This window comes from Leucopleurus acutus (assembly GCF_964270905.1).
Source record: "Leucopleurus acutus genome assembly, chromosome: 16".
In the NCBI taxonomy this organism is placed as follows: Eukaryota; Metazoa; Chordata; class Mammalia; order Artiodactyla; family Delphinidae; genus Leucopleurus; species Leucopleurus acutus.
The window spans coordinates 35,364,814-35,436,479 of record NC_139158.1 but is presented as its reverse complement, the minus strand read 5'-3'; the positions used below and the strand labels follow the sequence as shown (position 1 = coordinate 35,436,479).

Sequence of the window (71,666 nt, the reverse complement as noted above, 5' to 3'; positions counted from 1 at the left end):
CACCAACCCAAATTGCTACAATTAAACAGACTGACAGCACCAAATATTAGTGAGGATATGGAGCAACCAAAACTATAAAATGTTGTTGATAGGAGTGTAAAACGGTAAAACCACTTTGGAAAAAAGTCTTCCAGTTTCTTATAAAACGAAAAATAGGGCTTCCCTGGTGGCGCAGTGTTTGGGGGTCCGCCTGCTGATGCAGGGGACGCGGGTTCATGCCCCGGTCTGGGAGGATACCGCATGCCGCGGAGCGGCTGGGCCCGTGAGCCATCGCTGCTGGGCCTGCGCGTCCGGAGCCTGTGCTCCGCAACGGGAGAGGCCACAACAGTGAGAGGCCCACGTACAGCAAAAAAAAAAAAAAACGAAAAATAAAACCATAGACTCAGCAACTCCATTTCTAGGTATTTACCTAAGAAAGAGGTAAACATGTGTCCATGAGAAGACTTTTACAAGAATATCCATAGCAGTTTTATCCATAATGCCCAAACTTGGAAATGCCCCAGATGTCCATCTATAAGAAACTATGGGGACTTCCCTGGTGGTGCAGTGATTAAGAATCTGCCTGCCAATGCAGGGGACACGGGTTCAAGCCCTGGTCCAGGAAGATCTCACATGCCACGGAGCAACTAAGCCCATATGCCACAACTACTGAGCCTGTGCTCTAGAGCCCGTGCGCCACAACTACTGAGCCTGCGTGCCACAACTACTAAAGGCCGCGCGCCTAGAGCCCGTGCTCCACAAGAGAAGCCACCACAATGAGAAGCCTGCACACCACAATAAAGAGTAACCCCCGCTCGCTGCAACTGGAGAAAGCCCACACGCAGCAACGAAGACCCAACACAGCCAAAAATAAATAAATAACTATATTTTAAAAAAGAAAAGAAAAAAGAAACTATGGTAAAGTTGTACTACTCAGGAAAAAAAAAAGGCATAATGCACAGCCACAACAATATGGGCAAATCTCAGAAACATTATGCTGAGTGAAAGAAATGGGTACCTAATATATGATTCCAATTATATGAAGTTCTAGAACAGACACAATTAATCTATGTTAGAGAAAAACACAACTGTGGTTGCTTCTGGGGGGCTAATGTAGGAATTGACCAGGAAGTGGCATGAAGGTACTTTCTGAGGTGATGGGAATGTTCCATATCTTTTTTTAAATAACAGCTTTATTGAGATATATTTCATATGCTATATAGCTTACCTTTTTAAAGTGTACAATGCAGTAGTTTTCAGCATATTCACAGAGTTATGCAACTGTCACTACTAACTCCAGAAGAAACCTGATATCCATTAGCACCCCTCCACCCCAGCCCACCCCTGAACAATGCATCTACTTTCTCTCTCCATGATTTGCCTATTCTAGACATTTCGTATAAATGGAATCTTACAATACGTGGCCTTTTGATCTTCCTTCCTTCACTCAGCATCACATTTTTAAAGTTCATCCACGTTGCAGCATGAATCAGAACGTCCTTCCTTTTCATGGCTGAGTAATATTCTGTTGTGTGGATGGGCAACATTGTGCTTATCCACTCCTTGATCGTTTCAGGTGATGGACATTTGGGGAAGAGCTTGACTGGAAAAGGCACAAGGGAACTTTCCAGGGTGATCATAGTACTTACCTGAGTATATATATTTGTCAAAACTTATTGAACTGCGCACTTAAAATATGTGCATTTTATTGTAAATAAACTATAATTCAAAGAAGAAGGCCCCAGAGAGAAAAGAATAAAGAAAGACAGAAAGAAAGAAAACTGGGAAGGAAGGAGGCAGGAGGAGAGGGAGGAAGAAAGGAAAAAGAAAATATATTCTGGGAGGTAATTCCTCCTTGTTTTAGCCACGACCCTCATGGGTTATTTGAAGGGTGGGAAGTCACTGATATCAACCCCCACTCCCTGCCAGCTTCCCCAGTGGGCTGTAGCAAACTGTGTTCAGTGGGAATCAAGCTGTGCTTGGGATCCCCCCAACGACCCTGTGATTATCTGAGCGTGCTCACCAATCAACTCTTGTTGCCTTCACGGGGCACATTCTACTGCAGAGAAAACCTGCCTTTACTGCACCCAATTTGCAGAGTCTGCTTTGGGCTGGCCCACCCCCGCACAGGCCCCCGCACCCCCTCAATCCCTATTGAGATCATCTGAGTTCTCTGCTCACCAGGCAACTTTGTGAAGCCAAGTCGTCCTCCCAGGGAGATTTTCCTGCTGCAACGGGGAGATGTAACTGGTTAGCCCGGCAGTTCTAGCTCTAATTTAAGTCAATAAATTGACATGAATTTGACATTTTTTAAATATTTTTTTTACACCTGAAAGAAGGCCTGGCAGGCAGGGAAGGTGCCAAGGACTTAGTCACAAATTGCATCAGGACACCCGGGGCAATGAATATTTTGTCTCCTCGTCAAAGGACACTTGGGATTCCGCAGGTTAAAAAAACAGTCAAGCAGTGGGATTTTCTTTAGCTCAACCTGTAGAGCATCTAGCGGTTGCAATGAGACAGGCTGGGACCTGGGACCCTTTGCTGCAGTGCTTGCACCTGGACAAATGTCTCCTGGAGCAACAAAATACAAAGAAACCATAAGACTAAAAATAACTGCGTGCTTGGCAGTTAGGGCAAATTATGGACAAAAGATACACAGAGAAAAAGCCCAACTGCCACTTCTGAAGAGCCAGGAGCAAAAGCAGGGGGTTGGGAGAGAAAGCAGGGTCCTGCACACACCCCCTGCACACTTCACCAAAGGGGTGGGCAAATCACCTAAGCCTCCCCTCCAGTGGGACCCCTGGACACACCCCACCTTCACTCCATATAAGGAACCAGCTCACGCCACCTCACGGAGGGAGGGAACAAGGAAACTTGTTTTTGTTCTTGCTCCCCCGCACGTGCCCCCCCAGCCCCCTGCAGCAGGGGCCCCAATAAAGCCTTGCCTGAATTTCTTGTCTGGCCTCTGATCAACTTCTGTTGATTAAGGAGCCAAGAACCCTGGTCAGTAATAGCAAGACTCTGCCTGCAGGGCTGGACACCTCTGTCCTAATTGTGTTTGGGGGTGCAGGGGTGGGCAGCAGTGTATATGCAGGAAAAAACAACTAGTAAGATGATGCCAAGTGCTGTACCAGTGCAGCGCCGTGAAGTTCAAGTAGCAGAGAGGCCACTTCACACTGTTCTGTCCGCACGTGTCATGCACCCAGGCTTGGGATGCGATGGCTAATCAGTGTAGCCCCACCTCCAAGATACTCCCTCCCGTGTTGTCTAGGAGCATAGACTGCCTGGCAAACAAAGAGTTGGGATGCTCTGTGGGAGTCATTACAACAGAGTTATACAATGGAGTTCATCTAGGGCTTCTGCCTGACAGTGGGGGGGACATTAATGGAAGACAGGCTGGGTCCACGGAGGACGTTCCAGAGAAGCAAGGCTCTTGGAGTAAAGGCGCAGAGGTGGAAACACACAGAGACTGCAGGATGCATTGCTTCCCCGTTACACCCTGCATCAAGAGGCCACAAAATCTCCCCAGGGCTTACCTCCAGGAGTGAAACAGAAAGGAAGAGATTCCCGCCCTGAAAACAGCCTGGCTTCTCAAACTGGTTTCTGGCCTGAGCCATTCCCCGATGGTTGATATCACAAATGACAATGAATGAGCCAACCACACTATCATATCCATATGCAAAAACAGCCACATCACTGAGACAGCACTACACACCAGTAGTAACTGGATGACGTTTGGCCCCAAGGGTGAGAAAGTCTGGAGATGAAAAGAAGACGAAGAAGAGAGAAAGGGAAGGAGAGAGGGATGAAGGAGGAAAGAGAGGGGAAAAGGAGACAGAGCTGGAGCAGAGGAGGAATGGGCATCCCCGCTTTGCCCAAGGAGTGCGGGCCAGACTTTCCAAGACACGGAGAGCTTCCTAGGACTCCTGACCCCAGAGAACATGATCTGGGCCACGGCAGTGGAACAGGCTGTGAGGCCTAGGGGATGGAATAGCCCTTCCTGGCCTGGGTATCTAACCCCTCTAAGCCACAGACCTTATCCTGGATACATATCAGAGCAGGAGAGCATGAGGAACTATAATAAACACCAAGGGGAAGATTTTGCAAATAATTGTTTTCAATTGTCACTACTTAAGGCCTAAGACTCTGAAGTCTGAGAAGCAACATTTTATTCTCCCTAAGCAATCAGAAACAAATAAGAGGAGAACTCTCTGTACTTGGTAAATCCGCGTGGGTGTGGGCCCACAGGCAGCAGAACATGGCAGAGGGGGTGGGCAAAGGTGCGGGGATCCTCAGCAGAGCTGCAATTCCAGATGGTCCAGGTGTGGGGACTGAGGGGGGCTGCAGCAGAGAAGGCAGAAGGCAAACCAGGAGAGGATCCCGCTCCAAAGAAAGCCACCGGGGCCACACATGGGAAGGGGCGCACATATGCAGCCCAGGTGGACAGAGGCCCTTGGGAGAGGCTCCTCCTTAGCAATGAACACCCCGGCTGTTGGCTAGGCTAGATCAGCCATGTGGCGTGTGAGTGGACTGCACAGGCTGGGGAGCTGGGGCCTCTGGCTCTGCTATGAACTGGCCAGGCAACCCTAGGCCAGGCATTTCCTCTCTCAGGACCCGTTTCCTCATTCTGAACAGAATGGCAGGTGGAGGGGTAACAGGCTTTTCTGCTGATGTCTAAGACCTACAGAAGCATCACTGTAGGAAGAGAGAGGCTCGACAGCCCTCTACCCCAAACTCTACCAAAATATGTCTCTAGCACTTTCCTCCTTCAACTATTTGCCATTCTCCTCCAGCTTTCTTAGTCCCTTATCTTTCTTCCTGGGCAAGAAAGTAAGCTTGCAAGGGGGCACCCTCCACATTTACCAGGGAAGACCTGTGGAGTTGGATACATGCAGAGCCATGCCTAGAAAGCTCCTCGTACACATGCAGGTCTGTGACTCATGCCCAAAGGCACTCAGCCTGAGAAAGCCAGGGTCTTGGTGGGCTTTGCTGGCTGCCTGGGGGCTGGCCTCATGCCACGGTGACATGCCCAGGGCTGCCCACCACTTCGGGTGTCTTCTCCTCCAAGGCACCTAAACCTTGACTCTTACCCTCAAAGCCTTGCTCCAGTTAGACTTGCAGGACAAATAGGACGAACCAATGGCATGACTTCAGGCCTCTGAAGACATGTGGGAATCAGGAGGGCACTTTTCCAGGCCCTGTGTAACACAGCTGAGGCCTCTGCCTACCCCATTCTTAAAGAGACTCTCCCCCTCAAACCAGGACATTCTCCCGGGCTGGGGTGTGAGACCCAGAGATACCCCAGGCTGGCTGACTTTTCCCTAACTTTCTATTTCTGCCAAACGTGCAGGCCTGTTTGCCCCTGCAGATGAAATGAAGACGTTTCCCAGGTTGTTGGGTCTTCCTTGGCGGTCCAGTCGTTAAGACTCTGTGCTTGTACTGCAGGGGGCACAAGTTCAATCCCTGGTTAGGGAACTAAGATCCTGCACCACGCGGTGCAGCCAAAAAAATAAAAAGGAAGTTTCCTGGGTTAGAAAAACCTAAGGAAGACTCATAAGACAGAATCAGAAGGAAGGAAGGAAAGGAATTGATTTGGGAAAGTGGAGGGAGGGAGAAGGTGACTGAAATTCTGGGTAGGAATGTAAATTCACCCAAAATTTGTAACATTCACTCTCATTCAGTAGAGTGATGAAGTAGTGACATTTGTTATTATCACTATTACTGTTTTTTTTCCTTTTTTTAATTGAAGTACAGTTGATTTACAACATTGTGTTAATTTATGCTGTACAGCAAAGTGATTCAGTTATACATCCATTCTTTTTTATATTTTTTTCTATTATGGTTTATCACAGGATATTGAATATAGTTCCCTGCGCTATAGAGTAGGAGCTTGTTGTTTACCCAACCTATATATAATAGTTTGCATCTGCTAACCCCAAACTCCCACTCCATCCCTCCCCCACACACTCCCCTCACTGTTACTGCTTTAGTTCTACTTTCAAAAGGCAACTTTTTAAAAACAGCTTTATTGAGATATACTAGTATGCACAACATTCACCCATTTAAATTGCACAATTCCATGGTTTTTAGTAGGGTCACAGAGTTGTGAAACCATTACCACTATCTAATTTTAGAATATTTCATCACCCCAAAAAAGAAACCCCATACCCATCACCAGTCACTCCCCACTCTGCCCCTCCCCACTTCCTAGGCTCAGGCAACCACTAATCTACTTTCTGTCTCTGTAGATTTAAAAGCTTGCATTTTGCCCCCTTAGGTACTTTTCCTACAGTCAGGATATGGCATACAACAGATGGCAGTGTTGTCTTAATCAAGATCTCATGACTCATAAAAATGGCCAACAAAGAAAAGATGCTTAAAATCACTGATCATTAGGGAAATGCAAATCAAAACCACGATGAGATATTACCTCACACCCATTAGGATGGCTACTACCAAAAAAACAGAAAATAACAAATGTTGATGAGAATGTGGAAAAATTGGAACTCTTGTGCATTGCTGGTGGGAATGTAAAATGGGGCAGCCACTATGAAAAACAGTAAGGCAGTTCCTCAAAAGCTTAAAAATAGAATTACCATACTATCCAGAAATTTCACTTCTGGATATATACTCAAAAAACTAAAAGTAGGGTCTTGGAGAGATAATTGCACAGCCATGTTCCTAGCAGCATTATTCACAACAGCCAAGAGGTGGAGGCCAACCAAGCGTCCATTGACAGATGAATGGATAAGCAAGTGTGGTATGTACATACAATGGAATACTAGTCAGCCTTAAAAAGGAAGGAAATTTTGACATACACTACAACATGGATAAACCTTGAGGACATAATGCTCAGTGAAATAAGCCACTCACAAAAAGACAAATATATTGTATGATTCCACTTATATGACGTACCTAAAGGAGTCAAATTCATAGAGACAGAAAGAAGAAGGGTGGTTGCCAGGGGCTGGGAGAGGGGGAATGGGAGTTAGTATTTAATGGGGACAGAGTTTCAGTTTGGGAGGATGAAATCGTTCTGGGGATGGATAGTGGTGGTGGTTGCACAACAGTATGAATGTACTTGTTAACACTGAACTATACACTTAAAAATGGTTAAGATGGTAAATTTTATGTCATATATATTTTACAATTAAAAACAAAAAGATCTTATGACTGTATTACTCAGCCATAAAAAAGAATGAAATAATGCCATTTGCAGCAACATGGCTGCACCTAGAGATGAACATACTAAGTAAGTCACACAGAAAAAGACAAATACCATATATCACTTATATGTGCAATCTAAAATATGATACAAATGAACCTATTTACCAAACAGAAACAGACTCACAGGGCTTCCCTGGTGGCGCAGTGGTTAAGAATCTGCCTGCCAATGCAGGGGACTATGACTATATTATATGACTATATTACTCAGCCATAAAAAAGAATGAAATAATGCCATTTGCAGCAACATGGCTGCACCTAGAGATGAACATACTAAGTAAGTCAGACAGAAAAAGACAAATACCATATATCACTTATATGTGCAATCTAAAATATGATACAAATGAACTTATTTACCAAACAGAAACAGACTCACAGGGCTTCCCTGGTGGCGCAGTGGTTAAGAATCTGCCTGCCAATGCAGGGGACACGGGTTCTAGCCCTGGTCTGGGAAGATCCCACATGCCACGGAGCAACTAAGCCCATGTGCCCCAACTACTGAGCCTGTGCTCTAGAGCCTGTGAGGCACAACTACTGAGCCCACAGGCCACAACTACTGAAGCCCGTGCGCCTAGAGCCCGTGCTCCGCAACAAGAGAGGCCACTGCAATGAGAAGCCCGCACACTGCAACTAAAGAGAGCCCACATGCAGCAAGAAGACCCAAAATGCAGCCAAAAATAAATAAAACAACAACAACAAAAAAAAACCCAATACAAAAAAAAAATAGACCCACAGACATAGAAAACAAACTTATGGTTACCAAAGGGGAAAGGTTGGGGGAGGGATAAATTGGGAATTTGGCATTAACAGACACACTACTATATATGAGATAGATAAACAACAAGGACCTACTGTATATCACAGGGAACTATATTCAATATCCTGTAATAACCTATAATGGAAAAGAATCTGAAAAAATATATACATGGGGCTTGCGTGGTGGCGCAGTGGTTGAGAGTCCACCTGCCAATGCAGGGGACACAGGTTCGTGCCCCGGTCCGGGAAGATCCCACATGCCGTGGAGCGGCTGGGCCCATGAGCCATGGCCGCTGAGCCTGCGCGTCCGGAGCCTGTGCTCCGCATTGGGAGAGGCCACAACAGTGAGAGGCCCGCATACAGCAAAAAATAAATAAATAAATAAAAACTCTCATGACTGATACCAAAAGGCTTAGGCCAGGGATGCCTTTCTTGTGACACACAAAAGCCTACTTTTCTTCCTTTTAAAAATAAAATATAACGTTTTATTACACAGCTAAACATAGGCAACGTTAGCAAACATTTTTAAAATGTTATTCACAGAGTGTGCTTTTTAAAAAACACTCTAGCACAATTTGTTCCTTTCTCATTAATCCTAAACTATTAGCACAGTCTTAATAATTTTGTAAGATTGCATTGACTGAATCCTTATATACAAAGAAGGATGACAAGCACACACCACGCGTTAATTCATGTACGCTTCTTTCTGATACTAAGAAGCAGATCCGACTACTGATCCCATTTCACAGTAGCAAAACTGAGGCTCAGAGATACTAAAGAACTTGCCCAGAGACCCAATCGAGTCTTCTGTACCCAAGACGAGTACTAAGTGTTATTTCTATTAAAGGACAATCGTTCTCAAGAAGCATGAAAACATCTACTCTCTCATCAGTTAGGAGCCTATTTAAACAAATCCACCCCAAAAACCTTTTTCTTAGCAATTGTCTACCAATAGCTTACCAATTACCTTCCAAGAATATTTTTTTAAAAGCCTGCCTCCCTTACAAGAAAAACCTTCAAAACATTCAGTCAAGCATTCTTTTTTTTTTTAAATGGAATGAGGTTTGGGAGCAAATGCGTATGATGATGTCTTTGCTAAGTCCCACATCTTTCAAGTCCTCTCCTGGGAAGTTGGCAGCCCATGAAGAGCTGAGGACCGAAAACAAGCCAGATTCAGGTCTTTTATGCAGTTCCTTCCGTCACTCAATCTCCATCACCTCCACCGTCTCTACACAATGTCTCTAGTTCATTGTGAAACATGAAAAGTATTCCGGTAAAAACGAAATGTTGACCATCTGTCTGGTTTGGCAGGAGAGACATTCGGAGGAAGCCCCTTTTGATGAAGCTGGCCCCTTCCATAGGCCAGGCTTCCAACATCCGGGGTTTGTGTACTGTGAACCCAACTGGTCTCTGTTGTTTGGACTAAGGGCGGTTCTCCAGAACGTATTTGGAATCAGGAGTAACAGATCCTCATTGAGTCTTGGCTGGCCTCTTGAGTGGAGGGAACTATATTTGAACAGATCAGGATGGCCCTTTTCTGCCTCACGCATGGGTTGGAGGCAGGGACAGCCAACCTGCCACCTTGCACACCGAGATGCTGCCTCGCTTCTTGATGGCCAGCCAGCCCCTGGGTCAAGTCCCTTCCTGAGACCCAGTCTGCTCCTGTCCTTCAATCTCATGTGATATCTCTGAATCTTTCAAAGAAATTCTACTCTTTGCTGTAAACTAACTCCAGCTGATTTCTGTGCATGTGATAACAGAAACCTAATACGATAGTAGACTCATTTCCTCACAATTTGTATCATCACTGGGCTTATTTTTTCCTACATTGTCAGATTCAAAGAAGAGAAAGGCATCTCCAGCCCAGAGTTACTTACCTGCCTGAAGAGGAAAGCTCTGCACACCATGAGGACCAAAAACAGGCCCCCATCTTCCTAGGCGCCGCTAGAAAACATGCAATAACTGAACATGAAACAGAGTCGTGGTTGCCAGAAAGAGGTAAAATAATGTTAGATAAACTACACAATGACATTTAAATGCATTCAACTTTAATACTGCGGTTATCTGCAAAAACGAAAACAAAGCAAGTCAAGTTCCTTGGTAAAAAAACAAAAACAGGACTTTTTAAAGAAAAGTTAGGGTGGGGCCAAGGAAAGGACACCAACTGGGAGGCAGAAGAAACCTAAGGGGAAAACTATCCTGCACACATGCCCCTGAGACTGGGCAGGAAGGGACGGCCCCTATCCATCCATCCATACGCCTAGGGCAGGGAAGGAAAGCTAAAAAATTCTTAGTCTTGGGACTTCCCTGGTGGCGCAGTGGTTAAGAATCCGCCTGCCAGGGCTTCCCTGGTGGTGCAGTGGTTGAGAGTCCGCCTGCCGATGCAGGGGACACGGGTTCGTGCCCGGTCCGGGAAGATCCCACATGCCGCGGAGCGGCTGGGCCCGTGAGCCATGGCCGCTGAGCCTGCGCGTCCGGAGCCTGTGCTCCGCAACAGGAGAGGCCACAACAGTGAGAGGCCCACGTACCGCAAAAAAAAAAAAAAAAAATCCACCTGCCAATGCAGGGGACACGGGTTCGATCCCTGGTCTGGAAAGATCCCACATGCCACAGAGCAACTAAGCTGGTGCGCCACAACTACTGAGCCCACGTGCCTAGAGCCTGTGCTCCACAACAAAGAGAAGCCACCTCAATGAGAAGCCTGCACATCACAATGAAGAATAGCCCCCGCTCACTATCAACTAGAGAAAGTCCGTACACAGCAATGAAGACTATCAACTAGAGAAAGCTTGTGCGCAGCAATGAAGACCCAACGCAGCCAAAAATAAATTTTTTTTTTTAATCCTTAGTCTTTTTTTTTAATTGAAGTATAGTTGATTTACAGTGTTGTGTTAGTTTCAGGTGTACAGCAAAGTGACTCAGTTATACTATGTAACTTTTTTCAGATTCTTTTCCATTATTGGTTATTACAAGATATTGAATATAGTTCCCTGTGCTATACAGTAGGTCCTTGTTGTTTATCTATTTTATATATAGTAGTACCTGTTAATCCCAAAGTCCTAATTTATCCCTCCCCCACCCCCTTTACACTTTGGTAACTGTAAGTTCGTTTTCTCTGTCTGTGAGTCTGTTTCTATTTTGTAAATAAGTTCATTTGTATCATTATTTTAGGTTCCACATATAAGTGATAACCTGTGATATTTGTCTTTCTCTGTCTGACTTACTTCACGTAGGATGATCACCTCATAGTCTTAATTAGAGAGGGAAGAGGAGAGAGAGTCATGCTCTCAGATGAAGGTAGCACTCCCTCCCTCGGTTCAGACCAGAGGGCTCACGTCCATGAACAAACCAGGCTCGTTCAGACCTCCACATCTGTGCTTAGCTCTCTCCCTGCCCAGGAGGCCTTCCCTTCTCCTGTCTACTTAAGCCAACCCTGGTCATCCTCGAATGCCCTGCAGTAGAGGCCCCTCCTCCCTGTCACCTGCCGTGTCACCGCCAGCCCTTCCAGATGTCCCCCTTGACCAAAATCCCAGGGCACAGAACCATGGCTGGCACAGCCCTCAGAGAAAACATCTGACTTAGTCACACCTTCCATTAAAGTTCTTAATTACAAGCATTTCTTTGAGTGTGTTAGTACTGTTGAGATTGTAAGTCTCCCAAAACAGGGCAAGGACAAAACCACAGAGAAGTCTCATCCTGCTGTGAGTGGTAGAGTCCCAGCAGTGTGGAGAAAGCTGGGTGAAGAGGCAACTCAGCAGCACTGACATATGCACGACCTAATACTCCAGGCCACGTTCACAGAGAGGGGTCTTACACAGATCCCATATTTTCCATCAAAGCGCCTTTGTAATCATCATCCATTGGAAACAGAATGGGGAAAGAAAGACAGGGAAGCAAAAATATGAGTTACCATGATCTAATTTATCAGAAATGGTCCAGAGGAGTACCAGGGGCAGGCACTGTGATTTCCCCCAGTCAGTGTACCAATTTCACAGCAGGACCCATCTGTGTGATCTCTGCGTCAGAGCCCAAAAGAGTCAGGCCAGCCTGAACACCAAGGCTGCCCAGACACTTGGCAAAGAAGGGTTCCTGTAATCAGCACTGATGTTACCATTGGCTGGTGGTGATTCCTACCCCCTCTCCGTCCCCTGCTTGAACCTCACACCTGCAGGGTTCTCAGCTATTTATAGGCCTTAAAACAGTTACCACGTATCAAGACTGGTGGCCCTGCACCCTCCCTATTGAAAGAACCAGCTTCTCTGAAGGCAAGTGGTATGGATTTACAGAGCCTGGGGATCCTGAATATTTGAAATCCACACAGAAATCAGTGTCGTTCCTCCACACCACTGAATTAGCCCTTAGGTATACTTCTATTAATGTTGCAACCATCCTCCCCACTCCCCTAAACTCAGATTCTTCTCTTTCTTTTGCCCCACAGCAAATCAGATGCCAAGAGCTTTGCACTTTATCTCCCCCAAATCTGTTGCATTACCCTCCTCCTCTTTCTCAAGATGGTAGAGTGGGAAGAGGAGGCTTTGGAATTAGATGGAGCTGCCATTGAGTAGCTGTGCCTTTTATTTTTTTAAGCTTCAGTGTTCCCACTAATAAAATGAGGATAATGGTAACAATGCCTACTATACAGCTGTGATATGAGGAGGGGGATGACACTTGTGACAATGCCTGATACACCATTTGCCATAGAACAAGTTCTTCCCACACCTTAGCTTCCTTCATCTCTTCCATCACTACCACCAAGGCCTGAGGTCAGCCCCTCAGTACTTCCTTTCTACTAACATATCTGTGGTTGGCAGAATCTTAAAATCCCCTGCTCCCACATTATTTCCCACATTAATCCTCAGGATGGTGATTATGTTAGCACATGACAAGGGGCATTCTGCAGATATAATTACGGTTACTAATCAGTTGACTTTGAACTAATCCAAAGGAAACTATCCAAGTGGGCCTGACCCAATCACATGAGTCCTTTAAAAGCACAGGGTTTTCTCCAGCTGGTAGCAGAAGAGGAAGTCACAGATTCCTAACACCAGGGGGATTTGAGGCACTGCTGCTAGACTGAAGACGGGAGGGAGAGGGTCACATGGAAAAGGTAAGAGGGTGGCCTCTAGGAGCTGAGAGTGACCCCCAGCTGACAGCCAGCAAGTCCTGCCTGGACTTGCAGGCACTGTTTTAAGTTGCGACGTTTGTGGTTTTTTTGTTAGGCAGAAACAGAAAACTTATACAATCACCTAATTGGAGCCAGAAAAGGAGAGAAGACATTTTGAGGGGAGAAACGAATCTCAGTGATCGACTTTGTCGTCTTTGAGGACTTCCCACTCTGCCCTCCCGTGTCAGAGACTGTCCACCACACCCTGGCCCCGGGCACACACTGCCTGCCAGTGGGGAGCCTCTGCTCCTCTCAGGCTATCTCATCTTCTCAACTGTAGGCTGAGTGCTTCCAACACAGAAGCCACAACCAGACCTTTTTCATATTCCCCGAAGCACCCAGTACAGGACCAAGCATACAATAAATACTCACAAATATTTTTGGATTAAGCCGATTTCTTTCAGCTCCAGTGACCAGCAGGGCCGACAAAGGGATCCAAAACCTAGCCAGCCACAGGTACCCAGAGAGCCCCTCCCAGGAGACTCTGGTCTCACAGCCTCCTGGGATTAACAAAGCGCCAAGATGGGGATACCCGTTTCTGCACCTTGACCTTTCAGTATCACTGGCCAGTCACATTTTCAGGCATGAGTCAGGCTACCATTTCTCTGAATCATAGTCTGGGGTGTGTGTGTGTGTGTGTGTGTGTGTGTGTGTGTGTGTGTGTGTGTGTGTGTGTGTGTGTGTGTGTGTGTGTGTGTGTGTGTGTGTGTGTGTGTGTGTGTGTGTGTGTGTGTGTGTTTTAATGTTTACCTACACCTGGAATTTGCAAACACAAAGGAAGTGAGAATAAAGAGGGTAAGAGATCTCTGCCTGTATCTTGTTCAACAACAGGTTTATTCTAGATGCCCACCATGTCTGGGCAAAACGGTGCACCTCAGATCGGGACTTGAACCCACGGTCTTTTAATCAGAATCACTCATCTGGTATCTGGACTTACTGAGGCTCAGGTTCTTTGTGTCTCAGCGCAGAGGGAATTCAGCAAGAGGCAAAGTGATAAGCAAGAAGTAGATCTATTAATATAGGACGCTTGTAAGAGATGCAAGTGGGGAGGTGAGGGAGCTCTGCCCTGAGGATTCAGTGGGCTACAATTTTATAGTCAAGGGAAAGAGGGTGGAGAAAAGACCACCTTCCTTTGGGCAGACATGAGGCTTACATCACTAGTTCCTCCTCTGTATCAGGCAGGAGGGTGTCTGACCCTATAAGGTCAAACTAGGATTATTATTATTATAGCACTTATTCAAATCAGTAGAAGGATGGTGACATTTTTCTTCCACTTAATGGCCTAGGACAATCTCGTGCTTTTATTTATGGCTTTATAGTTAAGCAAGCCTGCCTGTTCCACGATGTTCCAATAGCTTTCTTGAGTGATCATTAACTTACAGTGGTCTTCCAAAGTTTCTTAGGTTCCCCTCTCTATCTATAGTCCCCTACTGGGACTTCTACAACTACCTGTAAACTCTCCTATTCTATCCTTATCACTGGTACCAAGCTAAGAAAGACCCTGGAGACAGAGAACCAAATCAGAGTGGCCCCAACCCTTGAACTTGAATCCAAGTCTCCCCTGAACACAGTGGTCACGGCAGAGTCTTTGACAGTTTGGAAACCAGGAGACTGAATTTCTTCACGTCATTAAAACGAGTGACAGCAGACTCGACTCAGGTCTTCTCCAGGCAGGCAGTGGGTGGGGTCCCTGCTGCATTCTACCCGCCCCTGTGACTCTGGGCCCGCCTTCTCTGCCCCACCCTGGACTCCAATCACAGGCCAGTATGACGTCACTGTCTAAACTTACAACCGTCTTGGCAAATTTTATCTAGGGCCCTCAAGCACAGATTAAAAAGTAAATCCATAGCATTTGAACAGACCTTTACAGTTTACAAGACACTGTCATGTTCATTGTCTCATTTGACCCTCCCAGGAGCCCTAGAAAGTGGGTGGGGTAAAGATTATTGTCTCCACTTTATAGATGAGGAAACTGAGGCTCAGAGAGTTGAAGTGATTTACCCAAGGTCACCTGGTATAGAAGACAAAAAAACATGTTCTTCCCTCTCTACCACCTTGGATCTAGTCTTTGGGCCTAAATGGGAACTCAAAGGGAGACTGCCTAAGCTCTTCCCAGCTGGCCTTAGTGGCTGCTGATTTGAGAATTTTGTTACCGAAAGAATGAAAGAGAAGTAAGGGTCAGGAGTAAGAGGAGAATACAAGGATGCCTGATATTCCAGTAACACTTTATATTTTTCAAAGAACTCACATATTTCTTACCTCACTTGGATCAAAGAAAAATCCCATAAAGGTTAATAAAGCAAGTATATTGTCACCAGAGATTGGCTCAGAACTAATCCCTAACACTTCTGATTCCAAGACTCTTTCCATAACCTAAGGGAGGGCATTCTTGACACTCATACCCTGCTTTTGTCCCTTTGGTCCTGAGGGTCAAGACTGAGAGACAATTGGACACCCTTCTCTTGTATATCCACACAAGTCCAACCTATAATGACCTTTCTTTCTTTCTCTTTTTTTTTTTTTTTTGGCCATGCCCACGCATTTTGCGGGATCTTAGTTCCCTGACCAGGGATCAAACCCAGGCCCCCTGCAGTGGAAGCATGGAGTCCTAACCACTGGGAATTCCCTATAATGACCTTCCATCTCGCTGTTCCTCTGCCAGAAGTTGTCCTCAGAAAGCAGGCACCTCCCCATACTGGTTTTAGGATTACTTTTACATAACTGATTTTATATAACTGATACACCAGGAAGAACGTTACCTGTCAAACTGCTGTCCATTCATTGAACAGATGTTTTTGAGCAGGGCACCACTCTGGGCTAGGCCCTGGCAGTTAAGAGAAATGAACCAGACATGTTCCCTGCTAATGAGAAGCTCACAACCTAGTGGAAGTGAAGAAAACACAAATATGTGACCAGATACGTGACATTCACGAACATACAAAAAGACGGAGTAAATGTCACAACAGAATTATCAGCAAAGGGCTGTGGAGGGTCAGCGACAATTCCGACTGTTAAGAAGGAAAGTGTCTTGGGACTTCCCTGGTGGCACAGTGGATAAGACTCCATGCTCCCAACGCAGGGGGCCCGGGTTCAATCCCTGGGCAGAGAACTACATCCTACATGCATGCCACAACGAAGAGTTCGCATGCCGCCACTAAGGAGCCCAGGTGCTGCAACTAAGGAGCCCGCCTGCCGCAACTAAGACCCGGTGCAACCAAATAAATAAATTTTTTTTTAAAAAAAGGAAAGTGTCTTCCTGAAAAAGAAAAAAAAAAAAAACAGGATTTGGGCTGGGCCTTGAAGGGTCAATGGAGAATGTGGAGAAGCAGACAGGTGCAGACTACAGAAACATTGTAAACATTTGGGAAACAGGGACGAAGCCCGTGTAAGAGCACCTTGAAGTCTGCTCGGCCCCCAATCTTACCCTGAGGCTGGTTGCGATCCAGCTTAGGCCTTCAGCTAGATCTAGGCTGGATCTTGCCCCCAATTTGAGAGAACCCAAGAGACCCAGACCATCCGCTTCTTACTTTCTCAGGTTCTATGGTATCTGTGGCACGTCCCACCCAATCTTAACCGCCCTCTTAACCACTCATCTTTTCTGTCTGTTTTGTCTGTTTTGCTTTCCCAACTAGACTAAAACACCAGATTCCTTGGGAACACAGTCAGGGGGTGTCTGTATCCTATCCCAGCCAGCGTGAGGCTGGGCACACAGTAAGTACCAGAAACCTCTTTGTTGACTGGTTGCTGTAGGCCCAAGAATCATGAGATGACAGTTTCACAGATAAGGCGAACAAGAAAGGGTAGCAATGTGTAACCCTCACCTGGGATAACAGTGAAGCGATTAGGAGAAGACATGTACCTCTGGTTCTAGGGTTACCTTTTATAGAACTGAGCTGAATTTAAATCAAGGGGTTCAGACTTGCTGGGTCATTCTGTGGGACTGCCCTGCATTTCCTGTATTTCACTTCTGCTCTCTGACCAAGTCCCAAGGTTCCTTTAATCTGTTTTTCTAGTTCCTGCTTGTCAACATCTTCCAATGAGACATTGTGTCTCATCCTTCCTCTTGGAAAGAATAATGGGAAGGACAGCAAAGTTGTCACTGCCAGTCTGGAGACCCATGGTCCAAAGCCAGAGGAGAGAGCACAGTCAGGGCCGGATGGAGGTGGGAGTGGAAAGGACCCCAAGACAGAGTACAGCTTTCTACTGGGTGGACAAAACTGACAAACAGGCACACTGGATAGGGTCAAAATCCAAACAGGTCCCCATGGGGGAATGGGGCAGCTCATGCTCCAACTCCCTAGGAGATGGTCAATCAAGGTAACCAAGTAGGAACAGGGTGGGAGGGGCAGGTGCAAAAAGGACCAAAGGCCCAGGTGGTGAGTTTAGGGATTATCTAGTCCAACCTTCTTCTCTAATCCCACAGTTGAGGTCCTCAAACATTCCCTCCTGTGCCAGTCTAACCCATTTCCACCCAGTGTCTCTCTTCATCTTTGATGCTTCCAATCCATCCTCCACATTGCTGCCAGAGTGGTCTTTCTGCAACACAGTCGGTTCAAGTTGTCCCTCTACCTTCAGGATAAGGTCCAAAGTCCGTACAGCCTAAGAAGGCCCTTCTCTGCTAAACACAGATAGACCTTCACGTATAATCTCCTGTCTTTACCCTACTCCTCTCCACCTTCCACTGACCTCATTCCACAGACAAAATACTGCACGACATTCCCCAAAGATGCAGTAGACTTACTCCCATCTGCCAGGAGAATTCCAATTTCAAGTGTCACCTCTTCAGTTAAATCTCCCCTCACGTCCCCTAGGAAGGATGAGTGAGTTTCTCTTCTGTGCTCCAAAAACACCTCTGTAGAGCATTTATTACCGTGATTTGTACTGATTTACAGAGACAGAGACCATCCGGGTAGGGATGGGTTTTGACTTCTCACAGCCCTCCTTGCCCTTAGTTAGCATGATAGGAGCAGGTGGTCAAAAAAATGTTGACTTATAAAGAATGAACCCCTTTCCTTTATAAACACACAGTGAGCTCCTGGCAGAGCCCAATTGAAATCTAGGTTGTTGATGCCTAGATCAGGCCTCTCCTTCCTAGGTTGCCTCTTCTACCTGTTTTCCATGCCTATCCCATTGGATGCTCCTCACTGACCTGGACTTTGAAGCACTGGGACAGTGACAGACATTGGCAGAAGCAGGGACCCAAGCTGTCATCTTAAGGAGAGCCTTCTGTGCTCCTCCTAGGGAACTATTTTGATGCCGAGGGGCTTTGAACCAAGCTGTAGGTAGTGACAGAGCAGGTTAGTCATCCCAGCCCATGCCCGTTCTCTGCTCAAGGGCCCCAGCACCTGTCACCTGTCTGTCTTGGGTGATACGGGAAATGGTGCTCTGAGCCAACTCTGGTCCCAGGGAGGGAGGGCTGTCACTGTGGCCAAGGTCTCCCCCACCCCTAGTGGTGAAAGCGGGAGTGATGGCCTCTACCTATCAGAGCAAACACAAAGGGACTCAGGGAGCACAGGGAATGGCCTCAGAAAAGCTGCAACCCGTGATAAAGGTCAAGGGACTCAGCTCACCACTCTTTGGGCCCCATCTGGAGAGACAGATGTGTAGGGCTTTCCACCTAAGCAGCTTGTCCTCCACTGCCTGTCCTCATTGGTGTGTCTTCATTTCCCCAAATTCAAGGCTCCCCGAGGAAAACACAAGGCATCCTCCACCACCCATCCCCCAGACTCATTTATTTTATAGCTGAATCTTGTTTCAAGCAAACTTAGCATGTAAAGTAGTGGGATAAACCTTCACTTAACTCTTTTCACCACAAAAAGCTCCTCAGATGCATTCACTCACTGGTGGCTTACTGCGTATAAGGACAATCTCTGCCCCCAGCAAAGAAAATAAGTTGCATATCCAAATTAGGGCACATACAGGAAACAATGCGATAAATCCTCTAGGGGAGGCTCACCAAGGTGAGTTTGGGAATCTGGAGGTGAAGGAGTTTGAAGGAAGTGGCATATGAGCTGGGCTTTAGAGAACAGGTTGGATGTGCCATTCAGAAATAGGTAGAACGGCCCTCCAGACGGAGGAGGCATCATCAGCAAAGGACTGGAGGGGGATCCACGGACTATGGATGGAATCAAATGTGAGGCAGATCCACGCGGAAACCCACAAGGGTGGGCTGAAACAGTGCATTCAACATGCCCACGCCCCAGGGTCGCAGGCTATGGCACCCAGAGAAGGCTTTGGACAGCCAAAGTGCAAGAGGAATGCAAACACTGCAGCAGCAGGGTTTATCCTGGGTGAGGAGTGGGCCAGGATGAGCCTGGGAATTAGACCACAGTTCAAATGCCAGCTCTACCCTTAAGAGCTGTGTGTTCTTGGACACGTTACCTAACCAAAGTCTTGCTTTTGTGCAAGGTCCCTCCCTAGTACTTCCTACCGAGTAGATCACGGTGAAATGAAATGAGATCATGGCTAGGAAGCACCTGGCAGCGTCAGGCACACAGCAGGTGCTCAATATAGGTCAGGTTCCATCTCCATGCTTGAGGTGTTGGGAAGATGAACAGCAAATGAAAGACTCTGGGGGACCCTTGAGGAAGGAAGAGGCCAATAAAAGAGGATTCTGAAGGAAGGGGGTGCTGAAGGAAGAGGAAGCAGGGAGGAAAGAGCCCAGTGCCTCTGAGCTGAGGTTTCTGCTCCATAGCAGGCCATTTTAGGGGTGCTGGTAAAATGCTCCCGGCCACACTGGTCTTTGGTTCATCCCCGAAGAACCCTGTGTTCCAGGAACAGCACAGCGATGCAGTGAGCAGAACGGAGCTTGTGGGTGGAGCGCAGGAGTTGAGCAGGGAAGAGAGGCAGCACCTGGGCCCCTGCCCAGATGGTGGGGGGACCAGAAATCAGGAGGTGGGGAAGGCTGGCGGCAGAAAGAGAAATGTTTTTAACTCCGAAGATATCCTCTACTAGGAAAGGCAAAATGTCCAAGGTTTTGGGGTGGTTTTTTTTTTCAGATCTATATACCTACTCTTTTAACTTGAATAACCTGGCTTATCACAAAGCAGCAAGAGAGACACCAACAGGCTCGGGACTCACCTCTGCAGACAGCCTCCAGTCCCTCCAGCTGCACCCCAGCCCCAGAGAGGAGAGGCACAGCTAAGGATCTTCAGGGTGATTCTCCATCGAATCCAGCCTCTATGTGCTCCTCTTTCATCTATTCATCCCACCAACATCCACAGAGGGACTACTATACACAAGATAAGATCCTGGAGAGGCAGATGTCAGCTTAGTTGTCCACATCTCCATCCCTCGAGTTGTTTCTCTAGTCAGTTTCTTTATCTGTCAAATGGAGAAAATGGATTTATGGCAAGATGCAATGAGAAAATGAACATACCTGGCATAGAGTAAGTGCTCAAGAAATGTAAACTATTGTTATACTGGTAGAAGCAAGATTGCATGTTATGCTGGTTATCTTTCATTTGTTTCCCCCCACCTCAGCCCTGTACATTCTACATCTTTTTCCACCCTGTGCAGTGCCCTAGAATTGCTCTGTATGGACTAATCAAGACTCCCTTGCCCCTGACTTCCCATTGGGTTTGGTGCATGGGGAGCGAGATTAGAGGGAGGGAGAAATTGAAGACAAGGCTTTTATTCCCCCAACTCCCTTCCTGAGCCCCTTGACCCAAAGTCCCAGCTCTAGGAAAATGACCTTCCACACAGCCTCCCTGCCTCCAGGCATACAGGTGGTAAGATCCCACTGTGACTAGCCCCAGAATATTTCACTCTCCATAGTTGTTTCCCTACACTCTGCCTCAAATTATGCAATTGAAATATGCCGTCTGTTTCCTACTGGCCCCTGACATACAGGGTGAAGGAGTGTGGGAAAAGGCCTGGGGATCAGGAGACCTGGATTTGAGTCCCATCTCTCCTCCTCACTGGCTCTGTGACCCTAAGCCAGTTTCTCCTTCCCTAGGCCTCAGCTTCCTTATTTGTAAAAAGAATAGCTCTTTTGTCCTACAGTTCCCCGCCACCACTGGGCATTCTGTGAAGTTAAACCCAGGAAAGGGATGCATATAAGGAAGTAGAGCTGCCTTGGGCAGAGGGCAGGTGAGGCAGCTAAGCCACACACCAACGCATTCTTCCCCAGGAATCACCTAACCCCTTTCCAAGGACTTTCCTTTTCCTCTCAGGCCACCAGGGTACCAGATACCCAGATGATCTCCGCTCCAAAGCAACAGCAAAGAAAACTCAGGGAATTAAAAGAAATTCCCTTTACTTTCAGTAAGCAGCTGGCCAACCCTGGTTTAGCCACAGAGGTCCCTTCCCAATTTCTAGTGTGCACAGGGGTCCAAGCACAGAAGCCAGTAAACACTTGATGCCTACAGGGCTGCAAAAGAAGGGGCATCTGGGGCAGAGGGACCTAAACCGGCATCCTGTCTGAAGACCCTGGATAGAGATCCCTGTCGCTGGGCATGCATCAAGTAAAGGCTAATGACCACTTGATGAGGTATTACAGAATCTCTGAAGTCCTTTTTAGCTCCTGAAATTAGTGACTCAGGAAAACCCAGGAGCCACAAGAAAGACATTCTAATAATATCACCCTCCATGGCCCCCTAATCTGAAGTTTCATTTGCCCTAAGTGCTTTCCCACCTGCGGTCACCCAGAAATAGAAGAAAGTGAGCAAGGTAAGGCTGGGTTTCTGTCCTAAAGGACAGGAAGAGAGGGCAATGTGGATTCTAGCTTTACAAGCTTCTCTGAATTTCTGGCGGGGGGAGGGAAGTGGAATAACCTCCTAAAATTATCAGTTCCTGTTTTACCTGAGGTTTGACCGCAGGTGAAAACCACAACATAGTAACTGCCAGCACCAATTTGCCTTTGACGTTCTTCACGTCCCCCAAATGCCTCCAGAAATCTGTGGCTTCAGCCCATAACTCTGAGCAAGTTCAAGGCCTTTCCCGACCCCAAATGAAAACTTCTGAGCCCCTCCGGGCTTCCAGCAGTCGGACCGCGCAGAGACGGCTGGGTGGACGAGCCTGCACCGCAGCCAGGCCCAAGGTCGGCCTCCGCTCAAACGACAGTAAAGGACGACAGAGCGAAGCTCCTGCGCCCCGCCGGGACGAGACCCCGCTGCCCACCCCGCTCCGCCACCGGCGCTGAGTCACCGCCCGCCCCGGCTCAGCCGAGCCCGCGTCCCCAGGAAGCGCCGCCGAGCGCCTGCGCATGCGTGATCCCGGGAGCGTTGTCGGGAGCTCGCAGCCCTGGAGGAGGAGGCGGGGCCCGACCACGGGCACGAGCGGAGGCGCGTGCGCAGGGCGCGCTCCCGTGAGCGAGGCTCAGCCGGAGCAAGGTTCAGCCGGAGCCGGGCTCCGTGGCCGGGGGCAGTACCTCCGTAGGGTCGCGGTGAGGAGCCTTTCGGGGATAACAATTTGCGAGTCAAGAGACGGGCTTGAGGGGCGAGGCCAAGTTCCGGCTCCGGGAAACGGATTCCCCCACTCTCACGACCCTGGTCCAGAAATGCCCTGCTCTGGGCCTCGGTTTCCCCTGGAAGGCGGGGGTGGGGGTCGTGCACCGACGAAGGTTGAGGCCCTGCGGCCGCGGCGTTGACCTCGGACTGGACCGGGCCGCGGTGAGGATTCGGACCACAGCGCCCGAGGCCCCCAAACGCGTTGGTCGCTGGTCGGGGAGACCCGTCCCCGCGCAGGAAGCCGCCCCCGACCCCCTCAGGAGCCCGTCTCGCTGGATGATCTGAGACCAGAGGCCGCGGGCCAGGAGCACCCATATCCTCGTCTGGCCCGGGTCACACAGACCTGCGTGTCCTCTTGTCTGCTGGCCCTGGTCACCTGGGCTGGAGTGACCGAAGCGTCACGAGGTCCAGAGAAGGAACACAGATTTGCTTCTGCCCCGGGGCTGGTAGGGGCCCAGGGCCCAACAGGGGCTCCTAAGTAGGGCCAGAATGTTGGGGTGGGCTCCTTCCCGCCGCCTCCTTACCAGGCTCCAGCTCCTAGTTCCCAGATCCTAGGAGTGGGTCAGCGTCGAGGGAGGACAGAAACCTGGTACCCCCCACCCATCAGGCCATGGATCACTGTCAGAGGAGCATTGCCCGTGGGACACTATCTGAGTAGCTGAAACAGGCTCCTTGGTGCTAAGCTCTCACCTCTCCAGTCAGCCCCAGTGCTGCTGCCTGCAGAGACTTCCCTGCTTCTTTTGGCCTTCTCTGTTCAGAAATGGAGTGGCCTCGAACCCAGGTTCCTTGGGCTTCCATTTAAGTGCTAGTTTTCCCTAATTCACCTCATTTCACCTTGATTCCTCACTGGCCACACAGATGTCTTCCTTTTTGTGGGTTTGGGCCCTTGATGTTCCCCCAGAATCCACCCCCCTGGCCTCTGACCTTCCAAACCCACCCATCCCTCAAAGTGTAGCTAGGGGCTTCCCTGGTGGCGCAGTGGTTGAGAGTCCGCCTGCCGATGCAGGGGACACAGGTTCGTGCCCCGGTCCGGGAAGATCCCACATGCCGCGGAGCGGCTGGGCGCGTGAGCCATGGCCGCTGAGCCTGCGCGTCCGGAGCCTGTGTTCCGCAACAGGAGAGGCCACAACAGTGAGAGGCCAGCGTACCAGGAAAAAAAAAAAAAGTGTAACTAGCGTTCTACTCCCTTCCCAAGCTCCGTAACCCACTGGCTGTCTCAGTATTCTCAGGAGATGAATTCTCAACAAAGGAAATCTATTAAATGCTTAAGTAAATTACACAGTCTGTATGTATTGGTCAGACTTTTCAAATAATTACATTTGCAAATGAAAAAAAAATCCTCTGCCAGACCATGTATCCCCATGTATGATTTAGAAATTGTGGTCGCTTCATCCCAGAGGTCTTCCCTGGTCACTTGGGTTCCATGACTGTATCCCTAATTGGATTGTTAGCTCCCCAGGGCAGAGACTATGCCTGAATAAATATGTAAGAATTCCTAGGCTTTTGAAGTTGCGGTGGAAAAAAATCCAGAAGTCTGGAGAAAATGGAAGTAGAACAAATAAAATTTTTTGCACTCTTCACAAAGACAAAATCACTCTTTTTAACGTGTCAAAAAAATGTACTATCATAACTTGGCCTATGCTCCAGATTAGCACAAGTCAGTGTGATAGAATATAGTAGAAAGAATAACGGGATGGACAGAAAATTGGCCTTTTAGTTTGGTTTGTCATGTTTTAACAGGGTGAACTTGGACTTAACTTCTCTGGATATGCAGTTTCCCCATGCTGGATTTGGATTTAAGGATAAAAAATATACCTGCCCCATCTACTTTACAAGATGATCATGGTAGAGATCAAATTGAAATGGAATTAAGGGTTTGGTTTTTTTCTTTTAATATTTTTTTGTTGTTGCTCAGGAAATAATCCTCAATAATCTTTTTAATGAAAATTACTTTTAAATGATAATTTTTTTTTTGTTATTAACAAGCTTCAAGGTACTGACCGAACATTAAAAAAATCAGACAATGCTCAGTTTTTGCCAGTTTGTAAAGAGGAGGGAAAGGGATCAGAAAGAACAGTGTCACCAAATGTGACCCTGGGCAAGTAACCTAACATGACCTGTAGGGTAAGTCAGACTTCAGATAGAATTCTGGCCCTCCCAAATACACAGGCCATCATCCCAACCGCTCTATCAGTCTCCTCATTAGTAAAGTATGATTAATGATAGTAATAACATTTACTGAATGCTTTCTGTGGGCTCTGTACTATTTCAAACATGTTGCATTATTAAGTCATTTAATCCCCTCAACAGCCCCATGAGAGAGGGACTATTAATATCTCCATTTTGTGGGTGAGGAAACTGAAGCACAGAGAAGTTAAGTCATTTGCCTAGGGCTGCCCAGCTACTAAGTGGTGGAGCCCAAGACGAATCCCAAGCACTCTGACTCCAGAGCCTGTGCTCGTGTCTGTGCTGGACGGCTCCTTCCCTGTGGGGTTATTTTGAGGATTAAATGAAATAAGGCAGGGAGTTCCCTGGCAGTCCAGTGGTTAGAACTTGGCGCTGTCACTGCCGTGGCCTGGGTTGGGGAACTAAGATCCCGCAAGCCGAAGAGCTGGCCAAAAAAAAAAAAAAAGGAAACAAATGAAGTACATACAGCACTCAGTGTGGCCTGGCACACAGCTGTTAGAATTACTGCATTATCTTAAGGTATAAGAGTGGTAATGTCTATAGGTCTATAGACCAGTTCCTGGCGCAAAGGAGTGCTCTAGAAGTTGTTTCCCTTCCCCACTGACTTTATGGGAAAACAGAGAACAGTTTCCAAAGTGCAAGCACACACAGAATATGCTCATTTATGCATGTCATTTTTGTATGCTTTGGATAAGAGGTTGGCGCAGAGGATACCTCAGAACCTGTTGAATCCACCTTCGCTGCATTGCTCTACTCTCATTTTTTGTCTTTCTTATGCTTCTTTTTTATTGCCTTTATGGTCTTCTAAGGAAAAATTCAAGTTTCCCTGGATTGGGAAAAGCTTGAGCCGAATGTCACAGAAAGTGGAATTGGCTTGTAATGTTGTCTGAAGGCTCAGACTTTGGGGGACACATGAAAAGCCCAGGGACCATTGGGATGTCCTCCTCGGGTGAAATCTTCCTGGGTCTCCACCCTGGGCTGGGCACCCCCTACACACATCTGCCTGCACACATGCTCCCATGATCTGAAATCCACACACTGTTCATACAGTTACTTCACAGCCACACCCACCTCCCCACCTCAGATGTCCCCATTGCCCATGGACCTTCTCTACACAACACACAATGCACACGCTCTCGACATCTGCATCTGCTGCCCGACACACACCCACACACAGACTTTACACGCATGCGTTTGCATGCTCCTTATAGAACCCCCTGTAACCCCCAGATCTTCAGGGGACACATACACATAGCTGTAGACTCTCCATCCACAACATCCCTCATACCATCAGGCTGTGTTTAGAATGGTCTTTGATTTTGCTTTCTGCATTTTGCCCTTCTGTTTCTCTATCATCCTAACGACAGACTTAACATAAATGTAGTAGGATGAGGCTTGTGAAACAGCACAATTTTGAACATGTCAGCAGGGTCTGTTGTGTTTTATTTATCTTCAGAACAGACCTCACCTACCTTGCCTTTTCCTGGGAAAAGCTCCATGTTCTTCCATTCGTGGGAAAACGATGGTTGCAGTTACGGGCAGGGCCAGTGACTTTGTGGGGTGGGTGGCAGCAGCAGCCTTAGTTAGAGCAGCTTGCTCAGCTGATCAGTCTGTGGAATGTGGGCCCCCTAATCGGAAGGAGGCCAAGGGGAGGAGGGCATTGCCTTAAGATCAGCCCCCACCTCAGGAGAAGCCAGAGCAGACGGCCTCACGCTGAATTCGCTGAGTCCAGCATCCTCTCCGGTGTGAGCTCATCAGTGCTGGCGTGGGTTAGCTCTCACACTCCCCTTTTGCTTATCCCCAACCTCCCACCAACACCCCAGGGCCCGGTTCTTTTCCTTTTGGGAACATGCTCACGCCAGGACAGTAAGGTGTGGCGGGAAAGGCACAGGCCCGGGGAGGCAAGGACAGGCTTGGGTTTCCGTAAAGGCAGGTACCAGCAGGAGTGTGACACGCTGTGGGTGAGGCACCATTCTTATGTTCAGGCCTGACCTCTAGCATCTCCACCTGAGCCTCAGGTGCCAGGTGGGCAGCCACGTGGTTGAGGGCATGGACCAAATGCTGTGACCGCCTGGGCCAGCTCTGTGGGACAGAAGCTTCAATAACTCCTATTAATGGGCTACTGCTACAGAGGCCAGGGAAAATGACAAATTCAAGGTGATGAGGAGAGAGTATTACTTCAAGTTTCCAATTGTACAACAGCCTTAGTTTCAGAGCCGGCTGAAGGAACGAGTCACCTTTGACACCAGGAGGCTAGAAGCAGGACGGAGGTTCCAGAAAATGCTGGGAGGGCGTCCCAATCAAGGGTGGGCAACTTATACATTTTCAGTCTATCCCCAAGAAACTTAGAAATTAGTAAACAGGGGACTTCCCTGGTGGCTCAGTGGTTAAGAATCCGCCTGCCAACGCAGGTGACACGGGTTCGAGCCCTGGTCTGGGAAGATCCCACATGCCGCGGAGCAACTAAGCCCGCGCAACACAACTACTGAACCTGGCATGCTCTAGGGCCCACGTGCCGCAACTACTGAAGCCTGTGTGCTAGAGCCCACGCTCCGCTACAAGAGAAGCCACCGCAATAAGAAGCCCGCGCACCGCAACGAAGAGTAGCCCCCACTCGCCACAACTAGAGAAAGCGCACGTGCAGTAATGAAGACCCAATGTAGCCAAAAACTAAATTAAATTTTTAAAAAAAACGAAATTAGTACAAGGGGTGAGAGGCGACGGGAGGAACGAATAGGTGGAGCACAGGGGATTTCTAGGGCAGTGAAACTACTCCGCATGATGCTACAGAGATGGACACATATTGTACATTTGTCCAAACCCGTAGAAGGTACAACACCAAGAGGGACCCTAATGTCAACTCTGGACTCGGGGTCACTATGATGTGTCAGTGTAGGTTCGTCAGTTGTAACAAATGTACCGTCTGGTGGGGCGTTGATATTGGGGGAGGCTGTGTGGGGAGGGGGTATGTAGGAAATCTCTGCCTTCCTCTCAATTTTGCCGTGAATCTAAAACTGCTCTTTAAAAAACTTAAAGTCAATAAAAATCAGTACACTCCACTAGATAAAAGGAATAAAAAGAGATTACACTGGTTGGAGGCAACGAGAAAGCACGAGGCATTAAAGAGAGATTGGAACTTTATTATTGAGACTTTCTCCCTGATGAACTCAGAACGGAAAGAGCACTGGAAAGGTTCTGCTTCTGAGAGAAACAGCAACTGTTCAGGCACAAACGTTCATAGATACTCCTCCTGGGGGAATCTCTGGATTCCGAATCCCCCCCAGTTCCCCACTACCCCCCACCCTCACCCAAAGAGTCAGAATTCTGCTCGAAATCCACCTCCACAGAGCAGGGCACAAAACAGCACTTAAAGCCCCAGCTGGTTGACAAGCCTGCGGGAAGTTAGAAAGAAGGGAAGTCAAGGGGTGGACAGAGGAACAGAAGGAGTAAGAAAAGTTAGCTGGATGGAGAAAAGAAAAGGGGGGAAAGATCGCTGATGATGTCGCCCTCCCCCCCAGAAAATATAAATATTATATGAATGTTTTCGTCTCATTTCAGCTGCTTCCCCCAAAGCAGTGGTGACCGCAGCAGCTATGACAATGCCCAGTTCTCCACTTTTTCTTCCCCTTCTTCACTGGGAAAAACAGATATGCCAAGAGTAGCCGAGGGCAGGAAGGGGCATTAAGGAGCAAAGTGGGAGGGCAGCCCCTTGAGAGTGCAAAGTATGGGAGATGAAGCCAGGGCTGTTTTTTAATGAGAAGGAAGCAGCTCCCCAGGTGCTGGTCACCAGGCTCCTTGGATGCCCCTGGCAGACTTTGCTTCTCTGGTTGCCTCTGTCCTTAGAGACAACGTCCTGATGGCGGTGGGGCCTCTGGTCTTCTTGTGGGAGGTCCCGGGTCCTCCAAAAAGCCAAAAGAGGCAGCCTCTGATGCAGCACTCGCTGGAGTGCTAATCATTCTGAGAAACAGGAATTCCGGGATTGCAGTTCTCCATGTGGGCCTAATCTGATCACCGATTTGCCAATTTGCCTCCACTTGCCTAATCCTCAGGGCGCCTCTCCCTCTGCTTCGTCTTCACTGTCCTTCTGGTCCTGGTGACCCCCTGGTGCTGGTGGGTCCTCCTGGTGAAGAGAGGTCACTCCCAGGAGGGGCCGGCTTAGTTGTCACTCGGCAGGAGGAGGCCCTCGGAGCAGCCGGGCCGGGCCTGGGTCTCCTGGACTTAGACTCTTCACCCACCCGCTTCCCATCAAGAGGCTTGTCCCCTCCAGGCTCTTCCTTCCGTCCCCCATCCCCATTGCCCTCCACCAGGCAGGCATGACTCTCATAGCTAGCTCCTCCTCTGTGCCCTCAGGCATCTGTTATCTCCCTAATCTCTCTTGGACAACGTAATACACACACATTCACACTCATTGGTATTTGAAGGCCAGGCTCCCCTACCATGTGCGCTCGGTGGGTATCGTATCGGCATCAAGTTCAGGTGGGAAACTGAAGGTCAGGCCTAGGTTGCCACCAGCACCAAGCGGCTGGTGCTGGTTCTGACTCCTGGGAAATTGCTCCGAGTTTTGAGTGTCAGCGCATCAGGGAATGGAGAAGAAGGGAAAGGAAAAGCCATGTGATGAAAACCAGGAAGGAACGAATCTTCTGCCAAGTGTCTCCACGGAGAAGCTGTGGCAACAGCAAGAAGCTCTCCACTGTCCCCTCTGAAACCCAAAGCCTCTGGGGTCTGAGTTTTCCAAGACATGCAATAGACACAGACACACTGCAAACCAATTAACCCTCTGAGCCCTGCCGGGACTTTCACTGAAGTCACTTCCAACAAGTAAATTACCTGAATGCATGGAACAGTCACCCTCCTCTTGGGGCCAAGGAAGGGACTGAGCTTCCTGGCTGGCTTAGAAAACAATGCCAGAGAAATGGCCTGGGGGAGGCAGATCCTTCTAGCCGGGAACTCTTGTTCTCTCTTAGCATTCTGGTATCCTGAATCGTTCCACACCCCTTGGGGAGAGGGGAGAGGCCTGGGGGTAGGCTCAACACCCAGGTTGATTCAGACCCTGAGAGACTGTCTCCTGTTGAAGCCAACCCAAGCTCAAGAGGCAGCCAAGGGCTGGGGACAAACAGAAGACTGTGTGGAAGGCAGCCACGTGGACAGAGCAGACAGCCCTACGGAACTCAAATCTCCTCTAGTTTCCCAGCTTACCAGGGGGAAAAAGGAATTTCAGCTGCTTTTAGCTCATGTGATGCTTGTTAATCCAGTTTACACTAGAATTTAGCTGCTCTCTGTCCCTCCAAGAGGGGATCCAGGAAAAGCAGGTGTGGCCTGACGTGCCTCAGTCAGGCCCCTAATTGAAGCAACAAGACAAGCATGCCACAATTCACAGTTTCCACTCTCCCACCTCGACCCACCCCTTACCCCACCAACTGGCCTCAATTAACTCCCAAATCTCCAACGCGTAACGGTTCCTGCCAGTGTGGCTCAAAGGGTTAATAAACCAGGACTTCTCAGACAGTTAGGACACAAGCTCATTCACCAACAGGAGCCCGAGAATGGTGACACAGCAACCTAGGGTTTCCTATAGCGATTCTTTGGGGTTTCACCACACCCTGTTTTGTCACAGTTGAGAGCACCTGGATTCTTCCCCAGCCCAAGGCTTCCCAGGAGGCTGGGGAGCTCCTGGGTGATGGCCCGCTCAATCTTATCCAGAAAGCAACCCCCCATGTAGGAACACTGCTGGGACAGGAGCTTGAAACTGGAGATAGGGTTGATGCCAAAGAAGTCCTTATAGGCCTCGCGGTTGGGAAGGTCAAATTTGCTGACGTTGGTCTTTGCCAGGATGGTCTTGAAGATGTAGAATTTATCAGGGTCTTCCACGATGTCCTTAAAGACCAGTTCCCCATCACTGAAGAAGGTCATTTTGTCCTTGTACGTCTGCAGGTAGCGGTCAACCAGGAGGGCGTGAATGCGGACCCGGATGGCATGCTGGCGGATGAAGGCAATCTTGTTCTCCAGCCTGTTCTCAATCACCTGATTCAGGTCTTCCAGGAGGGAGATCTCTTCCCTGAGAAACAGGTCCCAGTGGGTGTCGGGCTTGTAGTCATATGGCCAGAAGGAGCTGACGTACACCCTTGGGGGCTCCGTGACGTTGATGAGCGGGGCCAGGCTCCAGAAGAGGGCCCCATAGACCCTCATGAGCATCTGCATGGCCAGGTTGTCGGCTTTGTTCAGGATGATCCTTATTTGGGACTCGCGCCCCTTCAGCTGGCGGAAGAGCATCTCCAGCTCCAGACCCACGTCCAGCTTGGTTGGGTCAAAGACAACAAAGATGAGGTCCGCTCTGTCGATGAACCACTGGCACACGTCGTTGAACGGGTAACCTTGGGGAGAGGAAGCGAGAAGTCAGGCTGGGCAGGCGCCACCTCAAGCCCCTCGCCCCTCTTTCCAGAACCAGACCACTCCGTGGCTCAAAGGGAGTAACGGCATCAGGGAGTTTCTGGGTTTCTAAAGACTTTTAAAGAATTAATTACATATCTCCTGTCCCTTGTCAACCCTCAATCAAGAATGGCCTGGTGGGGGGACTTTCCTGGTGACGGAGTGGTTAAGAATCTGCCTGCCAATGCAGAGGACACAGGTTTGAGCCCTGGTCTAGGAAGATCCCACATGCCACAGAGCAACAATGCCTGTGCACCACAACTACTGATCCTGCGCTCTAGAGCCCGTGAGCCACAACTACTGAGCCCGCGTGCCACAACTACTGAAGCCCATGCGCCTACAGCCTGTGCTCCGCAACAAAAAGGAGCCACCTCAATGAGAAGCCAGTGCATCACAAGGAAGAGTAGCCCCCGCTCACTGCAATTGGAGAAAGCCTGCTGGCAGCAATGAAGACCCAACGCAGCCAAAAATAAATAAATAAATTTATTTTTATTAAAAAAAAGGATGGCCTGGGGAATTCCCTGGCAGTCCAGTGGTTAGTACTCCGTGCTTTCACTGCTGAGGCTGAGGGTTCAATCCCTGGATGGGGAAATAAGATCCCACAAGCCGCATGGCAAGGCAGGGGAAAAAAAAAAGAACGGCCTGATCCTTGTTTTAATCCACAATGGAATCCAAGACTCCAGGAAAGCAAAACACTTTTTCCAAATGGAGATTTTCCCACTGTCTGCAAAGATCTGGGCAGTGGCAAAGATGCTGAAGGAAAAATGTCAGGGAATTAGAAGGAATAAAAGAGAAGGTGCCTTACTTAGGGGAAAGAAACATGGACCTGCCATCAAGACCTGGACTAGAACTTGGGCCCTGCCACTGGCCAGCTGAATATTAAATGCTTCTAAGCCTTAGCATTTTAGCTGCAAAATGACAAGAAGAACAATAACACCTAAGATGATATAAAGATTACGATGTTGCTATAAATTTAGCAAAGCACCAAACTAAAACTGCCAGCCTGTCACACAGCCAGCTCAATACATCCTTTAATTTACTTCCAAAATGAGAGGACTAGGAATACCTGTCTTGAAATGTTTCTACAATGATCAATCAGTAATGCATAAAATTATCCTATGTATTATAGGAGTGCAATAAAGATTAATTTATTATTATAATTATTAGTGATAATATTATTACTAGCCATAAAACAGGGTTCTGGTTATAACCAAAATGAGAGTTATAACCATAAACTGAGATCCACCATCTGGTCATATATTCCTACAAATGCCCCGTTATGACTCATCTCTGCAGACGGCCCTGCATCATAGTGACACTAAGTGGCACTCCCCTGCCACCTGAAGGCAAGCAGAGCTTTGGAAAGTCTGAGACAGGCTTCTATTGAAGCAGGCCTGGTAAAGCAGATACTGGGACTAGGAAGCAGATACTGGGACTAGAAAGTCAGGTTTAACTCAGATCCAAGTTAGCCAGAGGTCAAGTACATGTGGACTGGGATCCAACGAGTCCAGGCTCTCGATCACCCGGACACCATGGGCCTCCCAAAGACAGCTCAGCCCCAGCACAGACCTCAAGGAGCTCCTGACAGAGAAGACCAGGCTTCCCCTTGGGAAAATGCTGATGGCCTCCAAACCTGATCTGTCCTTGGGAAGGGAAAAGGATGAGGTACCCCACACCTAAGAGGCACCACAGTGACAACAAGGGGCTGGAAGCAAAGAATGCATCTCCTGGTCTTGGACAACACTAGCCTCTCCCACGTCTGCCTACCATCCACTGTCTAACATATTAACAGTTTTCTAAGACAGCGCTCATGCTGTTCAGAAATGATTGTTAAATTACCTCTTTCTTGTTGCTTGCGGTTCTCGATGATGCCTGGCGTATCCACAAATGTGACCCGCTCCAGAAGTTTGTGGGGAACCTCAATGCCGATCAGCTTCTCCAGGAAATTCTGGCCAAACTTCTCAAGGGGCGAGAATGACCGGGCACTGTCAGCAGCCATGACGATACCCTCGATGGTCTTCAACTTGGGCCCGTGCATGAGGACCGTGAACTCGGAGGTGGTGGGCTCGGCGCCTGCACACACAGGCATGGGGTTAAAGGGAACACAGTCATCTCTGGGGAAGCAATCCACCACCAAGGACATGGACAAGCAAGATGTTTCACGGAGGGCTTGCCACAGGCATTGGATACTATGTTTGCTAACCTAGTGGCTTCTTTTATTTTAATTGTGATAAAATATACATAAGATAAAATGTACCATTTTAACCATTTTTAAGTATACAGTTCAGTGGGATTAAGAACATTCACATTGTTGTGCAACCATCACCACCATCCATCTCCAGAATATTTTCATCTTGACAAACTGAAACTCTGTCCCCATCGAACACTAACTCCCATTCCCCCACCCCCCGCCCCTAGAATCTCTCCTGCACTTTCTGTCTCTATGAATTTGACTACTCTGGGACCTCATATAAGTGAACTCATACAATATTTGTCCTTTTGTGTCTAGCTTATTTCACTTAGCATAATGTCTTCAAGGTTTATCCATGCTGTGGCATGTATTAGAAATTCATTCCTTTTCAAGGCTGAATAATATTCTACTGCATGGATGGAACACATGTTTTTTTATCCACCATCCATTGATGGATGTTTGGGTTGTTTATAGCTCTTGGCCATTGTGAATAATGCTCTGTGAACATGGGCATAACTGCTGGTTTCTTGCATGTAATCTTCATTATTATATTGAAGACACGTATGAATATTTTAATTTTTCTTTTTTCTTTTTTTAATCTGTCATATTTTATTTTTTTAATTGAAGTATAATTGACTTACAATATTATGTTAGATTCAGGTATATGACAGAGTGATTCAATAGTTTCATACATTACGAAATTATCTCCACAATAAGTCTAGTTACCATCAGTCACCACACAAAGTTATTACACTGTTGTTGCCTATATTCCCTGTGCTGTACATTACATCCCCTGAATGTTTTCATTCTTCAAAATGCTTTTTACATATGACACTAAAATACCAACAATCACACAAGAAAGTCTCACTGTTACCTGTATAGAGCTGGTAGCGAGTGTTTTCCAGCCCAAGGAGATAGTTTATCATGGTGGATTTGCCAACACTCCACGGTCCCAGGAACAGCACCATTGGCTTGGATGTGATTTCCCCATCTGTGGGCAGCAGGGATGAGACATGGAGGTGAACTCACAAAGCTCCTTACTGACGAGGGACAGGGTTCTTCACTCTGCGTCCCAGACAGTCCATCTTGAGTTGTGGGATTCTACCCTGGACCAGAGAGCGTGTCACCATCAGGGGCACATCTCATGCTATGTTAGTGCAATGACCCAGTTAGAGGACATGGGAAGACAGCATTTGGGCCATGCACAGATCCGCAGCACACCGGCCCCAGAGTGGAAGGGATCAATTGAAGTCAACTCCTCCTGGTTCAGATCTGGGGGCGAACGGTTCACAAAAGGGGCAGGAGAGAGCAGCCATGCAGGGAGAGGCTGAAATGCCGCTATCTGGATTGGTAACCAAACAAAGGACACAGAAGAGGCTTACACACCCTTGGATGGTCTGGACTCGGGCGCTGCCTGTCCCCTGCCTGCCTCCCCTTAACTGCACCTCTCGACACCCCTCCTCAGGCTCAGCCCAAGCCAGGCTCCAGGGCCGGTCTCAAATATTAGTCTCCAAAGTCCACAGCACATTTGCCCGTCTCCAAGACCAAGCGCTGACTCGGCAATTCTCGGGTTCTTGTCCCATGTTGGGGAGAACACCCTGCCTGGGCTTCCCCAGTTGGGGTCCCTGAGCAGGAAAAGCAGAATTCTCCAGGGCTCAGGGAAGGGGCAGTGAGAGGCTTCTTCCTGCTGACTTACAGCCCCTCCTTGAGCCCTGAGACCAAGATGGTGTCTTGTGAGGGGAGAGCACATATTTATTACCTGAAATTGGTACCAGGCCATGCCCCTTCCTCCCTGCTGGTAAAGACACTCAGTGAGTCCTTCGCACTGCTGGGTGTCAACCCCTGGCTCGGGGACAGGAAGGGACTGGCGGGCTGGGGGTTGGGGGTGGCAGGAGTCCCCAGTTACAGCCACAGAGTTCCTACAAGAAGCCTTTTTCCCCAGGCCCAGGCCACGCCAAGGGGAACTGGGCCTTCCAGCTCTCCCGCGAGACCACTCCAGCAGGCTTTGCCGGCTGCTGTTCCTGCTCTCTGCAGCAGGGGGCGGCACTGGCACACGCAGGAGGCTGCAAGTGAGGGACCCAGCAGGGAGGTCACACAGGAGGCTGCCCAGGGGCACAGAGGAGCCCTGGCACTGGCGAGAGACGAAGGGAGAGGAGGGAGCCTGGAAAGTGAGATCAGGACACTGGGATGCTCTCCCCACAGAGAAACCATCCCCCTGGGCCGCCTGTCGAAGAAGATTGCAAGGGAATTGTGAAAAAGGAAGAAGGAGAAAGTTACCACTCCTAATTCCAGCTGTGTGGTCTGAGTAGCCCAGCAACTCTCAGGGCCTCCGGTCCACCTTCTGTAAAGCAGGACTAATGTAGGCCCTACAACACCCCATCCGCTGTAGAGCCACTGGGAACATCACGGAGATGATACAGAAACAGCCAACTAACACAGGAAGAGACGTGCAAACCACTAGCCATTAAATGGCAATTAGATGCCATTGTTAACAGGTTTCCAAGACAAGCGACACTTAAAAATGGCCTTGCTGTGGGGCAACAAGAACACTATCCTGTTGTTGTGGGTACACAGAGGACAACCTAAGGCAACTGAGCAACAACTATCAAAATACTGAATTCCAGCATTTCTTTAAAAAATGTATCCCTCAAATATACTTCTATGAAATACATAACACTTATAGCAGTGTTTGTAACGCTTTAAAAACAGAACATGGCAAACACCCCGTGTTCCATCAGCAGGGTATGTTATTTAGGGTGGTGGGTTCACAAGGACCAGAAAGAGCAGCTCTGTGGTGTGATTCCATCTTTGTGAAACAAACGAAAAGACACCCTTGGATATGCTCATGTAAGCAGAGCTCTATCTGGAAGTATTCATGAGAAACCATAGCAGCAGCTGTCTCTGGGAGTGGAATTAGAGAGGCTGGAAATCAAGAAAGAGATTTTTATTTTTCAATCTATACTATTTTGCACAGAACTTTTTTGGCAACAAGTATATCTTATTTTTATGATTTTGAAAATCAATTTCTGAAAGAATCCAGACCCAAGGGAAGTTGAGTTGAGAAGCCATTAGGAGGAGGGAAGGATTCTAGGCCAATCAGGGGACTGAAGACACCACCTGTATGTGAATGGGGAGCCCTTCGTGGCTCTTGAGCACAGGAGGGATGGAAGTTGGCATCTCCATCCTTGGAAACCAAAACTGCCTGCATGAATGCTCACAGATGAAACACTTGCTCTCCCATAAAGCCCTGTGCAAATTAAGGGGCACACCTGCTGGGAAAGGATGGTTCGTGCCACTGAGGTCTCTGCCCCTCCCTGATAACTCAGGAGAACTCCCCTTGAGGGCTCAGGGAAGTGTGGACAGTCAGAGGTATAGGCCCGACCTCCGACCTCCGGACACTAGAGGTACCTGTGATCTCGTGCTGCCGAAGCTCATTGTATTTGTAAGACTGCTCCAGGGGCTTGATGGATGAGTGGTAGATCTTTCGAAGCCGCTGCAGCACCACTGGGGGCAGAGAAGGGCAAGGGTCAGGCAGGGGCCTCACCAGGCGGCCTTCACCGCTGTGGATCCGTCTCACTCCCCAGGGCGGCTCTGGCCCCGCCTGGCGGGGAGCAGGGGCCGTGCAGTACATCAGTGTTCCTGGGGGGAGCTGGTGCACATTCCAACCCTCAGAAATCTTTAAACCGAAAGGCATCCCCCCAACCCCTGAAAGTCTCCAGAGCTTTTTTTTTAACCTAACCCTCTTCTCCTTCCCCTCAACACTGTGTCCAGAAGCACCACTTCAGCCTGCAGCTACCTGAAGGCCCTTTCTATGGCAGATGGGAACCCCATCTCCTTCTCTCTGCCCCCGCAAACTGTACTCATGCTTGCCTTAGGTTTAGAGGGCAAGGAGGCATGGCCGCCCCAGCCCTGCACCCTTCACCGCATCCTCGGTGCCCCTGGGAGGATTCAAACATCCCAAGTATCTTCTTGAGAAGAGTGTGGCTCCCGGGAGAAGGGGCTCGTGGGGTGAGGCACAGGGAGGGAAGAACATGGGGCCACCGAGGGTCAGTCTTTCCAGCCCCGGCCCATGAGCTGCCCGTCTCCAGCTGTGTGCCAGAGCAAAGCCCTGCCCTGCTCCGAGCTTTCACCAGCTCATCGATTAAGAGGAGACAGTAAGCCCTGCTGAAAGCCTTGAAGAAGAACAAGAATGAAATGAAATACTGGACACCAAAGGGCTTTATCAACTGAAAAAATCAAAGTGAAAGTGATGAACAACCCTCTCTGGCCATGACTTGGAGGCTGCACCATCCCCAGGCAGCAGCACTGGGATTTGCCTCCCACCCTTTCGCTGGTCCCTCTGCTTGGATCGCCTTTCCTCCTCCCCACCAACCCAGAGCCCCCCAGCCTTGGATGCTGCGCACGGAGCCTTCTCCATGAAGCCCCCCATCTCCAGGGCACTCCTCCTCCCTGGGGCACCTGCTGGCCTCAGAGCTGCAGCCATGCCCCGCCAGGCGCTCCGTGGCCGCTGGCCACAGGGCTCTCCCAGCCCAGCCCAGGTCCTCACCAACACACCACACAGCCCACCCCCCGCCCCACCCCTACCACCCCAGCCCCCCCACCTCCCAGCTCCTGCCCCTGGTTACCAGAGTAATCATCAGTTGGCTTGTCCTCATTCAGCATCAGAGTTTTCTCAATGTGGGAGCGGTCCCTCAGCGGGGTGTCCTCACTCACATCTTCCGCCTCTTCTGGGGAGAGAAGCAGAGAGCAGGGTTAGGGCAGAACTAGGAGCCAGTGGCTCTAGGTTCCCTCCAGTCAGGCAAGGGCGGGGCTGTGAGCAAGTGCTGACCGAGGCTTGCCAGCTTCAACTGCAAGGAGCCCTGTTTCTAGCAGGGAGTTTTAAAATTCAAACTCAACTTGTTAAGCTCCTCGATCCATTTTAGGTATTCAACAACTGTTGATTGAGCACCTACTACATACACCAAGCACGGAGCACGGCGTTGTGAATGCCGTGGTGCCCAAAACCGACCCAGCTCTGCCCTTGTGGAGTTTTCTACAGTCTGGCGGGGAGAGGGGGTGAAATAACCTGGAAAGTAATATAATTACAGACAGCGATGTGGGTACGTACGGAAGGAAAGATTCCAGAAGCTAGGAGGGCCTAAGAAGTGTGCCTACGAAGTCTTAGCAGGGGGAGTTAGAAAACTTCCTGAGAGGAGTGGTTTATAGGAGTCTGCATTTGGGATTCTAAGAGAACCACTGGCCTGGTCAGGTGTGCATTTTATCAGGAAGAGCTGCTACAGGGAGTCTTGGGGAGCGGAGGGGGGAGGGGGGAGGGAGAGGCGGGACCACTACTGCTTCTGACCCAGCAAGAGATGTCCCCAGGGCGGGGTGCTCACATTCCTGGGCCTCTAACATCACAGCTGTTTCTACGGGGGCTGATTGCATAAAGGATTTTAGGTGATAGAAGGAGGATAGACTTGGCCTGTGGGGCAGAGGGAGACCAGTTCCAGGAGGGAAGGGAGAAGAGAAGAATCAATGTGCCTCATGCAGCACCTCAGAAGAGTGATTCTTTCTGAGATCAGATCCAGAACTGGGAGGCCAGGGACAGGGGAAGGGCTTGCTCCCCCAGCGCGAGTACCTGACAGGTGTGGAAACTAAACTCTGCAAGGAAACCTGTGTTGGAAAGTGAAGATTGACCCCGGTGCCTCCATCCTACAAGCCAGTTCTTGGTCCCGGTCAGTGTACTTGGTGGATGAGGCCACACCTCCCTAGGATGCTACAGCCTCCAATGTTGCCCAGCAGCTTTGGCCCTGCCCCGCCCTCACCCCACCCCCACCCCGTTCCCCAGCACTGAGAGCAAGCAGGTGGACGGACATCTGTGGGACATCAGTGTCACAGACAGCCCGAGGTTTCTTATCACCATCCTGACATGGCCTAGTCTTCAAGGGGAGATCCCAGGAGCTAGCCCACCAACATGGTCCCGCAGTGCCCCCTCACACCCACCAGCCTGCCTCTGGGCCTGAAATCCTGCCACTATGCCCCCCACCGCCACCCTGTCCTTTGGGTTAAGGCACCGGTCTGTGTTAAAGTGCATTGAGGGACCTTAACCGGTAAGTTTCTGATGGCCTATAACGTGATCAGGTTCCTCTGGGCTCTCCAGGGTCCCTCCGAAGTGGGGATAAGTGGCTAATGAACAGCCCGAAGGCACCCCAAGGGCCGGGCAACCCCCATGGGGCCTCCACCCCACGAACCCGGGGCTGGCTGGGGGCTCTCCCGCCCTGTGGGACCCTGCCTGCCCCTAAACACAAGACCTCCGGGAAGACCGCAGCCACCCCAATTCCCGGAGCAGCCGCCACGCCCCCGCCAGCCCTCCTCCCCCGCGGAGGTGCCCGGAGCAGCCCTGGGATCCCCTACCCTGAGGCCCCTCCTCCTTGGGCTCCTGCGCCTCGGCCCCCTCGGGCCCCGCGTGCAACTCCTCAGCGCTCGGTCGGGCCCCCTCCTCCCCGCTGCTCGCGCTTCCCGCCGCTTCCTGGGCTCCTTCCCCGACTTCCTCCCCGGCTTCTTCCTCTTCCGAGGAGCCCCCTGCTTCTTCCGAACTAGCCCCGTCGCCGCTGTCCTCTTCGGATTCTTCGCCCCCCTCTTCTTCGTAGGAGGCCGCGTCCTCATGGTCCTCGGGCATCCCCTCTGCGGGGCGGTCCTCCTGCGCACCCCCCACCTCTGCGCGCGTGTCCGACGCTGGGCTGGGGCTGGGCTCCCCCTGGTCCTCCGCCCCCTCCGCGGCTTCTGCGTCCAAGTCCGCGACTCCATCTGGCAATTCTGGCTCCTGACCGGGCCCTGGGCTGCCCTCCCCTCCTGTCTCGACCTCCTTGCTGGGAGAGTCCCCTGAGTCTTCAGGCTCTGGGGGCCCTGCTGCTGCTTCCTGCGCGGTGTCGTCCCCTAGCGCCTCCGCGGCTTCCCCGGGGACCTCGCCACTCCCAGCTTGCCCCTCCGCCTCCGGTCCTGGGCCCTCTCCTGAGCTGAGCTCTGGCGCCCCCTCCTCCCCGGGCGCCCCCTCCCCTCCTGGGGGAAGGGCGCTTGCTCCAGGTGGGCCCGTATCTTCCTCCCCAGACCCCGCAGGTTCCCCGGGTGGAGCTGACTCGGAGGCTGAGGCTTTGGAGAGGCTGGCTTCAGGATCAGAGCCCAGGCGGTTGGTGGCGAGGGCCCCGGCGGCTATCTTCTCCGAGCCCCCAGCCTCCCTGCCATCTGTGGGGTGAAGGAGCGGGTTCGTCTCTCCAGGGGACGCTTCTGCCTGAAGCGCCCTTTCCTTCTCCTCTAGACTTGGGTCTCCAGCAGAGAAATGATTCTCCAACAAACTGCCAACATCTTCTGTGCCACCCGAAGCGGAAACTTGCAGTTCTAGATGATTAGAACACGATTGGTAAATGTCAAGGGGTTGGCACACGCTTTGCTTCTTAAAAGTCTAACTCAGCCTAGCTCCTGTCTCCAGGAGAGCGGTGCGGACCAGCGGGACTGTGGGGCTCCTCCCTCCCTGGTCTTCATTACCGCCCTGCGTGGCCGGCAGAGCCTCCCTCTTGATGGGAGCCGTGGCTCAGAGCGAACAGCTGACCCACCCCGAGCCCCGCCCCTGACCCTGCCTCTCCAGCCTCCCCGTGGGGATGGAAGTTGGGCGAGCCCTTCCAGCCCTTCCTCAGCCTTGCGGGCAGACACGTGCAGCCTGGCTTACCCGGAGATCTTTCCAGGATAGGACAGATGCATGTCCACCCCACCCCTTATCAGTTCCTAGAGTCATTAACCAGCGTGCTTTTTTTTTTTTTTTTTTTTTTTTTTTGCGGTACGCAGGCCTCTCATTGCTGCGGCCTCTCCCGTTGCGGAGCACAGGCTCCGGACGCGCAGGCTCAGCGGCCATGGCTCACGGGCCCAGCCGCTCCGCGGCATGTGGGATCTTCCCGGACCGGGGCACAAACCCGTGTCCCCTGCATCGGCAGGCGGACTCTCAACCACTGCGCCACCAGGGAAGCCCTCAGCGTGCTTTTTATATTGCTACCAGCAAAGTAGTGAAAACAGGTGTGTGCTGGCCAGATCCTCTTAGCTTAAGGAGCAGAGCACTTAGGGGATTACTTGTGGCTCTCAACCTTAAGTCACACATCCAATTCTGTCCCCTTAAGGGCAGGCATTTGCTGGCCTCTCTACCTAAGATTAGAGGGGACATGGCCTGAGGAGGAAGAGATACACAAAACGGGCAGGCCTGGGCTTCCTGGTGGCCTTAGCAAACCCCTCCTGAGGGGATCCCCTTCTAAGGGCCCAGAGCTTTACGGGGAGAGCCAAGGGCACTGGGAGAGCAAAGCAGAAGGCAGGAAGGGGCCCAATCTGTGTCAGATGCCTCTGTCAAGGGACAAGTGTGATTTATTTGGACAATGGGGTCAAAAGAGAGGGTGGGGCCTAACCCTTCTGCCCCCTCCCACCCAGGTTGGGACCTGTTTAAGGAGGAGACCCACAGAGGGGGAACATTGCCGACACATGGGGATGAGGGCACGGGACCGTGGGTGCCCTGCCTCAGGGTAGCCGAGACATCCCCAGGTCTCCCTTGATTCACAGGACTCTTTCTGAGGAAGCAGCATCCCTCCTCCCTGCTGGGTACAGCGCCTCCTCTCTCAGGCCCAGCTCTGCCACCCACAAAGAAAAGCCACTTCTTGGGGGTACCTACCCCTTCTGCCTCGGGGTACCCACCCCCTTGTTCCCTGAAAGCTGGGGAAGCCTCCAGAGGCCAGGAACAAATATTTTCTCATTAACCCTCACAGACAGAACCTGCTGTCAAATTCAGAAGGATGGGAAGTTTGGGTGCCTTTTATTATAAAGGAGCCCACATGTTGATATAACACTTCCCCCAACAACCTTCACATTTGTGACCACATTCACCTCCCTTATTACTGTCAGCCAGGTTTCAGAGGTGAAGGTCTAGAGAAAGTCTTTGATTTGCCCAAGACACCAGGTGGCTAGAGGGCAAGTGGAACCCAGAACTGCCTGCTCCTTGTCCAGGCCTTCCATGCTACACTGTGTTGAGGGGAGCATAGAGGAACCCCTTCCCGCTGGTACCTCGCCCCTCCCTGCATGCGCCCTCTCTGACTCCCGGACTGCAGGAACCAAGGCTTAATCCTCCCTCTGTTCCCAGAGCTGGGACACTACCTGACCCCCAGAAAGTGCTATGAAGAGGTCCATGGGGAGATTTGGGTACAATAGGAATTGCTGGTCTCTTAGTGGGGGGAGCTGGAGGTTACTCATTAAAATTTTCTTTCATTACCACCTGAATACCTGTAAGTCCTGATTCCTTTGCTTGCATCTCTATCTCCCCCCCACCCCCACCCTCCCACCCCCCCGAGAACCTCTGGAAAAAAATCTTATGGCAGGAATTTGGTTTAATCCAAGAGATTGACAGGCCTCTGAGCAGCAAGATATACGTGAGATACATTTGTACAATTATTCAGTGTGCCAGGCAATGCTTGAGCACTTTATGTATAAAACATGAACTTACTTGATCTTACTCAACTTGCTTACTTCTGTAAAACAAGTCTTACTCATCCCCATTTTACAGATGAGAGGACTGGAATTAGAGGCACTGAATGCCTTGCCCAACATCACACAGCTAGCAACTGGCTGAGGCCATTTAACTCCAGAGCTGCCGAGGAGATGGCCTGACCCTACAGAAGGGTTCTACCCTGCCCCCTACCCCATCCTACCCCCCCTCCCCCGTGCTACTCAGCGTGTGGTCCAGGCCCCTGCAGCATCAGCATCACCTGGGAACCTGGTAGAGACGCAGACTCTCAGGCCCCAGCCTAGAACCACTGAATCAGAATCCGCATTTTAACAATTCATTTGTTGCATATTACAGTTTGAGAAGCACAGTCTACATGAGCTCAGAAAACTGCCTCTGAACCAGTGGTTCTTGACACTGGCTGTGTATTGATCCCACTCCTCTCCCCCTCCTCAGAGGCTCTGATTGAATTAGTCCAGGGTGTAGCCCCAGCATCAGAACTTTACCACCCCCCAAAAAAATAATTGGGGAGCAATTCTAACATGCAGCCAAAGCTGCAAACCTCTGCTCAGCCAAATTATCCTGACCCCAAGGCTTCTGCTCTTGGCCCCTCCCCGCTCGCGTGCCCACTGGAGGCTCCCAAATTAGATGGGTCAACAGGCCTTTGCATTTGACCTTGAAATAGCAGTGGTCAAGGATTCTCCTCTAGGGAATCCAGCCCTTTCCAACAGGCCTTGTCACCCTCTACTATTAATGTTGTTGATGATGATGGTGATGATGATGGTGGTGATAGTGATTTTGATGGTGTTGTTGATGGTGATGATACCGGGCTGAAGAGACTGTGGGTCCGAATGCCTGTGGCATTTCTAATATTGTCAAAACACCATCTGTCCTGGTGGGGGTGAGAGAGCTGCATCCTCTGTAGGGAGATAAGGACCCCAGACTTTGGAGGTATACGTGACCTTCTCACTGTTGTGTATTTCCACGCCTGGACCCCAGACAGGAAGTCAAGTGGGTACATGTGTGTATACACATTTACAACCATACTCTTCCCTGGTTTTTATGACTTAGTGCCAAGCTGCCCTTGCCCTTCCGCTAAGCAATTTGGAGTGAAAAAAAAAACCCAGGGTGATGGTTTCATGCCCTGTGACCTTCCTTCCCAGGCTAAAAATAACTTCTCTGACAGAAAGTCTCTCAATGGAACAAGCCATGCCATTGGGTCCCCAGAGCTCAATCCCCAGGAAGCAGCTGTGCCATTGGGCCCAATCTCTCCTCCAGGAGGCAGTCAGAGGCTTCAAGAGCCTCCAGTTAAACTCAGTTCAATTCTGTGAAATCAAACCCAGTGTCTTACCACCCACCCTGGCCTCCCTAGGGTCTTGCTGGAGCCCCCTAGCGGCCCTGGAGGAGGGGTGGGGGACGCAGAGGACCCAGGACATGCTGGCCAGTGTGAGAGCCTGGTAAGATGAGTCTCAGTCTACCCCAGGACACGTAGTACCTCACTGTATGTGCTAATGTCAAGGCAGCCGCCCGGGCCCTGGACAGGGTACGTGAATAGCAAGTCCCCAGCTCAGCCTGGGCGATCATGGGAAGGCCCCTGAGCCTGACAGGCTGGTGCCCCAGGCAAAACACAGCATAAACTGGCTCTGCTTTCTCTCCTGATGCCCCCTCTGCTGTCAGCCTTTCTCTGGGGGATGGGGGGGGGCAACCATTCAGCTGCTCCCCCCCCCACAGCCTTAGTGGGAACCCCAGGCTCAGTTCCTCTCTCCTCTCTCCACCACCAAGCACTGGACTTTTTTCCAGCTCCTAACTCTTCCCAAACACTTTTGTGCAGACTCAGGTTACTGCGGAGTTGCCAGGGGACTTGGTGAGTCCACTGCAGAGGAGGAAGCTCTGGCTGGAGAGCCTTAGAGACTTGCGCAAGATCAGGGGTAAAGTTGGGACAGAGCCCAAGTTCATGGCCCTCAGTCTAGAGTTCTTTCTGCTCCCACATGGTTTGCAAACCATGCCCCATGAGATGCTTGGGTTCCATGGAAGGGCCTAGTGGGTGAGGGGAGATGAAGGAGCTGGGGTTCAGCCACCGCCTTGGTACTTCCTGCCCAGCAGCTCTCCTTGGGTCTGTCTGTCCCACTGCCTAAGTCAGGTGGGGTGGGGTGGTTGACAACCACTCTCCTGCCTCCCCTGCCTTCTCCCTAAAAATTCCTCCTCTTGATCATTTTCTCCAGCAGCCCAAGAAGCCCCCCGTCACAGCATCTTTTCACTTTGCTGATCAACATGCACCCGGCACAGAGCTAGATGACATCTGACCTTCACACAGAACTTCATACTTCCCCAAGTAACTTCATGTTCTTCATCCCCCCCAGCAGTCCTCTGAAGCAGGGAAAGCAAGGATTATTAACTTCTCTTGAAATGAGAAAGCAGACACAACAAAGTCAAGTGTTGGCTCAACAGGCCATCCAGGGCTGGGCTAGCACTCGGGCCAAGAAACAAAGCTGAGCTCTCTGGACCACAGCGAGTGGCATCCAAGCCCTTTCCAAGGGCTCTCCCGGCACAGATGCCCCATCTCCAGGGTTGGGTCAGTGTGAATCTGGGTGTTTCACAAGGTGATTCTAATGAACACCAAAGTTTGAGAATCCCTGCTCTGGGTCACCCTCAGTACCAAGTGACAGGGAGTCTGTCTCGAGTTTGGAACTGGACCTCGGGAAAAGTGAGGTCAACGCCCAAGATCTTTTGTTTGGTTGACCTGCTTTGGCCGACCTCTTCACGGACCAGAATGTAGACTCAGTTCCAACCTTCCAAGTCTCCTTAGCACATGTTTCCAAGCATCTGTCGATGTGACTTCTCATCCATTTGAACTGAAACCATTGAGTGCAAAGTCACACACAGGTAGAATACACCATTACTCATACATGATTATACAGATGCGTCATCAGTAAAAAAAAAGAGTCCTGGTGGTACAATCACTTTCCTCTTCTACCTCTGGACACACCTGTCCCTGGGAGTCAGGAATAGTGGTCTGGTCGTCCAGGGAGTCCCCCGTCTTTCACAGGGGACTGTCCTCTGCCCAGACACTTGGACGTCTCATCTGCGGTGCCTGAGGTGCAGCGGAGGGCACTTCAGAATCAAAGTTCACGAGGCCAGAGCAGCAGCCCAACCCCTCCGTGTTCTAGATCCTGTCCCTGAGCACTCCTGGACTGAGCCAATGGCAGCGACCCCTCTGGCATCACATTTTTTTCTTGGCCTTTTTTTTTTTTTGCGGTACGTGGGCCTCTCACTGTTGTGGCCTCTCCCGTTGTAGAGCACAGGCTCCGGAGGCGCAGGCTCAGTGGCCATGGCTCACGGGCCCAGCCGCTCCGCGGCATGTGGGATCCTCCCGGACCGGGGTACGAACCTGCGTCCCCTGCATCAGCAGGCAGACTCTCAACCACTGCGCCACCAGGGAAGCCCTTTCTTGGCCTTATTTATAGAGTAAATGTTCACTGCTCAGGGCCCCTTGTTTCTTCACCTCTTGGATGAGTCTTCAGATGGCTTTACAGACGCTGATGCTGAAAAGGAACTTAGGAGGGAAGTGCCTACCTCCTCCTGGGACCCTGAGACCCTCTCCCTCACCGTCCTGTGGGCCCCTCTCTCCTCCCCCCAGACAAGGAGACCAGGCAGCCATTCGCGGAAGGTTCTTTGGCTTCCTGGCCAAGCTCCTAAAGTCAAGGCTAATCCCACCAGGACAGCTTGTCCCGGGCTGGACTCTAGCCCCAAAATAATTCACCCAAGGGATAGGACACAATGATGTGGCAGCAGTCAGTGGGAACCATGGGATGGGGGTCAAAAGGGACCTCCTCACAGACGAACTGGTTTGATTTCACTGATCAGGATCCTAAAACTCTGATAAGTGATTTTCCCAAGACCACAGGGCTAGTTAGGCTAGTTAGCAGTGGGCTGGTTCTGGAACCCAGCTCTCCGCGAATTCCAGGTCTCTTGAGTTGTCCCAGCATCTGGCCACTCCCCCACCCACCCCGAAATGAGAGGGGGTGAGTCAGCCTCAGACGGACAGCGACTTCTCTGCCTACCCTCTTCTTCCTCCCTTTGAAAAGGATGTTCAAGACTTCAAGACAATTGTTTTTAACCCATAAAGTCCAGAGATTGACAGAATAACTCCATCCCCCTTCCCCACCCCTAATTCCTGGGAATTCTTGTTTTGGGAGGTACACAGAGAAATCGCCCGGGACCCCACAGCCATGGTGTACACACGTGCTCAGCACTGACGCCCGGATTCATGAACATGGGTGAGTACTCACTTTCAAAAGGCAAGTACCTTTGGAAGAAGCAAAACATTAAGCCCTAAGCCCTGGGTGTGACTCGATCATTAAAGGGATGCTCAGCTTTCCCTGCCTGAAGTGAGCACAGATCCTTGCAGGAGTCATTGGCAATACTTCCTCCATTCAGAGGGGCGAGGTGGGTGGGAAGGAAAAGGAAGGAGGAAGGGGTGCAAGTTGGATTCTGAGGCAGACGGATGGTTTCCCCCACCTCCACCTCCTCACCCGAGAGCTCGAAGACCACCTCTGGGAGGGCTGATGGTCTAACTTTGGGGTACCAGGCAGGGAGCAACCCACTGGGGGCTAAAGGAGTGTGGCTCCGCAAGGTCGCCGTCAGATAAACGCCTTGGGTTCAGGTCGGAGCCGTCATGGGCTTGGCGGGTGTGGGGGAGCAATGACACAGACCCACCTCCTCCCCGAGCCAGGGAAGTGGGAGGAAGCTAGCTTGGTTCTCGAGCTCAGGAACCAGATCTGACACCTTCCTGGGCCAGGCCCACATCTCAGGGCTTTCCTTTGCCGCGAGACCCAGAGCCAGACTGGTCTCTCTGGACACCGTCAGAAGCCAGGAGAGCTGGGCTCTGCTCCCTGGAGCCTTCCTCACTGCCACGCAGGTTAGTATATGGGCTGCCCCTCACGCCCCACACCCAGCTCCATTCACCCATAAAACGCAGAGAATGATACCTGCTTTGCCAACCCCTTTGGAGTATTCTAAACATCAGATGATGTTTAAAAACATTCTATGGGGAACTTCCCAGTGGTCCAGTGGTTAGGACTCAGCACTTTCAGTGCCGGGATCTGGGTTCAATCCCTGGTCGGGGAACTAAGATTCTGCAAGTCATATGGCCAAAAAAAAACAAAAAAAGCATTCTATGAATGTCAGGTATGATAATAATAATTTCCTAGAAGAGCAAAGATGCCAGGACAAAAACAGAACGAGCTTTGGACAGGAACCAAGCTGGCTCACCTGCACCCTACTCCACTCAACCCCCTGTTTCTGGGGGTCAGTCAGTGGGCCAGGCGAGGTCTTTCTGCCCGGGGTCCTTCTCCCCTTCTTCCAACTGGAAGCAGCTCAGACAAGGAGCTGTGGGCGCCTGGGGGTGGCCCAGCTCTCCATGGTTCCCGCTGGCCTGGGTCAGGAACAGACCTGAGCTACCAACACTCCCGGGCACAGTCCTCGGCCTCCTCAGCCCCAGGCTAATTCCTGCGGCCACTGACTCCCACTTCCAGGCAGCCCTGACTCACCCAGAAACTTCCGCGACCACACTTGCCTCCCCCTCCGTCTTCTTCCTCCCAGGCCCCTCCCATCTAGCTGTTGAAGTGAGGTGACCCTGCACTTTGCCCCAATGCAAAGGCATATCGGGGCCACATCTGTGTGAGAACGGGTGAGGGCCCTTCCCCGCTCTGGGAACCGGCAGCACGATAGGAGATAGGCCACTCGAGTTGCCCACATGGACTCACCGCCATCCTTAAGACCAGTGAGCGCAAGGAGCAAAGCAGTACGCCCTTCAGGAGCGATTCAGGCCTCCAGGACACTGCTATGGCCATCCCAGAGACAAGGGAGAGCAGCTCCATCTCCCCCTCAGCGGCACTTTGCTTGTCCAGCAATCAGAGCTAATGTTTCCATGGCTTGGAAGGGCCTCGCACATCAGCCTGCATGCCCCGACTACCGCAGCCCCTTCACCTTGACACCGCCAGCAGCTCTGCCCACCTCCACAGCTCTCCCCCCACCATGCCAGCTCAAGGGTGAGGCGTCATCCTTAGCAGATCTCACCCCCAGGAGCCCCTGCCACCAGGTCCGCTCAGAGGAGTTTAGGGAGGAAGGTCAAGCCAAGGGGAGAGGGTAGGGCAGCAATAACACACGAATATTCCACCCTGTGTGCCTGGCTCACGGAGCCTTCCAAAAAAATGCCACCGAGACGCCAAGATGCCAGATCTTTCCACCTTCTCTCACAAAGGGCTTCCCCAAATTTGAGACAGACAGGCTCCCCAAACCTCATCTTTTAAAAAAAAAAATTATTTATTTATTTGGCTGCGTTGGGTCTTCATTGCTGTGCACAGGCTTTCTCTAGTTGTGGCGAGCGGGGGCTACTCTTTGTTGTGGTGGGTGGGCTTCTCATTGCAGTAGCTTCTCTTGTTGTGGAGCACTGGGTCTAGGCGCGCAGGCTCAGTAGTTGTGGCTTGTGGGCTCTAGAGCACAGGCTCAGTAGTTGTGGAACATGGGCTTAGTTGCTCCGCGGCATGTGGGATCTTCCCAATGCAGGGCTCAAACCCGTGTCCCCTGCATTGGCAGGCGGATTCTTAACCACTGTGCCACCAGGGAAATCCTCATCTTTTTTTTTATGCTTTTTTTAAAAATATAAATTTATTTATTTTTGGCAGCATTGGGTCTTCGTTGCTGCACGCGGGTTTTCTCTAGTTGCAGCGAGCAGGGGCTACTCTTCGTTGTGGTGCGCGAGCTTCTCATTGCAGTGACTTCTCTTGTTGCGAAGCTGCGTGAGACCAGCTCTTAGTTCTCTGAGTTCAGGACAGCAGAGATCACAAGACTGGACCAGAGGAGTCTTCCAGCGTCCAGGTCACAGAGAAAGGGCAGAAGACCACCTCCCACATGCTGCTCCTTGAGCAGTACAAACTTCCAAAGCCTCCGGAGCAAATCCATCCGTTACCCTCAGTTATGGCTCCAGAGCTTGGACACCACAGACAAAGATGGCTAGAACACCCAGGCTGCTCTCTGGTGGAATGTCCTAGAGATCTCACATCTCCACTGGAAGCAGTCTGGTTTCCGGTTTGTATCCCCAAGACACCTGAACCCCAGACATGTGGGCCCCACTTTACTGGGGAGCCCGGGCTCCATCTCTCCCGCAGGCCAGGCCTCTCAGCCCTCCAGGGGGGCTCCCTCTAGGGACATCCCATCCGGGGAGGAATCATTAAAGCAGTTAAATCTGAGAGCAGCTTCCTTCTCGGGTGGGCTCAGCGTCACCAAGGCCCTGGGTTCTCCATCTCGTCTCTTCAAATACTGAAACCAGACAAGGCTCTCACCATGCATAAGCCTTCTTTTCCTCCGGCACCTGGTGGCCATGCAGACGGGCCATCTACTCCTTAGTTCTTGTGGCTCCTCTGGAGAGAGGAAGGTTAAAGCCAAGGGCAGGATGGAGAGCGGGGCAAGAGCGAGTGGACATTCCGCACATGCTGTCCCCAGGGTGACCCTTCCTGGTCATTACCATGGGCCCCATGCAGGCTCTGCCAGGTCGCACCTGAGGATCCAGCAGGCTGCCTGCCCAAAGGGCCTCCCATCCTTGCCAGATAGGAGTCCCAAATCCCTGCACTGAAGCCTGAGCCTGGTCTTGTATTCCTTTCCCAAAGCTGCTATAACAAAGTGCCACAACCTGGTGGCTTAAAGCAATAGAAATGTATTTTCTCCTGGTTCTGGGGCCAGAAGTCCAATATCAATGTGTCACAGGGCGCTGTTTCCCCCAAAGGCTCTAGGGGAGGTGCCTTCCTGTCTCCTCCAGCTCTGGTGGCTCCCAGCAACCCTTGGCTTGTTAACAGGTGTCTCCAGTCTCTGCCTCCATCACACGTGGCCTTCTCCCTGTACCTCTATTCTGTGTCTCTTCTCCTTTTCCTCTAAGGACACCAGTCAGACTAACTAACTACATCTGCAACAACCCTATTTCCAAAACAGGTCGCATTCTGAGATGCTGGTTAGGACTTCAGCATATCTTCTCGGGAGACACAATCCAACCTGTAACAGGTCTGCTGACGGCCACATCACCACATGCCTGGGTCGCCCTCTTCTTCCTGCGGATCCAGCCACACCCAGTCCCTCAAACCAGCTATGTCCCACCGCCCCACGACACCTCCCGGGCCTCACTACCCCAGGCTACACGGGTCCCCCTGACCTCAGCTGACTCAGTGTCCACGACTGTCCACACTGAGCCAGGTGACGCAGCCCCTGCCCTGTGTGGCTGTGACCTGTGTGTGTTGGCGGGGCAGAGGAGGGTGTCCTTCCTTCCCTTCTAGTTTGTCATCCCCTCCAGCGCAGAAGGTAGGCCCATTATCTCTTTACACCCCACACAAGAGCCTGAGAAAGCTCTGAGCACCAAGACTCACACAATAGACGCCTGCGGCATTCTTTAAGAAATCATGCTCAGGACTTCCCTGGTGGCGCAGTGGAGCCTCCCTGCAGGAGGCTGTAGCAGGCTTGACCCTGGCTCGCCATCCCAGGCAACGGCCCATCTCCAAGGCCACAGGCGGCCAGCAGGGCTGATGCCCATGAGCTCCAAGAACATCGTGGGTCTGGGGTCTAACTGGCCTTGCTACCCTTCCAGGGGATATTTCTGGAAGGAGAGCACAAAAGGGTGGGAAGTCCTTACCCCTGGGATGGAACCCCAGTGGCCAGGCAGAGCTGCAGTTTCGGGGGGGAAGCCCTGGAAACTCTGTGACTCTGGGGAGGAAGAAGAAAAGAGAAGGACAGAGTCAGGACCCAAATTTGCTCCCCTAATCAGCAGGTGGGCCTCGAACAAGTATTTTAGTTTTCTGTCCCTGTTTCATCAGTAATAAGACAGAAGAGAAAAATATGCACCCTCCCCACCTCCAGATTCGTTCTACCTTCATTCCACTGCTACCGATGGAGCACCTGTTGCGTGTCAGAGGGTGGGAGGCTTAAATGACATGTGATGGAATTCTGAAAGCCGATACTACTAGAAAAGTATACGGAACTTCTACTGGTAGGATAAACTCTCACCCAAACACATCTCCACACAAGAACATATACGCCAATGTTCACAGCAGCATTATTCACAATAACCAAAAAGTGGAAACAACCCAAATGTTCATCAATGGATGAATGGATAAACAAAATGTGGTCCATCCATACAGTGGAATATTATCAGCCATAAAAAGAAATGAAGCACTGACACAGGCTACACGGTGGATGAAGCTTGAAGACATGATGCTCGGTGAATGAAGCCAGACACAAAACACCATATATTGCATGATTCCATTTACATGAAATGTCCAGAACAGGGAAACCCAGAGAGGCAGAAAGCAGATTAGTGGCAGCCAGGGGATGGGAGGCTGGGCAGGGGTGGAACAGGGCAGGGGGTGGGGTGACTGCTGATGGACACGGGGGTTTCTCTTTGAGGTGAAGAAAAATATTCTAGAATTGACTGTGCTGATAGTTACACATTCCTGTGAATATACTAAAAACTATTGAATTGTACACTTTAAATGGGCAAATTGTAGAGTATATTAATTATATCTCAATAAAGCTGTTCCAAAAATGGGGCTTCCCTGGTGGCGCAGTGGTTAAGAATCCACCTGCCAATGCAGGGGACACAGGTTCGAGCCCTGGTCCAGGAAGATCCCACAAGCCGCGGAGCAACTAAACCTGTGCGCCACAACTACTGTGCCTGCGCTCTAGAGCCTGTGAGCCACAACTACTGAGCCCATGTGCTGCATATACTGAAGCCCTCACTCTCTAGAGCCCGTGCTCCGCAACAAGAGAGGCCACCACAATAAGCCCGTGCACCGCAACGAAGAGTAGCCCCCGCTCACTGCAACTAGAGAAAGCCCGCACGCAGCAACGAAGACCCAACAAAGCCAAGAATAATAAATTAATAAAAATAAATAAATTTAAAAAAAAAAAAAAAGCATTAGGACATCCCTGGAGGTCCAGTGGTTAAGATGTGGCACTTTCACTGCGGGAAACTAAGATCCCAGGGCTCAGCCAAAAAAAAAAAAGCACATAAAGCATCTACAATTCTTTTCTTTCTCCAAAACCTTAGTTGAACCTGTTGTCTACCTTCAAAATCTATCCTCAATTTAACTGTTTCTCCCCCGCCCCCACCAGCCCTGGCCCCAGGTGCTGTTGTCTCTCACCTGGACTGTGGAACAGCCCCTTCCTGAGCCCCTTGCCCCCCTCTGCACTCACCCTCCAACGCTGCCCACCCCCACCCGTCTCTGTCTCTTTGCTTCGCTCTTCCGGGGAGCATGAGGCCCCCCTTCCTCCCTGTGCTGTGCTTTCAGCTGGGAATGCTCCCCACATAACTGCCTAGCTCTCTCCGCTCCTTCCCTGAGTCTTGGCTTCTGGTCAGCTTCTCTGCCAGGCCTCCCGGCCACCCTGGTGAGGCTACCTCCCAACCCACCTTCCCCTCTTTCCAGCCTAGTCTCTTTCTCAGCTGCACCTATAAATATCTAATGAACTAGATAACTTACTTATCTGGTTTCCTGTCTATCAGAGATTTTTGTATCCCAGCACCTGAACAGCCATTGGATGGATGGATGGATGGTGGCAAAACATGAGGCCTTCCCTTAACTCAGAAAGTTCAAAGTTCCAGAAGACAGGAGATTCAGGACCAGGATTCATAGCCAGAGAAGTACCAATGGGCAAGGTCACTTTACCTGCCCAGTCCTACTATTTTGTGATCAAGGGTCCTAGGAGTATCTGCCTTACCAGCTCAGGAGGTTGCTGTGATAACCACGATCTGGATTCCTAAATATAAAGATCCTCCCCTTAAAGAAATAACAGCTAATTGGAGGGGCGGCGGGCAGACAGGAAGAGAGAACTTGCTTCCTGGCTGCAGAGTTTCAGTGCCAGGCAGGGATGTGGACCCCGGGGGCTCATCGTAGGAGCTCCTGGGGTAGAGGGGATAGGGCATTTTGGGTGCAAAATGACCAGCAAAATGCTGGTGAGCATTTCTGGAAAGACGAGGGGCCCCTGGAGACCTGCCCCCACCCCTGCGCTCCTCCAGAGCCAGGACAAACCACAGAGAGCGCCACAGAGCCACAGTCACCAGCTCCCAGAGCTGGCCGACACCCCAGTCTCTGGGTTGGGGACCCCTAACTCCGCTGTGAGGAGACCCAGACACCTTCCAGCTAGGGGCTCCTGCCGGCAAGGAGAGCGTAGGAAGGCAGAAGCCGAGAGGTGGACCCCTCGTGGATGGCGGCAGAGGGTCACCGGGAAGTTCTTTCTCCAAGTGGCGTCTGCAGAGTAGTAGGAGGGGCCTGCATCCTCCTCCTCCCCTGCCAAGCACGTAGGAGACAGTGCGGGGCTGGGTGCTGGTGCTCACTCCCCAGGAGAGTTTCTGGGTTCTCAGCTCACCACTCTCACCATCACACGACCAGCTGGAAACCAGACCCCCTGCCCTCAGCACATGTCTATTCCTGGAAAATTCTCCCCACTGTCCTCCCCAGCACCACCGCTAGGCTAGGTGCTGCTCCTGGAATCCCCTGCCCCTGGCCAGCTGTCCATCCATTCATTCAACACACTTGTCCAGGGAATGTCAGCAAAGCTCCAGGTTAGCCGCTGGTGCAATCGCGTAGGCAGTGGGGCCCGAGAGAGGACCAAGGAAACAGGTGCGACCACCTGGGAGAGAGACGAGAACAATCTGTTCATAGCCAGCAACTGCTCAGCAGCCTGGGTCCAGAGCTAAGGAACCATAGTGGTTGAAGAGCGTCCCATCTGGAACCTCAGGATGTGATATGATTTGGAAATAGGGTCTGTGCGGAGGTAATTAGTCAAGATGAGGTCATACTGGATTAGGGTGGGCCCTGAATCCAATGACTGGTGCTCTTATAAGAGGAGGAGAGGGCTTCCCTGGTGGTGCAGTGGTTAACAATCCGCCTGCCAATGCAGGGGACACGGGTTCGAGCCCTGGTCTGGGAAGATCCCACATACTGAGGAGCAACTGAGCCCCTGTGCCACAACTACTGAGCCTGCGCTCCTAGAGCCCGTGCTTCGCAACAAGAGAAGCCACTGCAATGAGAAGCCCGCGCACCTCAACGAAGAGTAGCCCCCGCTCGCTGCAACTAGAGAAAGCCAGTGTGCAGCAACGAAGACCCAACGCAGCCAAAAATAAATTAATTAATTAAATTAATTTAAAATATATATATTAAAAAAAAAAGAGGAGGAGACACACAGAGAAGAGGCCACGTGAGGACAGAGGCACAGATTGGAGAGATGCAGCCACCAGCCAAGGAAGGCCTAGGCCTGCGGACCCACCAGAAGCTGGCAGGAAGGATCCTCCCCAGGAGCTTCCAGAGGGAGCGCGGCCCTGCCCACACCTTGATTTCAGATTTCTGGCCTCCAGACTGGGAGAGAATACATTTCTGTTGTTTGAAGGCACCCAGTTTGGAGTCATTTGTTATGGCAGCCCCAGGAAAATAATATAGGAACCAACACCTAACTCAGCCCTACAAAAGCTTCCCGGCCCCTCTCTTGCTAACTTGGTCACGCTCACCAGCCCCAGGGCCCCGGCCCCGTCCCCTGCTCCCCCTCTCCCGGCAAGCTCTGACTACTTATTTTTAGCCCCTGATTACATCTGCCTTATATGGTTCCCTACTCCTATCATGAGCGGGGACAGCCTCCCCTCCTGGTTTGTAAGCTTTTTGAGGACAGAGAATCCCAAGGATATTACCAGTGCTGAGAAGGGGCAGATGTGTTGATGGATTCCCCGAGTTGTCCAAGTTTCATGATATTTGAGGAAACCAGAGGCAGATGTCAAGCTACAGGAATACTGTCCGCAGCGAGACCCTGTACTCATTGTCACAGTCCTTTTAACCTTAAGAAGTGTCTAAGCTCAAAAAACATCCTAAGCATCCAATAACCATTTTCTTATTTTAGTCAAATAACAACCCCAGGCTGTAAATAGGGCAAGTATTATTATCCTGGTTTATGGGCAAGCAAACAGGTGCAGAGATGGTAAGGGGCTTGGTGGCGAATTATGACAATGCCAGGGCTTGCTCTGCCCTCAAGTCCCAGAGTGCATGCCACCCCCACCCCAGGCACACGTGTGGGCAGCCTTGGGGAAGTGGGGTCTGGGTGGAGAGGCCACTGGCCTAAACTATCCACTCAAAAACAAAACTGAGGCAGGAAAAGACAGGAGAAGGAGGTGGATTCGCCACAGGACTTCTGTTTCTGTCACAGCTGGGACCCAGGCTCTTTCTGCTGGGAGCCTGAGGCCAGGATGGGCTCCCCCAGGCCACGGCAAGGGCTGTGACCCCTCACCAGTTTGTCCATACCCCTTCCCAGGTCCCAGGGAGCATTCCTGGTGTCTTCACCTCCTGGGATAAGCTAGAGAAATAAGCGATCTTCTATTACCTGATCCTTGGAACAAAGGGCAGAAGGAAAGACCAAGTAACCAGCAGTGGCTGAAAGCCTCTCTGGTGAGTGCAGGTGTACAGGGCAGGCAGCTATGGAATCAGCTGCACTTCAGAGACCTAGTGATCAAGGCGATGGCTTTGTCCTCACCTATTGCCATCTAGGGAAAACTCTATGGGAGGTAGATGAATGGCCACTTGGAGGAGAACCAGGAGCAGCAGTTTTGGCAGCGACCAGGTGCGGGAGGGAGGGTTTGCTCCCAAACCCCAGGGCTCTCCCCTGGCCTGGTTGTGGGCTGATCTCCCAGTGCAACCCAATTCCTGCAGGCCCAGAACTCCAGGCCAGACTTTGCCTGCACCTGTTTGAGCTCAAAATGCAGTCCCCACTCTAGAAGTATCCAAAAATATCTGAGAGGGAGGAGAAGGGGAGGGGCTCACTGGAAGGGGAGGAGGCTAGAGTATGCTGAGGGCTAGGGAGAGAGCCACTTGGCTTGGCATTCAAGGCCCTTCCAAATGGGCTCCAACCCATCAGGGTGGTCTGATCTCCCCAAACAGGAGCCCCACAATCTAGCCAGAGCCGGTGTCAGCCCGTCCCTGCCAGCGCAATGCTCCGAGCTCCCCCACTCCTGGCTTTGATCACCATCTTCAGATACTCCACTGTCTCTGCATCCTCATTCATCAGACATTGTCGAGTGCCTCCAGTGAGCCAGGTGCAGTGCTAAGTGTTGGTAATGGAGTGGTGAGCAAATTAAACAAATGCGCAGCCCTGTCCTCTTGCAGCTGACAGTCCAGCAATGGTCCCCTTCCTCCCAGTGTAGCTGAAACCCTGCCCCTCCATGAGGCCAACCTTCCAGCCCTCCTCTGAACTCCAACCAGAGCTGCCAGGGGTGTTAGTTACACCTTTTTTCAGTGCGCGTCGTCTCCTTAAATAGAATGTGGCTCCTGGGGGCAGGGCCACAGCCCATTCCTGCCTGCACAGCGTGGCCAGCTGGGACCTCACAATGGGCCATAGCCCATTCCTGCCTGCATAGCGTGGCCAGCTGGGACCTCACAATGGGCACAGCCTGGCCTTGGGGCTGGAGAGCTGGGCCTTTCAGAGAAGGGCCCCCATCCGCCTCATCTTTCCGGCCTCTCCCATCAAGTGCCCACCTTGTGTGATTAACCAGCCCCACCCTTCCTCCCCTCTGTTCCTGCTGCGTCCAAATCCACATTGCACCCTCATGCCTCTTGCTGATCACGTACTGCCTGTCACCCCAAGTCACAAGTCCATCCTGGCTCCCAACCCAGGGTGGGCTCCCCAGGGATGGCCACATCACCCATTTCTTCAGGACCTTCTGCTTCTGAGGAGCCCTCCTCTCCCCAGGACTGGCCACACAGCCTGTGCTCATTCTGTGCCCTTGAGCACTCTCTCTGAGTTGACAGAGGGCTAGAGGTCAAGTGCTCTCCAGGTTGTGAAAGACAAGGACCCCTGGGGAAGGGCCCACCCAAGGGCCAGAGGAGAAAAGCCTCTTCTGATCACTTAACAGCCTTGAAATGAACCTGGGGAGCCTGCCCCAGCTGGGCCAACCTCCCACCCGAAATCCTTCTGGGTCCTGGACTGAGAGCTGGACAGAGCAAGAGCGACTGTGCCTTCCTGTCGTCCCGATGACACAATCCCAGGAAAGACAGGCTCCTGGGATGGGGCCAGGCAGCGGCTGCCAGCCAGCCCCATGGTCTCCTGGTCTTCAGAAGCAGGCCTCTGGGCACACCCACAACCAGGCTCCCCTCCACACCAGCCCAGCCGGGGAAGAGCTGGAGGGTAGAGAGGCAGCTACTGTAGGCCCTGCCTGGGGCTGTGAACAGCTGACCTAACAGCTCAGGCATTTTAAAAGCAGATTCCACCAAACCCCTCATGCTGAGGATGGGCAGCTCAGGACAGGCTAATCTGGAGCTCTCTGAGAGGGAGGACAAGGAAGCAAAGAGTGCAGGCTTGTCCCCGGGGCAGAGGGGTACCTGGGACCTTGACTCTGAACAAATCCTCCTTTGGGGCTGGAGAGGGATGCAGCTGAAACCAAATGGTACAGGATGTCCCTGAACCCAGAGAAAGACACAGCACAGGTGACACAGACCAGGAAATGGATGTCTCCAGAAACTCAGCTAAAACTGACCCATCCCATTTGCCGAATTATGCTACCCGCTTCACCTCCAGCTGAGGTCACAAAGGCTGGGGGTGAGCAGAGAGGATGGGGCCTCCTGAGGACTGAGCAAGTTCTGCAGCTGTGGCCACCGTGGCTCCAGTCCACTCCCTGCCTCCCTCTTTCAGGGTCCAGTAGAGAAAGCCCCGCTCTACAGCTCACCCCTCGGCACTCAGAATCGATGGACTATCTATTGCCTCAATGCCGTGATTAGGGACTTTGGGTAAGACCTTGCCCACCAGAGCAATGAGAAATTCCATGTTAGAGATGCATTCCTTAAGGTAAAATCTTCTGACTCTTTTGAAACAAGTGGTTTGGGAAAGTGACAGTTTAAGTGTTGAGCCATTGACCCTTGTTGGAACAAGTTTCAGGGCATATATTATGGGGGAACAGAGCAGGGCCGGTGTTGGGGGAGAGAAGGGAACCACCAAGAGGGAGAAAAGGAACCCGACAGGGCAGAGGTAGGATTCTGAAGCCAGACTTCTAGCTCCCGAGTCCAGATGGCCCCTGAGAAGGCAGGTGAGGCAGGTGAGTGGTCTTAGAGGGGCCTGGCCTCCCAGAGCAGATCGTGGGTCCCCTCAGCCCAAAATGAGTCCCGCCGATGGGCCAGGGAGCCACAGAGGGAGGCCTTGCAGCCACCGGGAAAACACCCTGGAGGAAACCTGAGCCCAGCTGCCTCTGGGCTGTGTGCCCCCCAGCGGCTTCCACTGAGGTAATCTAACCCGAGTCTGAACACAGCGCTTTCGGGTGCAGGCCCAGTGCACATCTGCGGAATGAACACCTCGGGTGTGGAGCCTGGGGTCGGATTTTGGGGCTGGTAAACCAACAGCAAGAGACCAACATCCACTGTGACTAAAATGCTGATTCACTGGCCATCTCCTGGCCTCATCTCGGACGGGACTGGAGACCAGGCTCTGGTCTGGGCCCTGCTGTGCAAGTCCACACATCTTGGGACAACCAGCCTCCCTTTCCACCCCACAGGGTTCTTGGGCAGATCAGCTGGTTCCTTCCCCTCCATGGCCCTCCCCACTCCATAGCAATCCCCAGTATAGACCAGGATCCCCACTTCCTAGTGCAGCTCCCTGACGGGTACTAGGGCTGCTGAGGGGACCTCGAGTGTATGGTGTCCCTCTGGGGTCTCCGCGACATGTCTCCTCAGACCCACCTAGGACCTGTGCATCCCACTCAAGCTCTGACGTCCAGGCCACTCCATCCACTGTGTTCATCAGCCTTTCCTGCTCCTCTGAGCCCTCCTGCCAGCCCATAAACACACAGCCTCCTCTGGCAAACCCACCCACCGCCACCTCCTCTTAGGGTCATTTATCCTTCACAGACTTAATGTTAAAAGTCTCACTGGGTGAATGTGTTGCCTCCCTGTCCTCACTGAATAATATGAGCCGTTCGTTGACAGTTCTCGGCTTCCTGGTGTCCAAGCTAACACCTCACCTTCCATGGCTTCTCCGTGAGACTCACTGCCTCTCCAGGAAGCATCCTTCCGCTCCGCTGTCAGGTCACACCTCTGCCTGGATCTCATTCCATCTTCCTGAAATCCATTTATCTTCTTCCTCTTCCCACTCCCCAGGGTCCGGTCCTTGAATCTCTTTCTCTGCGACAGCTTCCTTGGCAATCTCACAGCCTCACCCTCATCTTTAATCAAACAAATCTCATCTCTGGATCCCCAGACCTGACTTTCCTCCTAAGCTAACTATCTCCATCCAGATGTCCCCCAGAACCCAAAATTCATAAGGACCCCAGATGAACTTTTAAAATTGGTTCTTTTATGATCCTGGTCTTTTTTTTTTTTCTGGCAAGGTCATACCAGCTGTGACCTACACTATCCTCGAGCAATATTTAAATGTAAGGGGTTGTGAGTCCAGCTTTAGATTGGATTTGGAGTAGGGGAGGGGCATCCCACAGCGGCAGACCCCACCTGTTCCCCCTCCCCCAGTCACCACCCTTGTTCCAGGCCAGAAGGCATCATATCTATGCCCTGTACTGGCCTCTCAGACCACGTTGAAGGAGGACCAGCCATCTTTCTCCTGTGTCCAAAGGGATTAGGCTCCTTCCCAGCCCACCACACCTAAGCGAGCACCAAAGGGCCAGGTGGATGCAACTGGCCTCGTCAGGGCCTCCTTCTGGTCCAGAATTCCAGCTCTGGCCCTTGAACTAGCTGTCTGAGCTTCACTGTCACACCCAGATGGGAGACAAAGCCAGCATTTCCCAAACTGTGGTTCCACAGGCCACCAGGCAAGGTGCCCACATCTGAGGGCTGCATCCATTGAGCAAATCCAGACTAGTGCCTCACACGGTGGACCACGTGCTCCCTATGGCTCATCCAGCTGCACTGAGCCAGGAGTCGGGGACCTTGCTGGGGACACAACTTGCAGGAGGGCTGGAGAGGCTTCTGGGGTCTGCTATCTCCCCAGGACCCCTGAGCACATGACCTTTTCTCAGAGCCCTCCCCACGGTGGATCGTGGTATCTGGGCTGCCGTGCGGAGGGTATATGAAAACCGCCTCCTTCCAGGTGGGTGAGGAAGGGTCACGAAGGAGTTCCTGAGAGACCCCCATCGCTCATGGAGGGCCTTGGGGAGCCCCAGTGTGAACCAACCTCTCTCCATTGGATGTCAGGGTGGGGCCAGAACAGGTGGGCAAGTCTGCAAACCAGGGCTGGGCTGGAGGAAACAGATGAGCAGACTCAGAACACCTGCCATCCCCCCATCTCTGCCTCAAGCAGGTAATGGGAAACAAGGATGTCCCAAATTCGGCCTAACAAATGCCAGCAGCTTAAGCCCAAAGCAATGTTTTCTCAGCCCCTCTCCCATCCCACCCCACATGCTCTCTGAGGAGTCAAAGTTCAAAGGCATCAGTCTTGACCTGTATCCCGAGGGAAGCTAGCCTCCTGTGGCCTCACGCCCACAGACAGAGGGACTGGGGCGTCCAAGGAGGCCTGTCAGAGAGAGAGCAGCTGAGGGAGGACAGAAACTCCCAGGTGGGCTAAGCCTAGCCCTGGCTGGGTGTGCCTGCCACTGAATTGCTGTCTGACCTTGAACATGGCTCTCTTTCCTCTGGCTTTCGCTCCCTTACCTGGACAATGAGCAGACTGAGTAAACCCTCTTGGGGCTGTTCTCCTCCGTCCTTGAGCAGGCTTGTCCCCAGGCCAGGTCCCTGAGACAAAGAGGAGGACCCCGAGACCAAGGACTAGGGTGGATCAGGGTTCGGGGGGGAGGCTGTGGAGCCCATCACCCCGGATCAGAGGGCCACGGGAGCGACATGGGCACAAGAGAAGGAAGGGCAGCTCTGTACGGTCCCCCCAGGAAGCAGGAAGGGAGTTAGAGAGAAGTCTGCCTGCCACAGGTGAGAGGCGAGTGACACGGGAATGGAAATGAGGATTCAGCAGTGGGGTGGGAAGTTCAGGACCAAAGCTGCTGCCTGTGGGCACGGTGGCATTTACCGGGTGGCATATTTTAGGGGAAAGTCAACCAGTAGGAAGGACTGTCATTATGTGGGTGGGGGGAAGCCACTCTTATGGCTGAAATCTCCCCCGGGTGTCGCAGGAGGAAGCAGTCTTTGGGGTGTGCAATATGCATCTGGAGGGGTGAGAAAGCCCACCGCCGGGAAGAACGCACAGCCCAAGTCCTGAGCTGGGGTGAGGAGGGCGGGAACCTCGCACGCTGGTGGACAACCCTTTCCCGGAAGCCAGGTCAGGGTCACACCGCAGAGTTTGCGAAGGAAAGGGCCTGCAAAGAGAGGATTTTTGCACAGAGCACCCACCCGCCTCCTTTCCCAACAGCAAGATCCCCCAATGAGGCCTGTGGAACATTCCAGATGTCCAGTTCCCTTCGTGGAAGGAAAGATAAAGGATGTCCCTAAAAGGCTAAAAGTTCCTGGGGCAGCGGCATGGAAGCAGAGCGAGGTGGCAGCTGGGGCCGGGCGGAGCTGGGGAGAGGGTGGCAGTGGATCCCGGGCTCAGGATCAAATGACACGACTGTTTCCATACTTAGCCGCCTGACAGCCGCTTGGAATCCTCGCCACCCCAGCCACTGCAGCCCCACGGAGCCCAAATTAACTCAAGGACAGACAAGGGCAGGGCCCAGCGGCACACGCGAGGCCAGAGCCCCCCACCTTGGTCTCTAACCCCCCAGGGAATGGCTGCTTCTCCTGCCTGCCACAGGCTCTCCTGCCTGGGTCTGGGACCTCAAGAAACAGAAGCTCCCAGGCCCCACGATCCCCAGAGCAGAGGAAGCCAGACGTCGCGAAAAGGCAAAGCAGGAGTTCCGGGTTCCTGGGGATCCCCAGAGCACCCCTGGAGCATCCCTGAGAGGAACTCAGCCCCAGGAGTCTTGGGAACAAAGGTGGCAAAATGCTCGAGTACCCCTTCCATGCCTATAAATAACCCCCATGCCGTAACCAGAGCCACTGCCTCTGCCACACAAAGTGCTGAGATGTCAAAGGAAAACCACGGCACGCAGGCCCCAGCCCCCTTCCAATGAAGCCCCCAGCCTAGCCCAGCTTCACTCGAGTGGGTTCCATTCCTCCTCTGAACTGTGTCCAATTTGGTTTCCAGCCTGATCCCCAACTTTTATCTCCAATCCCGTCCCAAACTGACCCCCCCTCTGTCCCATTGTTTCCAAGCTGTGCCCCCCCCACCCCGCCCTCACTCATGCAAAGCCAGGCCTCTGCGATCTCCACCAGGTGGGAGGGTCAACTCAACGACATCCAGGGGCCCCTCCACCTCCAAGATCGGGGTCTCTGTCCATCTAGGAGGCTCTAGTCTTGACTTTTGGGGTTCTCTTCCACAACATCTACTGGCCAGCCCTTGTCTCTGGCCCTGGCCCCCTGCTCCAGGCCTTGCACCTGCCTGCACCTCTCGGGTCACGGCTTCCGCTCCCTCTGGCCTCCCCACAAGCCCCAAGTGCTCTCAGGTCTCCACACCCTGTGCCTTCTCGGTGAGACCGGCTGGGAGCAAAGGTCTGCCATCAGCTCCAGGAATCACGGAGGCCTCATCCTCCATCTCCCGCCCGAGCCTCCCACCCCATGGTAAACATAAAACCTCGGGGGCTCGTGGGGGTCGCAGTCTGGCCTGGCTGACAGGGCAGGGGTCATACCTGCTTGTCCTGGGAGCAGAAGCGAGGCCACGAAGCAGCAGAGCAGGACCAGCGCCTTCATCGTGACTGCCAAGAGAGCCCAGCTGCTCCTCGCCTCTATTTATAGGGTGGGTGGCAGCGCAGGGCGGGGGAGAAGGGTCACACAGTCACTAGGGCAACTGGACGGACATGATGGGCAAGCAGCTCAGACCCCAGAGGCTGCAAGGAGGCTGCTGTGACCCTGCTGCACCAGCTGCCGACCCCGGAAGGCAGGTCCCATCTGGATTCTCTCCCCTAGCTGCCTGGGGTCACGTGACAGGGGTCACAGGGCGGGGTAGCAGAGAAAACGTGGGGCGTCCTTTGGGTCAGGTCTGGGACTCAGGAACCGAGTCTTCCCAGCATCTGCAGTAACTTGAGCTGAAGTCTGGGCAATCAGTGACCTTCACATGCTTCAGTTTTGTGAACGAAGGGCCTATTCGACAGCCACTGACACAGGTTTTAGCCCCTCCCTGAAGGTCAGGAGGGGAGAGCCTCGATGGTTAGTTAAGGAAACCCCATGACCCGACCTTTGAGGTCGATGGTGAGGAGCTTCACCTTCCCAGGCCTCTGGAAGCGACAGAATGCTGACGGGAGGGAAAAAAGGGGAGCGAGGAGGTGCGTTGGATGCTCTGAGTGTGGTCGGTCAGACAGTGGAGGGACAGATCCCTTTCCAGCGGTGCCTCTGCTATGTGCTACTTAATGCACTTTTCCTGAGGGCACATGATGGCCCCTGAAAGCCAGTTCTAGGAGGGGTAGCACTGGCTGGTCCTGCTGGGGAGGGGGGTCCCTGTGGGGGTGACAGTCGGCTGTGGAGGAAAGAGCGAAAGTCAGTTTGGCATCATCTTTCATGTGCTTCACATTTAAAATGGCTTTATTGAGGTACAACGGCCACACAGCAAACAGCGTATTAAAAGTGTGGAATTCGATACATTTTGACACACGTACATAACCACCATCAAAATAACGAAGATTCCTCACTCCCGAATTTTCCTCATGTCCCTCCCTCCTACCCCTTCCCAGGCAACCACTGATCTGCTTCCTGTCACTACACGTTTGTTTGCATTTCCTAGATTTTGATATAAATGGAATCTCCCCATATGCGCTCTTTTTATCTGGCTTCTTTCACGTAGCATAATTACGCTGAGATTTCTTCACATTGCAGCGCGTATGGATAGTTCACTCCTTTTGATCCTGATTCCATGGCCTGGATGGACTACAGTTTGTTATCCATCATCTATTGAGAAACTTTTGGGTGGTTTCCAAGTTTTGGCTATTACCAATAAAGCTGCTATGAACGTTCGTGTACAATTCATTATGACATACGCTTTCATTTCTCTTGGGTAAATACCTAGGAGTGGATTGGCTGGTAGGTGTTTAAATTTTTTCTTTCTTTTATTAATTAATTTTTTAAAATTTTTATTGAAGTATAGTTGATTTACAATATTGTGTTTCAGGTGTACAGCAAAGTGATTCAGTTACATATATATATATTCTTTTTTATATTCTTTTCCATTCTAGGTTATTACAAGGTATTGAGTATAGTTCCTTGTGCTATACAGCAGGTCCTTGTTGTTTATCTATTTTATATATAGTAATGTGTATATGTTGATCCCAAACTCCTAATTTATCCCTCGCCCCCTTAAATTTTTTTCTAAGGTGACTGTACTGTTTTACATTCCCACCACCACTTCCTCCACATCCTTACCAGCACTTGGTCAGTCTTTCAAATTTTAGTCATCCTTACAGGTGTGTAGTGATATTGCATTGTAGGTTTAATTTGCATTTTCCTAACGACTAATGATATTAAGCATCTTCCCATGTGTATATCTGTCATCCACTTCTCTTTTGGTTTTTTGGGGTTTTTTTGGCCACACCATGCGGCTTGCAGGTTCCCCAACCAGGGACTGAACCCGGGCTCCCAGCAGTGGAACATGGAGTCCTAACCACTGGACCATCAGGAAAGTCCCTGTCATCCACTTCTTCAGTGCATCTTCGATGAAGTGCCTGTTCAAATCTTTTGCCTATTTTTTTTTTTTTTTTTTTTTTTCAGTGCGTGGGCCTCTCACTGTTGTGGCCTCTCCCGTTGCGGAGCACAGGCTCCGGACGCGCAGGCTCAGCGGCCATTGCTCACGGGCCTAGCCACTCCGCGGCATGTGGGATCTTCCCGGACCGGGGCACGAACCCGCGTCCCCTGCATTGGCAGGCAGACTCTCAACCACTGCGCCACCAGGGAAGCCCCTTTTGCCTCTTTTTTACCGGTTGTTTTCTTTTATTGAGTTTTTGTTTTGTTTTGTTTTGCGGTACGCGGGCCTCTCAGTGTTATGGCCTCTCCCGCCGCGGAGCACAGGCTGCGGACGCGCAGGCTCAGTGGCCATGGCGCACGGGTCCAGCCGCTCCGCGGCACGAGGAATCCTCCCGGACCGGGGCGCGAACCCGCGTCCCCTGCATCAGCAGGCGGACTCTCAACCACTGTGCCACCAGGGAAGACCCCTCTTTTATTGAGTTTTAAGAGTTCTTTACATACGGTGGAGACAAGCTGTTTATCAGAAACATCATTCATAAATAGTTTCTCCAAGTCTGTGGCTTAACTTTTCATTCACATGTGTCTTTCAAATGGCAGAAGTTCTTAATTTTTATCAAGTACAATTGATCAATTTGTTATTTTATGAATTACACCTTTGGTGTCATACTGAAGAACTCTTTGCCTAACCCAAGGTCACAAAGATTTTTTTCCTGTTTTCTTCTAGAAATGTAATAGTTTCAGGTTTTACATTTAGACCTATAATCCATTTTCTGCCATTTTTTTTAATATGTTGCAAGATGTGGAGCAAGATTTAGATTTTTACAAATGGATGTCCAGTTGTTCCAGCACAACTGGCCATTTGTTAAAATGGCCACTGAATCGCCTTTGCATCTTTTTTTGAAAATCAATTGACCATATATGTGTGAATCTATTTCTGGACTACATTCTGTTCCATTGATCTATGTGTCTATCCCCTCACTAATACCTCACTATCTTGATCACCACAGCTTCCTAATAAATCTTGAAAACAGGTAGTGTGAAGTCTCCAACTTTGAGCTTCTTTTTTAAAGTTGTTTTGACTATTCTCGTCCCTTTCATGCACTTCCACATGAATTTCGGAATCAGCCTGTCAATTGTTTTTTTTTTTTCTTTCTTTTTTTTTTTTTTTTTTTGCAGTATGCGGGCCTCTCACTGTTGTGACCTCTCCCGTTGCGGAGCACAGGCTCCGGACGCGCCAGCTCAGCGACCATGGCTCACGGGCCCAGCTGCTCCGCGGCATGTGGGATCTTCCCGGACTGGGGCACGAACCCGTGTCCCCTGCATCGGCAGGTGGACTCTCAACCACTGCGCCACCAGGGAAGCCCTGTCAATTGTTTTTTTAAAAGCCTTCTTGGAGTTTAATTGGATTAGGATGAATCTATAGATCAGTTTGAAGAGAACTGATGAGTTATCGATTGCAATGGTTAACTTTATGTGTCAACCTGACAAGGCCATGTGGCCCAGCTGTGTGGTCAAACATCAGTCTTGGTGCTGCTGTGTGGGTGTTTTTCAGACGTGCTTAACATTTAAATCCACAGCCTCTGACTCAAGCAGACCATCTTCCCTAATGTGGGTGGGCCTCACCCAATCAGTTGAAGGTCTTAAGAGAAAAGACTGAGGTCCCCCAAGGGGAAGGAGTTCTGCGTTTGGACTAGACAGCAACTTGGACTCATGGACTTGCCTGACTCTCCAGCTGCCACCTCCCCCGTGCATTTCCGACTTTCCGGTCCCCACAACCTCCCTCTGTAAACACATGTCCCCTTGGCTGTTTCTCGGGAGACCCTGACTGACACACCAACACTGAGTCTTCCAACCCATGTGCACGCTGGGGGGCTGGGGGGGCGCTCCCCGTGAGGGAGGAGGCAGTGCTCGGTCACGGGAGAGAAAAGGACGTCCAAGCCAAGGAGGCGCCCGCCCCACCAGGGGCTTCAAGGGACAAGAGGCGGACGTCACCACCTCACAGTGGAGCCCGAGGCTCAGGGCTGAAGGGACTTGTTCAACGTCACCAACTCAGAACGGAGCTGCTGGACCTGAACCCGGATCTGCCCGACTCACAAACCCGGGGCTTCTCCCATCAATCAAGTGAATGTCATCCATGGGGGGGTAGGGAGAGGAATTAGCAGGGCAGGGAAGAGAGTGGAGGGCTGTGACAGGGGGCGGAGGGTGCAGGACAGAGAGAGGGTCAGAGAAACCACAGGAACCCAAGCCAGGCAGACGGGGAGGGTGAGCCCAGCACTGCTTAAAGGGTTGACTGCATTTAATTTAAACATGCCCTGTCTGAGCTCAAACAGATCCTTGTACAGCCAGCAATGATTCACAACAGCCAAAAGGTGAAAAAAAGCCGAGGCGTCCATCAGTAGATGAATGGATAAACAGAATGTGGTCCATCCATACGATGGGATATTATTCAGCCATTAAAAAAAAAAAAACTAATACATGCTACAACATAGATAATCCTTGAAAATGCTATGCTAAGTGAAACAAAAGTCACAAAAGGACAGTATATTAGTTTGCTAGGGTTGCCATAACAAAATACCACAGACTGGGGACTTAAACAACAGAAATTTATTTTCTCATAGTTCTGGAGGCTGTTTAAGTCCAAAATCAAGGTGTCAGCAGATTTCATTTCTTCTGAAGTAGCCCTCACTGAGAGAACCTTTCCATTTACCTCAGGAATTAGAGGCTATCTACCTTAGAAGGACCCAAATTCATACCCAGTGCAGGAATCCCCCCCACAATAGCTCTGACAGAGACCTCTGTTTGAATACCTCCAGTGACAGGGAACTCACTACCAGAGAGCATTAACTCTGCTGTTTTGAATACGAGGTGAGGCCCACAACCAGCCACAATGCTCCAGATCTCCTCCTCACCTGCCACCGCACCTTCCCGCAGGAAGCCAGGGACACGCACCATGAGAGTCCCCTAGAGAATGGAGACCGCCTCTCCCCTGATCTCAAACATGCAGCCCCCCACTAACCCTCTGCGCCCATCCACCCCAGACAATTCCTCCTCCCTACAAGGGAACAGATTTTCGTCAATTCTCTTTCCAAATTTTCAGAGCATCCTCTCTATCTCCCACAGGAGGGGAGGCAACGTGAGGCAGACAACGAATCTCTGGAATGTGTACAGCACCGCAGCCTTCTCCAATCACTTTGCCATTTCCTCTTGAACTTGATCCTGAGGCTGCCACGGAGACAGGCCGTACCAGCAGGAACCTGTGACCTAGGCCCCCTAATTCAGGAAACTCTGCAGCTGTCACTCCTAGCTCCTTTTCAACACCAGGGGTGTGGTGGGGGAAGAGCTGGTTTGGGGAGCTCATTCCTTCCTACAGCTGCCGGATTCAGGGCCCAACCTGCCCCCCAGCCCCCAGTCCTACCCCTCCTCTCAGCCAGCACACGCTCACGTCAATCAACACCAGAAGCTGCAACTCAGCACGGCAAGAGGAGAGAGGGGACCAAGGCAGGGGATGGCACTAACCTCACCCCTAGCGCAGGACCTGCAGGGCAAGGGAGGCACACAGAACTCCAGAGAGAGGGAAAAAGACAAATGCCACAAGGATGGTAGCATCCAGGAAAGCACAGAGAGGCAGCCAGATAAAGAAGGACCCATGGGATGGGCTCGGGTGGGATAGGGGAGAGCCAGAGACTACAAAGTCTCAGGCTAAGGACAGCGTGGCCAGCCAGCTCCAAGAGGCAGCTGGAGGATTTGCATGTGCTTTATGTACTTGTCTGAGGCCAGTTAACCAACAGCTAAGGCGGCCAAGGTCACAGGAAGCGCCCCCCCCACCCCTTTCCACTAGACAACCCTTCAAACATCTCACAGAGCTGGTGCGAATGCCCTGCTGACAGGGATGCCCCGAAATCAGGGCAACAAGCAGCATTTATTTATCATAACCCACCCTGTGCCAGGAAAGCATAAAGATGACTCCCAAATATCCATAAAGTACACCAAGAAAGCAAGAATTGGACGCAACAGGAGATGAAAACCACACAAAGGCAGGCACACAAAATGGAGCCATTTGTAAGGCTGATACAAAAGCAAACGGCACTACATACGTAAGTCTTCCCATGTGTGTAACTTGATCACTTGCCAATTCACAGTGTCCTTAAAATAAGAACAAGACAACTGTTCGGGAGAAGTGAAATTATTTCTGCTGCTGAGACTCAACAGGAATTTCTTCTGAGGATCTTCACAAAGAGGACACGGTGTAATGTAATGATCCTTGAGATCAGAGCAGACATACATTTCCCATGAGATTTAATCCCTAACAAAGACCTTAAAATAGGGTGGGGGAGGCCACCAGGAACCAAGAATGCCTAGCTCCCTCCCGAAGAAACCATCACCAAAGAGAGTCACACGCTTAGAATGTCCCTCCACAGCCACACTGGTGGCAGAATCAATAGCCTAGCACAATCTATTTGGGGGACAGCATCTACTAAAATACATTCATAATAGCCGTTAAGTTGGAAGCAACCTAAATGTCCACTGTTAGGTGACTGGCTAAACAACTTTGTGGTATGTTCATACAATGCAATATTCTTAGCAATAAAAATGAACAAACTGCTAATATACACAAAACCATACATGAATCTCAAAAAATTATATTAAGAGAAGCCAGACAAAAAGAGTATATATACTGTATGATTTGTATGAAGATCTAAAATAAACAAAACTAGGGAGTTCCCTGGTGGTCTAGTGGTTATTAGGATTCAGCACTTTCACTGCTGTGTCCTGGAGTTCAATCCTTGGTCAGGGAACTGAGATCCTGCAAGCTGTGTGGCACGACCAAAATTTAAAAATAAATAAATTAATTAAATTGACAAAACTAATCTATAGTGACAGAAATTAAAACTGTGGGGAATTCCCTGATGGTCCACTGGTTAGGACTCTGTGCTTTCACTGTGGAGGGTGCAGGTTTCATCCCTTCTCGGGAAACTAAGATCCCGCATGCCAGGCTGTGTGGACAAACATAAATAAATAAATAAAACTGTGGTGAGATTCCCCTCTACGCCTACCAAATTTGCTGAAAAAAAAAACTGAAAAATATAATGATCTGACAATATCAAGTGCTGATGAGGTTGCACAGCAACTCCAATTCTCAAACACTGCTGCTGCAAAATGGTACAGAGCAACTGTACACACACATACATAAGTGAGAGCATGTAAAACTGTAAAATCTGAATAAGCCCTGTGGTGGGCACTGACAGTGATCACCTGGTTTCCATACCACACATTAGGCAAACAAGACGCTAGCACTGGGAGAGGCGGGGTGAAGGGTGCAGGGGGCCTCCCTGTACATTTCTATACTTCCAAAAATTAAGTTTTAAGAAGCAAACCACTTGAGGGCTTGGTGCGGTGCCGGCTACACGGGTGTATATTCAGTTTGTGAAAATTCACGGAGCTAAACACTTCAGTTATGAGCCCTCTTCTGAGTGTACTTTATACGGTACTTCAATAAAAAGGTTTTTAAGACAGGTTTTGTTGAACTCTGCATTGACCGTGTCTCTCCTAGACCCCTTCCCATCACAAAAAATAAAGTCCAAGCTTCTTAGCGTGGCTTGGAAGTCCTCTACGATCTGGTTCCCACATCGTCTCCACTTCTTCCTCCTCCCAGGCCAGTGTCCGCACTGCCCGCAGGACACCGTGCCCTTTCCGATCCCCTGGCCTGGCTCCCACTTGCCCCCGACGCCCGGACCCGCGGCCGTACCCATGGAGGTGTAGCCAGTGCAAGATACACACAGGGCTCCCAGAGTCGGCAGGAAGAAAGGAATGAGATACTTCGTGGGTAGTTTCTTGCATTCATCACCTGTGCGGAAATGGCAACGTTTCAGACACTGTGGGTTAAAAGGAAACGTGCTATTAAAATTAACGTCTCTTGTTCCTTTCTGACCGCTGCCTCTAGACCGTCGTAAGTCACGTGTGCAGCATGCCGGACTTCCGCCGGGCAGCGCAGGCCCCACGACCCGTGGCCGCGTCCGCCGAGAGACGCGAGCGGGAAAGCCGGCGAGCGCCTCCACGC

General features: G+C 51.1%; 1 protein-coding gene across 1 annotated transcript; it reads right to left on the bottom strand.

The window, feature by feature from the left end:
- Positions 1 to 30,318: 30,318 nt before the first annotated feature.
- On the bottom strand, positions 30,319 to 63,628 carry SRL (sarcalumenin; the record flags this gene model as incomplete). The annotated part of the gene is made up of 7 exons (XM_082857057.1): positions 30,319 to 31,130; positions 33,025 to 33,258; positions 34,251 to 34,367; positions 36,785 to 36,880; positions 38,002 to 38,103; positions 39,770 to 40,750; positions 63,568 to 63,628. 7 exons carry the CDS (start codon positions 63,626 to 63,628, stop codon positions 30,319 to 30,321), a joined length of 2,403 nt encoding a protein of 800 aa, XP_082713183.1.
- Between the last annotated feature and the right edge of the window lie 8,038 nt (positions 63,629 to 71,666).